The following is a 60,948-nucleotide window of genomic DNA, read 5'->3' on the forward strand; positions in this document are numbered from 1 at the left end:
AACCGGGAGATCTTGTGAGCGCGCGTGCGTCTGATGTTGCTAAAAGTAAGTTACTAATGTCGAAATTTTGGATTAATTATTGTAACTGAAAATCATATTTAGGTCAAAATTGTCAGTTGTTTGGGAACTAAATCCGCTGTAAAGAGTGATCTATTTAAGCCCACTGAAATGCTCGAGTGCAGACGATGCAGACACATCAATTTTAGGAAGAAGAAAAACAACAAAATAAATAAAAAAACAAACATTAAAATTACACAGATTAAATACAATAACTCATGCACGTTCAAATTCCCGCTGCCGTAATGTTAACAGTTTTATTAAAATGCTACCATCCATGTGATGTCTGTTTTTATATTGTTTATCAACAGTAACGTTTGGATTAACTAGACGAGTAGACAGACATGAATGTTTATTCATAACCGTACTGAAAATAAGTAAATATTATTAGCTGATGCTAACTGTCTAGCTAACAAGCTTGCTGGTGCTAAGTTGAGGTAATTTTTATAAATAATTTCCAAATATTTTTATTCAACCACCTATATATATATATATATATGGTAACTACAGTAATTATCAAGGTAAGAAGAGATGCACCCTGTTTGGCCAGGGGTGTTTTTACACCACAGACAAGGTTTGAGAAGGAAAAAATCCAGGGGCGTAGCCATCTTTTCAGAAGTGAGGGGGACAGAAATTATATATATATATATATAGGCTATATATGTAGGCTATATAACATTTCTTTAATCTATATAGCTTACCAATCAACAGTTTTTGAACAGTAATATTTTTTATGTTTTTAAAGAATTATCTTCTGCTCACCAAGCCTGCATTTATTTGATCCAAAGTACAGCAAAAAACAGTAATATTGTGAAATATTTTTATATTTAAAATAACCTTTTTCCCTATTTGAATGTATTTTAAATTGTAATTTATTCCTGTGATCAAATCTGTATTTTCAGCATCATTACTCCAGTCTTTATTGTCACATCCTTCAGAAATCATTCTAATATGCTGATTTGCTGATTATCAATATTTAAAACAAGAGTATTTTTTTTCAGTATTCTTTGATAAATATAAGGATCCAAAAATTAGCATTTATGTGAAATAAAAAGCTTTTGCAACACTGTACACTATATATCATTCAAAATCTTACAGTCAATATAATTTTTGTTTTTTGAAAAATAAATTATAGAAATGAGCACTTCTACTTAGCAAGGACTCTTTTGTGGGTTCGAGTCTCAGGCCGGCAACACCATGACTAAGGTTCTCTTGAGCAAGTCACCGAACCCCCAACTGCTCCCCAGGCGCCGCAGCATAAATGATGCCCACTGCTCCGGGTGTGGGTTCTCAGTGTGTGTGTGTGTTCACCGCTGTGTGTGTGCACTTTGGATGGGTTAAATACAGAGCACGAATTCTGAGTATGGGTCACCATACTTGGCTGTATGTCACGTCACTTCACTTTAAATTGATCAAAAGTGATGATAAAGACATAATTTTCTATTTCAGATTATTCCAGATTTCTATTTCAAAATAAATGCTGTTCTTCTGAACTTTCTATTCATCAAAGAAACCTTTTTTATTATTTCTGAAGGATTGTCTGACTGGAGTATTGATGCTTAAAATTCAGCTTTGAAATTTCAACAAATTACATTTTGAAATATATCCAGATAAAAAACAGTTAATATAAATAGGTTAGTAAAAATATTTCACAATTTTTCTGTTTTGCTGTACTTTGGATCAAATAAATGCAGACTTGGTGAACAGAAGAGACTTCTTTAAAAAATATTAACAAGCTTACTGTTCAAAAACTGTTGACTGGTAGTGGATACAAAAGGCAACTTAAATTTTTCTCAAATTTCTAACTTTTAATTGGCTTAAAAAATCTATAACTGCTGGACAATAACAAATAATAATGATTTGTTTATATACTACAAAATGTTTTTGTCAATTAGCACTGCATTGTTCATACTTTATTTATCACCTGCTGAAGATGACTTGAAAAACCATATATTGTTGCAATCGTATGTTTAAATGTCTTCGTGTTTCCAAAAGTTTCTGGCCTTTTTTTTCTGTGTAAAAACTGCTTTCATACAGCGATAGCTGGACGCTTTTGCCCATATTAGGAATTTCCTGATATGACTTTCTGCACGAGAAAATATGAAAATATAATTACATTTTCCTTTAAAATGTTCTTCCTAACTTCAGGCCTTATTATCATGTCATATATAGTCCTAACTGTGATGTTCTGTAAAACAACAAACTTTAAAATACTTTGTTCTTACTGGTGAAAATCAGATGGTCATCTCGGTTTTCTCTCAGGTACATCACAGTGTAAGCTTCACAGTGAACATCACTCTCATCAGCGTAGTCCATATCAACTACAAAAATATATCTTGACTCCATATAGTGGTTATTTTGGAAAAAATCCCAGGTATTTTGAGCAGTAGGATTATTAAAAATATGTGCGAATATTAAATTTAAGTAGCTTATATATTTACATTTACATTTAATCATTTAGCAGACGCTTTTATCCAAAGCGACTTACAAATGAGAACAATAGAAGCATTCAGGTCAACAAGAGAACAACAACAGTATACAAGTGCCATAACAAGTCTCAGTTAGTCTAGTATAGAACGCATAGGTAGGTTTTTTTTTTTAATTAAAAGACAAGAAAAGGAAAAGTGCTAGTGTTAGTTGGTTAAGTGCAGGCAAAAAAGATGAGTCTTTAGCTGTTTCTTGAAAATGAGTAAAGACTCAGCTGTACGAATTGAGATTGGGAGGTCATTCCACCAGCTGGGGACAGTCCAGGAAAAGGTCCTTGAGAGTGATTTTGAACTTCTTTGGGATGGTACCACAAGGCGTCGATCACTTGCAGAGCGCAAACTTCTGGAGGGCACATAAGATTTAACCAATGAGTTTAGGTAAGTTGGTGCCGTGCCAGTGGTCGTCTTGTAGGCTAGCATCAGTACCTTGAATTTGATGCGAGCAGCTACTGGTAGCCAGTGTAACCTGATGAGGAGCGGAGTAACGTGAGCTTTTTTTGGCTCATTGAAGACAACCCTCGCTGCTGCATTCTGGATCAAATGCAGAGGCTTGACAGTACATGCAGGAAGGCCCGCCAGGAGAGCATTACAATAGTCCAGTCTGGAGAGAACAAGAGCTTGGACAAGAAGTTGGGTTGCTTGCTCTGACAGGAACGGTCTAATCTTCCTAATGTTGTATAAGGCAAACCTGCAGGACCGGGTAGTTGTAGCAATGTGGTCTGTGAAGCTTAACTGATGATCCATCACAACTCCTAGGTTTCTAGCTGTCCTCGAAGGAGTAATGGTTGATGAGCCCAGCTGTATAGAGAAGTTGTGATGAAGCAATGGGTCACCAGGAGTTCTGTCTTCGTAAGGTTAAGCTGAAGGTGATGGTCAATCATCCAGCTAGAGATGTCACTTAGACAGGCTGAAATGCGAGCAGCTACCGTCGGGTCATCTGGTTGGAATGAGAGGTAGAGTTGGGTGTCATCAGCGTAGCAGTGATAAGAAAAGCCATGCTTCTGAATGACAGATCCTAATGATGTCATGTAGATTGAGAAGAGAAGTGGTCCAAGTACTGAGCCTTGAGGAACCCCAGTAGCAAGGTGGTGTGACTTTGAAACATCACCCCTCCAAGACACACTGAAGGATCTGTCAGAGAGGTAGGACTTAACCCACAGGAGTGCTGTTCCAGAGATGCCCATCTTTCTGAGGGTGGACAGGAGAATCTGGTGATTAACAGTGTCAAAAGCAGCAGAAAGGTCCAGTAAGATGAGTACCGAGGATTTTGAAGCTGCTCTTGCTAGTCGCAGGGCTTCGGTAACCAAGAGCAGAGCAGTCTCAGTTGAGTGGCCACTTTTGAAGCCAGATTGGTTGCTGTCCAGGAGGTTGTTCTGTACAAGGAACATAGAAAACTGGTTGAACACAGCTCGCTCAAGTGTCTTTGCAATGAATAGAAGAAGGGATACCGGTCTGTAGTTTTCAAGAAGCGCTGGATTTAGAGATGGTTTCTTGAGCAGTGGGCTTACCCGAGCCTGTTTGAATGCTGAGGGAAATGTTCCAGAGTGAAGAGAGGAGTTGATAACGTGAGTAAGCGAAGGTATGACTGAAAAAGAGATCGCTTGAAGGAGGTGAGTGGGGATCGGATCAAGTGGACAAGTAGTAGGATGATTGGACAGGAGAAGTTTGGAGACGTCCATCTCTGAGAGTGGGGAGAAGGAGGAGAAAGAGTGTGCATCGGTCATTGTGAAGTTGTCCTCAGTCTGCGGTGTGGAGAATTGGCCGCTGATGGATCTCGTCTTATTTGTGAAGAAAACTGCAAAGTCGTCCGCTGTAAGAGTCGATGGAGGAGGTGGTGGCGGCGGATTAAGAAGAGAAGAGAAAGTCTTGAAGAGTGTCCGAGCGTCACAACAGCTGTTAATTTTGTTGTGGTAGTAGGATGTTTTAGCCGTGAAGACATTTGCAGAGAAGGAAGAGAGGAGAGACTGATACACACTAAGGTCTGTAGAGTTTCTTGATTTCTGCCATTTCCTCTCTGCAGCCCTGAGTTTAGAGCGATGTTCACGGAGAACCTCAGACAGCCAGGGGGCAGATGGGGCAGTGCGTGCTGGTCTAGACAACAGTGGGCAAAAGTTGTCCAAGCAAGATGTTAAAGTGGAGCAAAGAGTGTCCGTAGCGCTGTTCGTGTCCAGAGCAGAGAACTGAGAGAGTGCAGGAAGCGAGGATGAAACCACAGAAGATAGGCGAGATGGAGAGAGTGAGCGAAGTTTCCGTCGAAAGGTGACCTGCGTTGGAGTGTGAGGCACTTCAGGAGTAAGTGCTAGGTTAGCAGTAATGAGGAAGTGGTCTGAGGTGTGCAGTGGAGCAACTGAAGAGTTGTCCACAGAGCAACAGCGCGTGTAGATGAGGTCCAGTTGGTTGCCTGATTTGTGAGTCGCTGTAGTAGACACTAGCTTGAGATCAAATGAGGTGAGCAGAGTTTTGAAGTCAGCAGCCTGGGGTTTATCTAGGTGGATGTTGAAGTCCCCAAGCAGTACCAGAGGAGTACCATCTTCAGGAAAGTTTGATAGCAGCACATCCAACTCCTCCAAGAAGTTTCCCAATTGACCTGGGGGACGATAAATGACCACAAACTGGATTTTAACAGGGTGGGTTACAGTAATGGCATGTGATTCAAATGAACCAGTACCTGTAGGTGATGGCTGAAGATCAAATTTCCATTCTTTTGATATAAGGAGACCTGTCCCTCCACCCCTCCCAGTGGTACGAGGAGTGTGGGAACAAGTGAAATTAGTGGAGAGGGCTGCAGGGGTGGCAGTATCTTCAGGTTTGATCCAAGTCTCTGTCAGTGCCATGAGGTTGAGACCGGAATAAGTAGCAAGAGAAGAAATGAAGTCTGCTTTGTTAACTGCAGACTGGCAGTTCCAGAGACCAACTGGAATAGAGAGCGTAGTAGTAGAGGTCAGAGGGACAGGCCGTAGGTTTGTCAGACCAAAAACTTTCCTAGCAATGACGATCACACACTAGTCTGATGAGAAAACAAGGCAAAACACTCACAAGCTGCTGTCCTTCTCTGTAGCTCGACTGTTTCTTCTGACAAGTGCTTTCTAAACAGCTAATTAAGTACTTTCACTGGCTTTGGCCACGCCTCACTATTTAGCAGATCGAAACCAGGCAGTCCCGCGATAGGCAAATGCAAAACCAAGCGCCACTTTCAGCACGTATTAACCAGGGTAAGACACACACATAATTTAAACCAAAAACTTTCTTAGCAATGACGATCACACTCTAGTCTGATGAGAAAACAAGGCAAAACACTCACAAGCTGCTGTCCTTCTCTGTAGCTCGACTGTTTCTTCTGACAAGTGCTTTCTAAACAGCTAATTAAGTACTTTCACTGGCTTTGGCCACGCCTCACTATTTAGCAGATCGAAACCAGACAGTCCCGCGATAGACAAACGCAAAACCAAGCGCCACTTTCAGCATGTATTAACCAGGGTAAGACACACACAATTTAAACCAAAAACTTTCCTAGCAATGACGATCACACACTAGTCTGATGAGAAAACAAGGCAAAACACTCACAAGCTGCTGTCCTTCTCTGTAGCTCGACTGTTTCTTCTGTAATTTTATATATTTCTTCTGAAATATATACAATTTCAGTACTTTTTTACTTAAGTACATAAAAAATCGAGTACTTTTGTACTTTCACTTGAGTAAAATTGAAAAAGGAGTACTTTTACTCTTACTGGAGTAATATTTTATTATATGTATCTGTACTTTTACTCAAGTACTTGATTTGTGTACTTCGTCCACCACTGTCTTAAACTGCCGATCTTGTTACTGTGCTAATTGATAGTGTTTTCACTATAGTTCGGATATTAATATCCAGCGCAGATTTGATGTTAAACGGCTCGTTCAGTGAATCACAGGGCGTCTCAATGACAGGACAGGATGTGATCTGCTATTATGATGAAGCTTTATTTGGTGAAGTGATACATATAAAAAACACATAAATAATGTGCACTTTGTTCCTGAGCGTAAAATATTTTGATGAGCATCTCTTTAAAACAAAAAAAAACAAAAAAAAAAAACAAGGAATTTGATGTGGCAAAGCTGCATGGTGACTGTCGGGTCTCGGGGCTAATCACCTGTCTTTTTGGTGTGGGTGTGTGTGTGTTGGGATGGTTTGACAGCTCACCACGTCTGCCTGTTTGTTTTCCCCGCCTCCCTTGTTTCCCCGTTGTTAACCTTAATTGCTCGCCACCTGTTCTCTATGTCCTTCTAATTTTTTCCCCTTTATTATTCCCTGTGTTTCTCTGTCTATTGTCAGACTGTTGTTATTCATACCAATAGCTCCGATCATCTAGCAGCTCTTTGTACTCACCTTGTCGTGTCTTGTCCTCAGGCTCCAGTGTGTTTAGTTGATTCCTCTGCCCTTGTTCTTACAAGCCTTGAGCTCCTAGTAGCTTCCAGCTGTTCATCCCTCCGGTCCGGCGGTTATACGTACTTCTGTGAAACGTGACTCATCTGCTACTCATCCTGTCACTGCGAGTGAAACGTGACTCATCTGCTACTTATCCTGTCACTGCGAGTGAAACCTGTGAAACGTGACTCATCTGCTACTCATCCTGTCACTGCGAGTGTAACCTGTGAACCGTGACTCTTCTCCTGTTTCGAATAAAGCCTTGAGTTTACCCGCATCTGAATCCAGCCTGCTTTCTCCTGACAGAACAGTCTGACCAGATTATGGATTCAGCGGGATCTGATCCGCTTCGCTCGGCTCTCGTTCAACAGGGAGTGTTGTTAGGGCAGCATGCCACCCAGCTCAACACCACCGTGCAGGATGTGGACGTTCTCAGTGCCCGAGTCTCCGAACTCCTCACACGGGTGGACGATCTTCAGCGAGAGGCAACGAGCCGGGGGCCCGTTCCTCACACCAGTATGTCACACGAGTCCGAACCCCATGCCAACAATCCGCCGGTCTACGATGGCGATCCTAACGCCTGTCAAGCGTTTCTCTCCCAATGCTCGCTGGTGTTTTCTCTGCAGCCCCGGCGTTACGCAAATGAAGAGACCAAGGTGGCTTATGTCCTTACACTCCTCTCGGGCCGTGCCCGCGAATGGGGAATCGCCGTATGGAGATCGCGGGCTCCCTGTTGTGCCACTTTCGCGGATTTCAGTCTAGAGATGGCCAAATTGTTTGATCGCTCTGCTCAGGGTGACGAGGCGGCGGCCCAGTTATCACGACTGTCTCAGGGGAGGAGCTCCGTCACTGACTATGCTATCCAGTTCCAGACTTTAGCTGCGGCATGCGGCTGGAATGAGAGCGCGCTGCGCGCTCGTTTTCTTGAGGGGTTGGATTTCGCCATTTCGGATGAACTCGCGGCCATAGAGCTCCCGCGGGAATTGGATAGGCTCATTAGTCTCGCGCTCCGCATTGAGGGTCGTCTTAGCCGGCGCCGCCAACGACGGCAAACACCCGCCCCGTGGCGCCACCTAGAGTCCTCCTCTGCCAGTTCAGCCGGCCGACAGCCCTCGGAGGAGGAGCCCATGCAGTTGGGTCGTCTACGGCTTACACCACGGCAGAAGCAGGAGCGTCTGTCGTCGGGGGCGTGTCTATACTGCGGCAAGGGAGGCCACTTCGCCCTTCAGTGTCCGTTAAAAGCCAGGGCCCACCAGTGAGGAGGAGAGTCCTGGTGGGCACGGTTCTCAGCTCAAGCTCTCCTGCAGCACGCACTCAGCTGCCGTTCCAACTCTCCTTCCAGAGTCGTTTACACACTGGTCTCGCCCTTGTGGACTCAGGGGCTGAGGGGAACTTCCTTGACGCTGCCTCTGCTCAACGTTGGAGAATCCCACTTGTTCCTTTAGTTAGTCCCGTTTCAGCATGGTCATTAGCTGGCCGTCCCCTTACCACCATCACCCACGTCACTCCTAAGATAGACCTCCATATTGCTGGCAGTCATCATGAGCGGATTGAACTGTTTATTATTGATTCCCCTAAGGCTCCTTTAATTCTGGGACACCCATGGTTGCACAAGCACAATCCCCACATTGATTGGGTTAGTAATTCTGTTTTAGCCTGGAGTCAGTCTTGTCACGTGTCATGTTTGGGTGCTGCTTTTTGTCCTGTCTCTGTGTCTTGTGTTCCTCAGGAGGATCCCTCTGACCTGACTGGTGTTCCGGCGGAGTACCATGATCTTCGGGCGGTCTTCAGTAGGGCCCGGGCCACCTCGCTACCTCCGCATCGCCCTTACGACTGTGCCATTGATCTCCTCCCGGGCTCTTCTCCGCCTAAGGGTCGTTTATATTCCCTTTCAGGTCCTGAGAGAGAGGCCATGGACAAGTACATACGTGAGTCACTTCAGGCTGGGCTCATCCGCCATTCCTCCTCTCCCGCTGGTGCAGGGTTTTTCTTTGTTCAGAAGAAGGACGGCTCCCTGCGGCCTTGTATTGATTACAGAGGTTTGAATGACATTACTATCAAGAACAGGTACCCCCTACCTTTAATGTCTTCTGCTTTTGAATTATTACAGGGAGCTCGGGTCTTCACCAAGTTAGACCTGCGCAACGCCTACCACTTGGTGCGCATTTGGGAGGGGGATGAGTGGAAGACGGCATTTAACACCCCTTCGGGACACTACGAGTACTTGGTTCTTCCGTTTGGTCTGACCAATGCTCCAGCCGTTTTCCAGGGACTCGTCAACAGCGTGTTGGGTGACATGATTAATCAATTTGTCTTTGTGTATTTGGATGATATTTTGATTTTTTCTTCTTCTCTCCAATTACACACCCAGCATGTCAGACGGGTTCTCCAGCAGTAACTAGAGAACCAGTTGTTTGTCAAGGCGGAGAAGTGCGAATTCCACGCTGAGTCTGTTACGTTCCTTGGCCATATTATTTCTACGGAGGGGATCAAGCCTGATCCCGCTAAGATTGAAGCTGTTGCCCAGTGGCCGGTCCCTGACTCCCGGAAGGCTCTGCAGCGTTTCCTGGGTTTTGCCAACTTCTACCGGCGTTACATCCGGAATTTTGGTCAGATCGCTGCACCGCTGACAGCCTTAACCTCCACTAAGGTGTCCTTCAGGTGGAACCGGGAGGCGCAGGTAGCCTTTGACATTTTAAAGTCCCGTTTTGTCTCTGCACCTGTTCTGATGGTTCCAGATCCGGAGGCCCAGTTTATTGTCGAGGTTGATGCTTCGGACGTTGGGGTTGGCGCAGTTCTATCTCAGCGTTCTCTCCATGATGGGAAGGTTCATCCTTGTGCATTCTTCTCTCATCGTCTCAGCCCTGCAGAACGTAACTATGACATCGGCAACAGAGAGCTGCTGGCGGTACGATTGGCCTTGGGTGAGTGGCGTCATTGGTTGGAGGGGTCAGCGCAGCCCTTCTTGGTCTGGACGGATCACAAGAACCTTGAATACGTCCGTTCGGCCAAGAGGCTGAGCTCGCGTCAGGCCCGCTGGGCGCTCTTCTTTGCCAGATTCAACTTCACCCTCTCGTACCGGCCGGGATCAAAGAACACCAAGCCTGATGCCCTCTCTCGCCTGTTCGGTGCTCCAGGAGGGGAGTTTGCGGCCGATGCCATCCTTCCTGAGGGGGTGGTGGTCGGGGCCCTTTCGTGGGGTATCGAGCAGCGAGTTGAGGAGGCCGGTCGAGGGGTGCAGGTGCCGGGAGAGTGTCCGGCGGGCAGGTTGCCGGTGCCGGCTGCGCTGCGCTCTGAGGTCCTTGAGTGGGGTCACTCATCCAGGTTAGTCTGCCATCCAGGTATTCGGAGAACGTTGTCTGCCATCCGACAGCGTTTTTGGTGGCCTACTATGGCCGCGGATGTTAGACAGTTTGTGTTGGCCTGCCCCACATGTGCCCAAAGTAAGCCTGTCAATCGCCCTCCTGATGGTCTACTGCATCCTCTCCCTATCCCTTCCCGTCCTTGGTCACACATTGCCCTTGATTTCGTCTCTGGGCTTCCTCCTTCGAAGGGAAACACTGTCGTTCTCACGGTGGTGGATCGCTTTTCCAAAGCGGTTCATTTTATTCCCCTGCCCAAGTTACCCTCCGCCCGGGAGACCGCCCAACTGGTGGTGGATCACGTCTTCCGTCTCCACGGGTTACCGGTGGATGTTGTTTCAGATAGGGGTCCCCAGTTCGTCTCCCGGTTCTGGAGGGAATTTTGTACACAGATTGGGGCCTCTGCTAGTCTGTCATCTGGTTTTCATCCTCAGACCAATGGGCAGTGTGAGCGGGCCAACCAGGATCTAGGAAGAATGCTCCGCTGTCTAGCATCCAACAATCCGAGTTCCTGGTGTCAGCAGCTCTCCTGGGCAGAATACGCCCATAACACCCTTCCTGCGGCCGCGTCAGGTATGTCCCCTTTTGAGTGTGCTGTTGGTTATAATCCACCTCTGTTCCCATCACAGGAACCCGACGCAGCAGTTCCATCCGCCCTGGCTTTCGTCCAGCGCTGCCGTCGCACCTGGGAGAGAGTCAGGAGGATTTTGGTCCAAACCTCTGACAGAACCAAGGCTGCAGCTGATCGTCGCCGGTCCTCTCCTCCTACCTATGTGTGTGGTCAACGGGTTTGGCTCTCTACCAAGGATCTGCCTCTCCGGGCGCCTTCTCGTAAGCTGGCACCCAGATTCATTGGGCCTTTCCGCATCACCAAGGTGGTTAGTCCGGTGGCGATCAGGCTCAAGCTCCCTCCTACTCTTGGTCGGGTTCACCCGGTGTTTCATGTTTCCAGGGTCAAGCCTGTGTTCTCTTCCCCCCTTAATCCTGCTTGCAGTCGCCCCACCCCCCCACCCCCTCGTCTTGTGGATGGATCTCCTACCTATACGGTTAAGAGATTACTCGATGAGCGGCGTCGCGGCAGGGGGTTTCAGTATCTTGTGGACTGGGAGGGGTATGGTCCAGAGGAGAGGTGTTGGGTGCCGTCCCGGGACATTCTGGACCGCTCGTTGATTGAGGACTTCCGGCGGCATCGAGGTAGGCCCCTTCCTAGAGCGCCAGGTGACGCTCCTGGGAGGGGGGGTACTGTCGGGTCTCGGGGCTAATCACCTGTCTTTTTGGTGTGGGTGTGTGTGTGTTGGGATGGTTTGACAGCTCACCACGTCTGCCTGTTTGTTTTCCCCGCCTCCCTTGTTTCCCCGTTGTTAACCTTAATTGCTCGCCACCTGTTCTCTATGTCCTTCTAATTTTTTCCCCTTTATTATTCCCTGTGTTTCTCTGTCTATTGTCAGACTGTTGTTATTCATACCAATAGCTCCGATCATCTAGCAGCTCTTTGTACTCACCTTGTCGTGTCTTGTCCTCAGGCTCCAGTGTGTTTAGTTGATTCCTCTGCCCTTGTTCTTACAAGCCTTGAGCTCCTAGTAGCTTCCAGCTGTTCATCCCTCCGGTCCGGCGGTTATACGTACTTCTGTGAAACGTGACTCATCTGCTACTCATCCTGTCACTGCGAGTGAAACGTGACTCATCTGCTACTTATCCTGTCACTGCGAGTGAAACCTGTGAAACGTGACTCATCTGCTACTCATCCTGTCACTGCGAGTGTAACCTGTGAACCGTGACTCTTCTCCTGTTTCGAATAAAGCCTTGAGTTTACCCGCATCTGAATCCAGCCTGCTTTCTCCTGACAGTGACTTCACGTCATGAAGCAAGTTTGGTTCTGGAAAGCTCTTCTTTTCCCTGTCTTTAGTTCTAGAAACCCAGATGCAAGTGAGAATCCAAATGAAGCTGTGGAAGAAGAAATGGATTGACATTTTAAAAACATCCACACATTTGAATGTCTTCATTGATTTACTCTATTGTGTGTTTTTTCCCTCTAAAGATTAAATGTGGTGAATCAAAATTAGAGTCAAACATTTTAGTCAAACATGAGATGCATATAACATCACTTAGGTCAAAGGTAATTAGGATATAATAATAACAAAATTATATAACAATACTGCTAAAAGCAGTTCAAAGTTACAAATAGCGGTCATAACCAATACTTACTACTGATTCACTTAAACTGAATCCTAATCTACATGAAAATCATATATGCAGTTGTGAAAGTATGTTTTAGAATGTCAGTTCCTGAATATTTCTAAATGTTGTCTTTGATTGCTGACTTTAGTTTGGACCACCAACATGCACAAGACAACAATTAAAAATGAAAATAAATAAGAAACAACACAGACAGCACAATAAAAGACATAACGACACAGAGATTAAATAAATACACATTGTAGTGTACATCAGTCTGGTGGATAAAGCTGTTCTTCAGTCAAATGCTGGGGTGGTAAACTGGTCCTGGAGATCCACAGACCTACAGATTTAGCTTCAACCCTGATAAAACCTCACCGGCCTGTAGCTTTTTAGTGACCATTCAGACCTTGATTAGCTTTGACCTTGATTGTTCAGATGTGTTTGATTAGTGGTCCTCAAGCTCTCATTAGTCACCTGACATTTACAGACAGGCCCAGTGCTAGACTATCTTCAATACAGATATTTATAGTTTATATGGGATGGGGGACATCACATTAAAATATTCCTTTAACCCCAGAATCCTAATTTAATCCCTAAATATAAAAGTCAATGCAATCCATGCATATTATAAATTCCTATAACCTTTACTTTTTACTTTCTTATTGAATCATGCAGACATATCAAGAGTTCAGATGCAAAAGCATCTTAATCTTTTTCTAAAATTGTAATTTTTTTCAGGCTCCTATGTTTATATTCAATTATTTTGCTTTAATGGCTAAGGACAAAATTAGTATTATGTGGGTGCATGTACAAGATGATTAAATCAGTGTTGAAACTTTCAACAAATGAACATCAGATATATTTAAAAGCGTGTTACTTGTTGCTAATAATAAAATTAATAATATTAATAAAAAAAACATTGTTTTGTGCTATAAAACATTATTTTCTGCAAAAAAGGACAATGGTTATATGTACCTGGTAATAAATTAGAGGCCATTCTAAGCTGAGAACCTGGGGGTACCGTAAATATCTGCATAACTGAATTTTGAGCATCATAATGGTAAAATGAATGATGATGAGCACTTTTCCAGGCTCCTCCAGAAGTAGGCATTTGTACATTTTGCCATCATTCCAGTTTTGGCTGTTCATACTCCACAGGACAAAATCATTATATGTTGACACATTTAAGATGTTATAGAAGACCACCAAGGTGGGCAGTCTCATCAAGTCAAGTCTGCTTTATTGTCAATTCTTCCACATGTACAGTACATACATAACGAGAATTAAAATTGCGTTACTCTCAGACCCTTGGTGCTTACAGTTAACACAGTAACAGTAGAGCCTAAAAATCTAGATCAAAATATAAAATGCAACTATACAATAAGGGCAAGTAAAAAAAATATATATAACAAAAATAAAGTTTAATAAAGCAGCGCAAGGCACATGGAAAATGTGAAGTGAACAAACAGTGCAGATAAAAAGATTTTAGTGCAAAAAAAGCGTATTCAGTGTGACAAGTGACAAAGGGCTCAAAGAACAGTTCTTTTATTTAACCTGACTGATGAGGTAGTAGAATGATGTCAGTTCTATGCTGAATGAGGTAGTGAGCAGACCAATGCTGCACAAAGTGACTGGTGCATGTTAGTGGGAGGGGGGAGTGGAAGGACGTGGAAAGGGGATGTGGGATCTGTGGGGGTGGGGGGGGGGGGTCATAGTTCTGTGGTGCCTGGGGCAGAAGAGGGCAGGGGGGCAAGTTCGGGAGCGAGTTCAGCTTCCTGACAGTCTGATGGATGAATCTATTCTTCAGTCTGCTGGTCCTGGCCTGGAGCCTCCGTACCCTTATTGCAGCAGACCGAAGAAGCTGTGTGACGGGTGAGTGGGATCACCTGCAATGCAGAGGGCTTTGTGGGTGAGACAGGTTCCATAAATGTCCTGGAGGGAGGGGAGAGAGACACCAATGATCTTCTCAGCTGCTCTCAATATGCGTTGTAGAGTCTTCCAGCAGGATGGTCAGAGGAGCTGAGTGTGCACTCTCCTGAAGTCAACAACAATCTCCTTCATCTTCTCCACGTTCAGAGAGAGATTGTTGTCACTGCACCACCCAGCCAGGCGGCTCACCTTGCTCCTGTAGTTTGACCCACCACAATCATGTCATCCGCAAACTTAATTGTAATTTTGTTTTGTTTTCTACGATTCTAAGATGTACGATTGCTTAACTTTGTATGTTAGGACCCCCTCGAAAACGTGATGTTACATCTCAAATAGTTTATCCCATTAATAAAATTTACATCAATGTTGTCACAAACCACGATGAAGGCAGAGGGTTTAGAGCAAGTGAACAGTTTATTTACAAGTGGATAAGTGACAATGATATGATGAAAATTGAAAAAGGAGTACTTTTACTCTTACTGGAGTAATATTTTATTATATGTATCTGTACTTTTACTCAAGTACTTGATTTGTGTACTTCGTCCACCACTGTCTTAAACTGCCAATCTTGTTACTGTGCTAATTGATAGTGTTTTCACTATAGTTCGGATATTAATATCCAGCGCAGATTTGATGTTAAACGGCTCGTTCAGTGAATCACAGGGCGTCTCAATGACAGGACAGGATGTGATCTGCTATTATGATGAAGCTTTATTTGGTGAAGTGATACATATAAAAAACACATAAATAATGTGCACTTTGTTCCTGAGCGTAAAATATTTTGATGAGCATCTCTTTAAAAAAAAAACAAAAAAAAAAAACAAGGAATTTGATGTGGCAAAGCTGCATGGTGACTTCACTTCATGAAGCAAGTTTGGTTCTGGAAAGCGAGAATCCAAATGAAGCTGTGGAAGAAGAAATGGATTGACATTTTAAAAACATCCACACATTTGAATGTCTTCATTGATTTACTCTATTGTGTGTTTTTTCCCTCTAAAGATTAAATGTGGTGAATCAAAATTAGAGTCAAACATTTTAGTCAAACATGAGATGCATATAACATCACTTAGGTCAAAGGTAATTAGGATAAATTAATAAATTATATAACAATACTGCTAAAAGCAGTTCAAAGTTACAAATAGCGGTCATAACCAATACTTACTACTGATTCACTTAAACTGAATCCTAATCTACATGAAAATCATATATGCAGTTGTGAAAGTATGTTTTAGAATGTCAGTTCCTGAATATTTCTAAATGTTGTCTTTGATTGCTGACTTTAGTTTGGACCACCAACATGCACAAGACAACAATTAAAAATGAAAATAAATAAGAAACAACACAGACAGCACAATAAAAGACATAACGACACAGAGATTAAATAAATACACATTGTAGTGTACATCAGTCTGGTGGATAAAGCTGTTCTTCAGTCAAATGCTGGGGTGGTAAACTGGTCCTGGAGATCCACAGACCTACAGATTTAGCTTCAACCCTGATAAAACCTACTACAATTCTAAGATGTACGATTGCTTAACTTTGTATGTTAGGACCCCCTCGAAAACGTGATGTTACATCTCAAATAGTTTATCCCATTAATAAAATTTACATCAATGTTGTCACAAACCACGATGAAGGCAGAGGGTTTAGAGCAAGTGAACAGTTTATTTACAAGTGGATAAGTGACAATGATATGATGAGGATGAAGGGAATCAATCCCAGAGCTCTGGAAGGTTAGATGGGGGGAGAAATCAACAGGGAATCATGGGTGATCTAAAGGCACAGAATTAACATGTTAGAAGTCGGTTAGAAGTGAATGTATCTTTATCCTGCTGAGTGATTGCTGAATGCAGTTGATCAGTACTCCAGCGATTGGGATCGGGCGTGATTAGGATCAGGTGAGGGTGATGATTGGGGTGGCTGTGACTGTGTGTTCCTGACAACTGTAGTAATTTATTATTAATTATATATATATATATAGATATAGATATAGATATATATATTTAAATTATTATTATAACAGGTTGCCTGCTCGTAGGAGGTCTCACAAAGCACATATCAACCATTGCTTAGTGGTGACACATATGAATTTCTGAGGTACCTAGTCTGCAGGGGTGGATATATTTCAACCTCAGAGATGGCAAGGGCTGCTTGCCAAGGGAAAGACACATGCTGCAACAGGGAATGCATGCAAGTGCTGGACACCAACAGTGTTGAAGGGAAACCAGGGTTCTGAACTGTTGAACTCACCTGAGGAAAATAGCATACATGTCCTGCCCATGGAGTGGAAAGTTGCAGCAAGCGTAATGACACTGAGCAGGACCTGTTTACTGGCCTGAAGGGGAGGACATGGGCTGTAAACGGTCATTATAAAATCTTGCAAATGTGTTAGGTGTTGCCCACCCTGCAGCTCTACAGATGTCTGTTAGCGAGGCGCCATGCACCAGAGCCCAGGAGGAAGCTGGCTAGTTGAAAGAGCCCTCACCCCTAGGGGGCATGGCAGGTCTTGAGCCTGATAAGCCAAGACAATAGCATCCACTATACAGTGGGTAACCTCTGCTTGGAGACAGCCTTTCCCTTCTGCTGGCCTCCACAAAGAGCTGGTCTGAGGTCATAAAGCACTGAGTTCTGTCTACATAAGTGTGGAGCGCAAGTACTGGACAGAGCAGCGCCAGGGCTGGGTCTACCTCCTCCAGGAGCAGCGTCTGCAAGTTCACCACCTGATCTCTAAAAGGAGTGGTGGGAACTTTGGGAACATATCCAGTGAAGTTTTCAATGATAAAATTGTTCGAAGAGAGCTCTCTGCATCGCAGATAAAACCACTGTGAGGCACCAAGAGGGAACTTGATGAGAGCGAGGCATTGAGCCTCCTGGCCCCTCTCAGGAACCTGATGACCAGAACATGCTTCCCAAGAGACCTTCAACAGGATCATGGTGAGCCGCAAAGTAGCCACACATACTGTACTTTCAGGCCCATCTCGGGACTCGGCTGTGAAGCCAGTGCTGAAGCGGTTTCATCTGAAGCAACCCGAGCAGTATGACGATGAAGAAATGGTCTGTGTCAAGGTAGAATGGAGGCATGAAAGTATGCATCCTTCAGGTCGATCACTGCAAACCAATGCATGTGACGAATGCATTTGAAAATGCATTTGGGCATTAACATCTTGAATGGAAGTCTGTGAAGAGCTCGGTTCAAAGCACGCAAGTCTAGGATAGGACATAACCAACCTGTTTTCTTGGGTAATATGAAGTAGGGGCTGTAAAAGCCGGACTTTATGTCAGGGACCAGCTCGATTGCACTCTTTGCCAACAGGGTCATGACTTCCGTGTACATGACAGGAGCACGTTGAATCGTCGACGTTGGTGACGATTTACGGCCTGCTGGAGATGGTGGTGGGCCTGGTTCCATACTCTCTCACTGTTCTGGAGGGACACTGCAAGGACTTTGATGGCTCAACGGACCAGGGGAACAGAGGAGGTTGATAGCCTAAGACACATTGGAAAGGGGTAAGGTTGGTGGATGACTGTCGGAGGGAATTTTGTGCATATTCTGCCCAGATTACGTAACGGTTCCTGGGGTTTTGATGGCAAAAGGTTCGAAGGAAGCGACTGACATCTTGAATCTTGCATTCTGTCTGTCTGCTGAGTGAGAAGAATGCCCGCCATACCCTTGAAATGAATTGGGGTCCTCGATTACACACAATGTCTTCTGGAATTCCAAAGTTCCGAAACACATGCTCGAACAAGAGCTCTGCGGTCTCAAAGGCTGTGGGTAAAGCTCGTCAAGGAATTAATTTGCAGGCTTTAGAAAATCTGTCTATGGCTACTAGGATTGGAAATGGGGAGGTCTGTGATGAAATCTATCCCGATGTGGGACCAAGGGCGATGTGGAACCGGCAAGGGGATTAATTTCCTTGTGGGTAGTTGTCGCGAGACTTTGGTCATGGCACAAAGGATGTACCTCGGATGACGGTGCATGGAAGATAAGGGTTCTACGATGGTCTTCGGATACGTACACCTTCCCAGGTGGGCATGCAGGTGGGATGGGTTGGTGTTGTGCTTGTTTCGCGGAGCATTTCATCTAGGTCCCACTGAATGGGATTAACAAATAACCTGGTGGGCAAGATGGGTTCTGGTTCCTCAGGGATTTCCTCAAGGGCGTGGAGGCGGGACACAGTATCAGCTCTGGTATTCTTGGATCCGGGACGGTAAGCTTTCTGGAAGTGGAATCGGGTAAAGAATAAGCCCCACCTGGCCTGACGAGGATTGAGTCTCTTGGCCTCTTTCCAATATTTAAGGTTTTTGTGATCAGCACGAGAAATGGTTGACTGGCCCCCTCCAACCAGTGTATCCACTCTTCAAGTGCTAGCTTTACTGCAAGGAGTTCTCTGTTGCCAATATCATAGTTTCTCTCTGCTGGAGACAATTTCTTGGAGAAATAAGCACATGGCATAGGTTTGGCTGCATTTTCAGAATATTGGGACAGGATGGCGCCGACACCAGTTGAAGTAGTGGAGCTGTTGTAAAAGTGGTCTTTAAAGCTTGGAAGGCCTGCTCAGCTTCGGGGTTCCACTGGAGGATCTTTGGTTTTCCCTTTAGAATCAAACTATATTGATGAATAAAATGGCGATAAAAGTTGGCGAAACCCAGGAACCTCTGAAGCTCCTTGATGGACTTGGGAGTTGGCCATGATGTGATTGCTTGGGTTTTCCGGTCATCCATCTTCACCCATTTGCCGTTGATGTTATATCCTAGGAATTCAATGGACGGCTGGTGAAAGACACATTTTTCTGCTTTGACAAATAAGGAAAACTCTCTGAGACATTGGAGCACTTTGGCGACATGACACTGGTAAACCTTTTCATTGGGAGAGTAATTGAGGATGTCATCTATATAAACGAGAGCAAAACGGTTCCGATACTCATGAAGAACTTCATCCATGAAGCTTTGGAAGACTGAGGTGGTGTTTACTAAACCGTACAGCATCACCAAGTATTCGTAGTGCCCAGCGGGGGTGATGAAAGCCATTTTCCACTCATCTCCTTCCCAAATTCTGACCAGGTTGTATGCGCTCCGTAAGTCTAATTTAGTGAAGATACGGGCAGCTGTTCAAGAGAGGATGGGTTTAGTGGAAGTGGGTAACTGAATTTTACCGTTATCTTATTTAGAGCGCTGTAGTCGATACATGGTCGCAACCCTCCATCTTTCTTCGGGGCGAAGAAGAAACTAGCAGCAGCTGGGGAAGTGGATGGTCGGATGTACCCTTGGTTTAAGGCTTCTTCTACGTATTCCTTCATGGCCTGTAGTTCAGGGATGGACAGGGAGTAACCTCACCCCTTTGGAATGGTCTCACCAGGGATTGCACAATCCCAAGGGCGATGTGGCGGAAGCATGGAGGCTACTAGGGGGTTGAAAACGTCTGCAAAGGAGGCATTACAAGATGGCACATTGACAGACAGGTTTTCCTTGGGACTCTCAATTGACGTGGAATTTATTGACATGGAGACAGAATGGTCATCGACAGATGGTGTGGAATGTGTACCGGAGTCAACAATTGCAGTAGCCTCAACATCGAGACCTCTAAACTTCAGATTCACACAGATGGTTAGTGGGATTGATACAGAGGGTTAAGGAAGAACCAAACTCACCACTAACCATGGAGGGTGAGATGGAAAGGTGCGTTTGAAATGTTCACCACTTCCGCAGTACAGACACAGTTTAAGCTCTAGCAGATGATTTTGTTCCTCAGGGGATAAACGTTGGGAATCTACTTGCATGTTTTCTGGCTGTGGCTCAGGAGTTTTCTCAGGTACGTTTCAGCGAGGAGTGTTATCCATAGGGTGTGCTTCCTGATAGCAGGACTGGGACCTCAGGTGAACATGGAGAGCTTGTTGCATGAATTTTTCTAACCCCAGATTGTCATCATATATGGCGAGTTGGAGTCGGAGTGAAGGGTTTAGTCCTCATCGATATACTGTTAGAAGAGCCTTTTCATTCCACCCACTTGCTGCGGCCAAAGTACGAAATTCAAGGGAATACTCTGAGATGGTCTTTTTACCTTGTCGCAGGTTTAAGAGCTGATCGCTGACCGAAGAATCCCCCACCAGATGCCCAAACACTTCAATTCAATTCAATTCAAGTTTATTTGTATAGCGCTTTTTACAATAAAAATTGTTACAAAGCAACTTTAGAGAAAATTATGTTTCTACAATATTTAGTAATAGCTTATAAGTGGTGACTGTCAGTTTGTGCACGTGTGACAGGATTTGTAGAAAAATTAATACAAGACGTAGTTTTGTAATTTAGTGGGTACAGGATCTAATAAACATGTTGTTGGTTTAGATACAGTGATAAGTTTATTTAGCTCTTACTGTCCTATATTTGTAAAGCACTGCAGTTTATGTTTGGGTGCAGATTGTAATCTACAAGATTCTGTGTAGTGTTTTTTGGTCCAAAAATTAATATCTCTGTCTTATCCGAATTTAATTGGAGAAAATTATTGGTCATCCAATCTTTTACATTTTTAACACACTCTGTTAGCTTAGATAATTTAGAGGTTACATCTGGTCTTGTTGAGATATATAGCTGAGTATCATCAGCATAACAGTGGAAGCTAATTCCGTATTTTCTAATAATATTACCAAGGGGCAACATGTATGTCGAAAATAGAAGGGGACCTAGGACGGATCCTTGTGGCACTCCATATTTTACTGATGATAAATGAGATGACTCCCCATTTAAGTAAACAAAATGGTAGCGATCGGACAGGTAGTATCTAAACCAGGGGTTTTCAAACTGTGGGTCGCGACCCACTCGTGGGTCACGGAATGGAACAAGGTGGGTCGCACAAAGTCACTTGGCTGCAGCTAATTTTGCGTTTCAATGACACACAGACACTAACACAGTTCAGTCTAGGGCTGCACGAATGTGACGAGTGGGGCGGGGCCTAGTGCCATGGGAACAGAGCTAGGCCGGTGGAGTGATTGGGAAATGAGCAACACTCACCGGTCTCAAGAACCACGGAGGAGATCGGAAAGATACAAAAGAGGAGCGATGACAGTGAAGGACGAGAGAGGACCAGGCCTGGGTTTTATTTTGTGTTTGTTTTTTATTTGTGCACGGCAGTCATCCGAGAGGGGCTGTCGCGCTGTTTTGTGTTTATTTGGTTATTAAAACTTTGTTTGATTGTCCGCCGGTTCCCACCTCTTTCCACGAAGGAGTCATCGAGGCGGTGGGCTGGAGTGAGTTCGCCCCCCCCCCCCCCCGGCAACTCACTCCAGCCCACCACATCGAGCACCCTCGGCGGCAGACTCCTTCGCCCTGCTCGATGGCACTGCGGATTCACCCCAGCGGCGAAGGATCTTCGGCAGCGCGCCCCTCCTTCCTCCCTGGCTTCGGCACCAGTGTAAAACATTAAAATCTTCACAATCACAGGAAGAAGGAGGCGGGAACTGGGAACCCACTCATCACAACGATATAGCCCACCAACATTAATAATGAACTGCAATATCCTTAGTGTGATTTTCAAATTGCAATTAAGTCCGTGTGCGTTGCGTGTTTTGAAGGTCTCAGAGCAATGTCATTAAAAGGTTCAATCGGTCTTTTTTTACCTATTTCACAATTATTTTAATCTCCAAACTGTTTTAGATAGTTCTGCTTTGCTTCTTATGCTTTTCTAAAAAAGTGTTGGATTGTGCTCCGTTCTCGCCGACACACACGGAAGGATCATGAATGCAACAAAACACAGCAGCGCAGATCACACTTCACTGGAGTGAGCCTGCTTCACGTTTTTATGGACACTACATATTTTAACGCCAGTAAACAAAAATTAAAACTTGTAAATTTGTAGTGAAATTTTCAGTTGTACTCTAAAATAAAATGGTTATTTTTCTTAAATACTTAATTTCTGTCATAAAAATTTTAAGTAAGATTAGGTTTAAAGTAATTTCACTCGTTGTTTTTTTTTTTTTTTTAATATTTTGGTGGGTCGTGAAATATATTACACTTGTCTAGGTGGGTCGTGGAATGGAAAAGTTTGGGAACCACTGATCTAAACCATCTTAGAGCCTGCCCTTGAATACCTGTATAGTTTTGTAATCGATCTATGAGTATGTCATGATCTATGGTGTCGAACGCAGCACTAAGATCAAGTAAAACTAGAAATGAGATGTAGCCTTGATCTGACGCAAGAAGCAGGTCATTTGTAATTTTAACAAGTGCAGTTTCTGTGCTATGGTGGGGCCTGAAACCTGAAACCTGAAATTCTTAATACAGATAATTTTTGTGCAGGAAGGTGCTCAATTGAGCAGACACAACTTTTTCTGAAATTTTAGACATAAATGGAAGACTTGAAATAGGCCTATAATTTGCCAGTTCACTAGGATCTAGTTTTGGTTTCTTAATAAGAGGCTTAATAACCGCCAGCTTGAATGGTTTTGGGACGTGACCTAAATATAACAATGAGTTAATAATATTGAGAAGCGGTTCTTCGGCTACAGGTAACAACTCTTTCAGTAATTTAGTGGGTACAGGATCTAATAAACATGTTGTTGGTTTAGATACAGTGATAAGTTTATTTAGCTCTTACTGTCCTATATTTGTAAAGCACTGCAGTTTATGTTTGGGTGCGATGGATGAAACTGAAGTGTTAGACGCTGTAGAATCTACATTCGCTATTGTATTTCTAATGTTATTTATTTTATCAGTGAAGAAATTCATAAAGTCCTTACTATTAGATGTTGATGGAGTATTTGAATCAAGTGGCGTCTGGTTATTTGTTAATTTAGCCACTGTGCTAAATAAAAACCTTGGATTGTTTTGGTTATTTTGTATGAGTTTGTGGATATGCTCTGCCCTAGCAGTTTCTAGAGCCTGTATATAGCTGGACATACTGTTTTTCCATGCAATTCTAAAAACTTCCAAGTTAGTTTTTCTCCATTTGCGTTCAAGAATACGAGTTACTTTCTTGAGAGAGTGAGTATTACTGTTATACCATGGCACAGTACGTTTTTCTCTAACCTTTTTCAATTTGATGGGGGCAACAGCTTCTAATGTATTAGAGAAAATAGTGCAATCTAATTCATGTGTATTTTTGGGTACAAATAGCAGTTGAGATAGATCAGGCAGGTTTTTTGCGAATCTGTCTTTGGTGACTGGAACAATAATTCTGCCCAGACGGTAACGCTGAGACATATAGTCAAGTCAAGTTAAGTCACCTTTATTTATATAGCGCTTTAAACAAAATACATTGCGTCAAAGCAACTGAACAACATTCATTAGGAAAACAGTGTGTCAATATTGCAAAATGATAGTTAAAAGCAGTTCATCATTGAATTCAGTGATGACATCTCTGTTCAGTTAAATAGTGTCTGTGCATTTATTTGCAATCAAGTCAACGATATCGCTGTAGATGAAGTGACCCCAACTAAGCAAGCCAGAGGCAACAGCGGCAAGTAACCGAAACTCCATCGGTGACAGAATGGAGAAAAAAAACTTGGGAGAAACCAGGCTCAGTTGGGGGGCCAGTTCTCCTCTGACCAGATGAAACCAGTAGTTCAATTCCAGGCTGCAGCAAAGTCAGATTGTGCAGAAGAATCATCTGTTTCCTGTGGTCTTGTCCTGGTAGTCCTCTGAGACAAGGTCTTTACAGGGGATCTGTATCTGGGGCTCTAGTTGTCCTGGTCTCCGCTGTCTTTCAGCGCTGTAGAGGTCCTTTCTAGGTGCTGATCCACCATCTGGTCTGGATACGTACTGGATCCGGGTGACTGCAGTGACCCTCTGATCTGGATACAGACTGGATCTGGTGGCTACGGTGACCTCGGAATAAGAGAGAAACAGACAAATATTAGCGTAGATGCCATTCTTCTAATGATGTAGCAAGTACATAGGGTGTTATGGGAAGGGTTTCCGGTTTCCGGTTTACCTAATTAATGCAGCCTAAAAATCCTTTAACAGATTTGGATATTAAAAGCATATTAGTTATGTGTAAGCCAGGTATTAGATATTATCAAATTGCCTGAGTTTTGAGAACGTAGCGGACATAGGTGCTAAACCATTCAGGGCTTTATAAGTAATAAGCAATATTTTAAAATCTATACGATGTTTGATAGGGAGCCAGTGCAGTGTTGACAGGACCGGGCTAATATGGTCATACTTCCTGGTTCTAGTAAGAACTTATGCTGCTGCATTTTGGACTAGCTGTAGATTGTTTACTAAGTGTGCAGAACAACCACCCAATAAAGCATTACAATAATCTAACCTTGAGGTCATAAATGCATGGATTAACATTTCTGCATTTAACATTGAGAACATAGGCCATAATTTAGATATATTTTTGAGATGGAAAAATGCAGTTTTACAAATGCTAAAAAAATATAGTCTATATCAGTGATACACAGCATGCACGATACAAGGAAATGGTTTGTAACATCATCACATTGAGGTACGATATCTATAGCAGTAAGATCGATTCCATGCGATATAATTAAATCTAATGTAAGATTAAAACGATGAGTGGGCCCGGTGACATTTTGCTTGACTCCAAAAGAGTTTATTAGGTCAGTAAAGGCAAGTCCTAATGCATCATTTGCATTATCAACGTGAATATTAAAATCTCCCATTATTAGTGCCTTATCAACTGTAACCAGAAGGTCTGAGAGGAAAGCTGCAAATTCTTTTAGGAATTCTGTATACGGCCCTGGTGGTCTATAAACAGTAGCCAGAGCAAGAGATACATTAGATTTCTTTTGCATGTTTGACCGTGTAACATTAAGCAGAAGTATTTCGAATGAGTTAAACCTGTATCCTGTTTTCTGGGTTACACTGAGAATATCACTTTATATTGTTGCAACACCTCCGCCACGACCAGTCTGACGGGGCTCATGCTTATAACAGTAGTTTGGTGGAGTCGACTCATATAGACCAAAATAATCATTTGGTTTTAGCCAGGTTTCAGTCAAGCAGAGTACATCAAAACTATTATCTGTGATCATTTCATTTACAATAACTGCTTTGGGTGTGAGTGATCTAATATTTATGAGCCCAAAGTTTAAAGATTGTTTTTGTTCATTTACTTTAAATATTTCTGGTTTAATTACGATAAGATTTTTTCTAGATCCTACATTAAATTTATATTTTCACCTCACTATTCGGGGAACAGACACAGTCTTAATAGATTTTTCTTTAAGCGGATAGAACAAAAGTCATCATAATAGTTATTTGAGAATTGTCTTACTAGTCACATGGAGCGAAGTGTCCTGGAGATGTTGTCAGAGAGCAGCTCCGCTCCGCCTCTGCTGGGGTGCAGACCATCAGCGCGAAACAGCCTAGGATGCTCCCAGAAAAGATTCCAGTTATTAACAAATACCAGTTTCTGTTCTTTACACCATGACAACAACCATTAATTTAAAGCAAAAAGTCTACTGAACCTTTCGTGTCCTCGTCGATACGTGGGCAGTGGTCCCTGACATGATGATCATCGCTGCGGGCGTCGTGCTGCGGACCGTCTCGATCAGGCTCATGAAGTCCCTCTTCAGCATCTCCGGCTGCTGCAGTGTGGTGTCGTTAACCCCGGCGTGAAGCACGACCGCTCTGGGGCTCTCGTCGGCCTTCAGGATCGTGGGTATCTGCGCAGAAACATCGAGAACACGAGCACCAGGGAAACAATGAGTGTGCACTTTACCTTCGGATGTAGCACAGACTTGTCAGACGATGGAGTCTCCGATGATCACAGCGTCATTTCCCGTCTCGAAGAGGGAAGGGGAGCGAAGCGGTTCCGGGTGGAGATCTCGAAGACAGGAGGGGGAGAAGTCGTTGCCCGGGGCCTGGCTCGCGTCCTCCGCTGTGGATGCACCCAGAGTCCGTGGTGTCCCGGCGCCAGAGAGAAGGACATCTGGGAAGATCGCGTCCTGGGTGCACCAGGCCTGTGCAGAGAAACACACGGAGTAGACGTGGTGGGACGGTTAACAGCACACTGAATACTTACCCCGGACTTGTGAGCGTCAGCCCGGAATGATTCCAGCGCGGCTCTCCGCTTTCTCAGCTGGGCTTGCCTCACCTCCAGGTCGCGAATCTGCTTCTCCATGGCCTCGAGCTCGAGCTGCACGTGTCCTCGCCTGCAATCAAAGGTAGACATTCATCCGCCATTAAAGCAAGTAACAGTGAGTACAGCAATGGTAATGTGTGTGAATAGAGTATTAGCAATGTAAGCGCAGTTAGCAGCAACCACGCTGCTGATGCTAATGGGCTTTAAGCTAATAGCGGACCCAGGAGATCAAAATAAAACTAGTGATAACGAGGCGCTCTGCTTCGTGTCTTCAAGTGCGGGCAGTATGATAAACACAGGGGACGGAATAGTAGACAGGTGAGCTTGTTTGATTCAGAAGTGTCAAAGCCACAGTCACAGATTGATCACGTATGTTCTCTTCCTTCACAGAGGCCGAAGACAATACCAGCTCGGGATATACAGTACTCAGGAGACTACAGAGACCGTCGAATCACAGGTAACAATGATCTGTGGTCCTGAGGGCAGCAGAACATGGACACAGGTTAGTGTTACACAAGGGTAAGTATGTTACGTCTGGTAGGCAGTGAAGTGTCAGGAACTCAGGAGGCAAGTGCTAAGAGACTGTTCTTGTTGGAGGCTTGACGGAGAACTGACGTTATGGTGAGTGCAGCGGTAGAAGTTTGACATGATGTTAGAGGAGATGCCAAACCTCTTCAGTCTCCGCAGGAAGTAGAGACGCTGACGGGCTGTTCTCACTATGGTCTCTGAGTGTAGGCTCCAGGAAAGATCCTCAGAGATATGAATGGAATTCACAATGAATGATGTCAAGGAACTTGTTGCTCTTCTGTCCTTTCTTCTGTTAACTTATATTTCTGCATATTCCAGCATATAAAATAAAAATATTTTTTGTAAAATCCTTCATTCGAATAGATGTAAATAAAATTGCAGAGAGGAGTAAAAATGAGTTTACCAAAACAGAAAATGCTGTTGCATGGCACATTTAGGCTGTTAGTCCAGTCTCATTTTATGGCTACCCTGACAAGGCCCAGTGTTTTTTTTTTTGTTTTCTTTCGGAGTGAAACAGTGGTTAAATCGCATCAGCAGAAGCTTCTCAAACATCCTATCACACAGTCTGTTCCTTTTCAGGGAAAGCACCAATCCACCTAAACTGAACAGCCGTTCCACTGGTGCACTGGATGGAGTTGGAGCGTTGTATTTTATGTACATATTTTTGAGGTTTGGGAACTGATTCAGAATTTCAAGCTCATACCCTGACCTTAAATATTCAGTCACTTCATTTTCTGCTGAAAAGCTTTCTGTAGGCTGGTTCTCAAAATCAGAAAAGTCAATTTCAGTTGGGCTGGTTGTCAGTTGGGACACATTTTTACGACACTCTGTTGTCAGAAGCACCTTCAAATGCTCTCTCCTACGCTCATCTTTCAGCCATCGAAGTTTGAACTTGGGACAAGTGGCCGCTGCAAGAAGTCCTTCTTGGCTATACAGTACAGCATCGAAACTAATCTTGATGGCCTGTAAAATTCAATATGATATAACAAAGCATATATTTATTTTACTATATAAATTGGCTATTTTAACTATTTTGTGGGCTGACCTAAACCATCTCATGTGCTATCAATACTGTATGACAGGGATAGGCAACTCCGGTCCTGGAGGGCCACTATCCTGCGAGTTTAGCTTCAGCCCTCATAAAAACTCACCTGCCTGTATCTATCTAGTTATCCCGAAAACACTGATTGCCTTGTTCAGGTGTGTTTAATTAGGGTTGGAGCTAAACTCTGCAGGATAGTGGCCCTCCAGTGTCACGGCAAAGAAGACTGGATGCAATAGCAAGTTAAATTCTCCTTTAATAGAGCTTAACGTAGAATAAGTCAGATGTACAATAAAGGACAAGACAATAAAGCAGCAGGAGAGATGGCAACACAGGGACCGTGATGGGCGTTGGTGTCCATGGTGAGTGAAGTCTGTGAGGTAACTGAGGCTGACGAGGTGAACGAGGAAATACGGAATAAATCCGCAGGAACAAACAGGCAACAGGAAACAGCGACGAGAAAGCCTGAGCGGGGAACAACACGAGAGACACGAACAAACACCAGGACTCCAAACAAACGATCTGACAAACATGAGACGAAAGACAAGGCTTTAATATACACTGTTAACAATTTTCTTGTATTTATACAGTACAGTACTGGCAGCACGGTGGCCAGCAAGTTACTGTATTCTGTTTTACAGTAACTGTACTGTAATTCAATTTACAGTACATACAAACATTACTGTAAACTACAAGACAATACTGTACTGTATTTTTACGGTATTTTGTAATTGTACTGCTTCTGCTGTAATTAATTATACGGTATTGTACTGTAATATTTATATTGATATATTATTGCTAAATAATATAATTTTCAATTTAATAATAATGTTAATATTACATTTATATAATATTTAGTCATTTACAGTATAGAAATCTATAGATTACAATTGTAAAATGCAACATCAGAATAAATGCAAATTAAAAGACAATCCAAACAATGTTATTGTCAAAAACATTTTTTTTTATTAATCATGGATAAATTCAAGGATTAATAAAGAACTGCAATGTAGTTCATTTAATTTGCAAATTCAGGATTCAAATTAACAGGAACATCAAAAAAAAAACAAAAAAAAATTCCAGGACTTCGAAATTACACAACCCTCAAAAGACAAGAACTGTCAAACACTGAGGGACACACAAATTTACAAGCGTGTGTGTGTATCAATATCAATGGGTAACTGTACAAAAATCTGTATGTATATGTTTGTGTTGTATATGTGTGTGTGTGTGTGTGTGTGTGCAGGGGAAGTGTGTGGATGTGAGTGTAGCTGTACAAAAATATGTGTATGTTTGACAGTGTATGATTTGTGTCAGTGAATCTGTGAGTGGGTGTATGATTGTGAATATCAATTGGTAACTGTACAAACATGTGTATGTATATGTTTGTGTCGTATGTGTATGTGTGCAGGTGAGTGGGTGTGTGTGTAGGCGAGTGTGTGGATGTGAGTGTAGCTGTAGAAAAATATGTGTATGTTTGACAGTGTACGATTTGTGTCTGTGAGTGTGTGTGTGTGTGTGTGTGTGTGTGTGTAGGCGAGTGTGTGGATGTGAGTGTAGCTGTACAAAAATATGTGTATGTTTGACAGTGTACGATTTGTGTCTGTGAGTGTGTGTGTGTGTGTGTGTGTGTGTGTAGGCGAGTGTGTGGATGTGAGTGTAGCTGTACAAAAATATGTGTATGTTTGACAGTGTACGATTTGTGTCTGTGAGTGTGTGTGTGTGTGTGTAGGCGAGTGTGTGGATGTGAGTGTAGCTGTACAAAAATATGTGTATGTTTGACAGTGTACGATTTGTGTCTGTGAGTGTGTGTGTGTGTGTGTGTGTGTGTGTAGGCGAGTGTGTGGATGTAAGTGTAGCTGTACAAAAATATGTGTATGTTTGACAGTGTACGATTTGTGTCTGTGAATGTGTGAGTGTGTGTGTGTGTGTGTGTGTGTAGGCGAGTGTGTGGATGTGAGTGTAGCTGTACAAAAATATGTGTATGTTTGACAGTGTACGATTTGTGTCTGTGAATGTGTGAGTGTGTGTGTGTGTAGGCGAGTGTGTGGATGTAAGTGTAGCTGTACAAAAATGTGTGTATGTTTGACAGTGTACGATTTGTGTCTGAATGTGTGAGCGAGTGTGTGTGTGTGTGTGTGTGTGTGTAGGATTCAAATTAACAGGAACATCAAAAAAAAAAAAAAAAAACTCCAGGACTTCGAAATTACACAACCCTCAAAAGACAAGAACTGTCAAACACTGAGGGACACACAAATTTACAAGCGTGTGTGTGTATCAATATCAATGGGTAACTGTACAAACATCTGTATGTATATGTTTGTGTTGTATATGTGTGTGTGTGTGTGTGTGTGTGTGTGTGCAGGGGAAGTGTGTGGATGTGAGTGTAGCTGTACAAAAATATGTGTATGTTTGACAGTGTATGATTTGTGTCAGTGAATGTGTTAGTGGGTGTATGATTGTGAATATCAATTGGTAACTGTACAAACATGTGTATGTATATGTTTGTGTCGTATGTGTATGTGTGCAGGTGAGTGGGTGTGTGTGTGTAGGCGAGTGTGTGGATGTGAGTGTAGCTGTAGAAAAATATGTGTATGTTTGACAGTGTACGATTTGTGTCTGTGAGTGTGTGTGTGTGTGTGTGTGTGTGTAGGCGAGTGTGTGGATGTGAGTGTAGCTGTACAAAAATATGTGTATGTTTGACAGTGTACGATTTGTGTCTGTGAGTGTGTGTGTGTGTGTGTGTGTGTGTAGGCGAGTGTGTGGATGTGAGTGTAGCTGTACAAAAATATGTGTATGTTTGACAGTGTACGATTTGTGTCTGTGAATGTGTGAGTGTGTGTGTGTGTGTGTGTGTGTGTGTGTAGGCGAGTGTGTGGATGTGAGTGTAGCTGTACAAAAATATGTGTATGTTTGACAGTGTACGATTTGTGTCTGTGAATGTGTGAGTGTGTGTGTGTGTGTGTGTGTGTGTAGGCGAGTGTGTGGATGTAAGTGTAGCTGTACAAAAATGTGTATGTTTGACAGTGTACGATTTGTGTCTGTGAATGTGTGAGTGTGTGTGTGTGTGTGTGTAGGCGAGTGTGTGGATGTGAGTGTAGCTGTAGAAAAATATGTGTATGTTTGACAGTGTACGATTTGTGTCTGAATGTGTGAGTGAGTGTGTGTGTGTGTGTGTGTGTGTGTGTGTGTGTGTGTGTAGGCGAGTGTGTGGATGTGAGTGTAGCTGTAGAAAAATATGTGTATGTTTGACAGTGTACGATTTGTGTCTGAATGTGTGTGTGTGTGTGTGTGTGTGTGTGTGTGTGTGCAGGCGAGTGTGTGAATGTGAGTGTAGCTGTACAAAAATATGTGTATGTTTGACAGTGTACGATTTGTGTCTGTGAATGTGTGAATGTGTGAGTGTGTGTGTGTGTGTGTGTGTGTAGGCGAGTGTGTGGATGTGAGTGTAGCTGTACAAAAATGTGTATGTTTGAGTGTACGATTTGTGTCTGTGAATGTGTGAGTGTGTGTGTGTGTGTGTGTGTGTGTGTGTGTGTAGGCGAGTGTGTGGATGTGAGTGTAGCTGTACAAAAATATGTGTATGTTTGACAGTGTGTGATTTGTGTCTGTTAATGTGTGAGTGTGTGTGTGTGTGTGTGTAGGCGAGTGTGTGGATGTGAGTGTAGCTGTACAAAAATGTGTATGTTTGACAGTGTACTATTTGTGTCTGTGAATGTGTGTGTGTGTGTGTGTGTGTGTGTGTGTGTGTGGGCGAGTGTGTGGATGTGAGTGTAGCTGTACAAAAATATGTGTATGTTTGACAGTGTACGATTTGTGTCTGTGAATGTGTGAGTGTGTGTGTGTGTGTGTGTAGGCGAGTGTGTGGATGTGAGTGTAGCTGTACAAAAATGTGTATGTTTGACAGTGTATGATTTAACTACAAATGTACAAATACTGTATGACAGGGATAGGCAACTCCGGTCCTGGAGGGCCACTATCCTGCGAGTTTAGCTTCAGCCCTCATAAAAACTCACCTGCCTGTATCTATCTAGTTATCCCGAAAACACTGATTGCCTTGTTCAGGTGTGTTTAATTAGGGTTGGAGCTAAACTCTGCAGGATAGTGGCCCTCCAGTGTCACGGCAAAGAGGACTGGATGCAATAGCAAGTTAAATTCTCCTTTAATAGAGCTTAACGTAGAATAAGTCAGATGTACAATAAAGGACAAGACAATAAAGCAGCAGGAGAGATGGCAACACAGGGACCGTGATGGGCGTTGGTGTCCGTGGTGAGTGAAGTCTGTGAGGTAACTGAGGCTGACGAGGTGAACGAGGAAATACGGAATAAATCCGCAGGAACAAACAGGCAACAGGAAACAGCGACGAGAAAGCCTGAGCGGGGAACAACACGAGAGACACGAACAAACACCAGGACTCCAAACAAACGATCTGACAAACATGAGACGAAAGACAAGGCTTTAGGCAAGATGTAATAAGCCGCAGCTGCCGCTGATCAGTAATCAACGGCAACGCCCACACAGAACAATCAGGTGATACACCCCGCAACCTACACACAGACAACAAGATGACACCATATATCTGAGAACCGTGACATCCAGGACCAGAGTTGTCTATCCCTGCTGTTTGAGATCCATAAAACTTTTGTTATTCACCGTCCAGATTTTAGAAGTGGTTGAAACAAAAGGTGCGTTCCATTCGACCGTAAGTGTACTGCGAAGTAGACTTCACAGGGTATTCCGCCATCTTAAGTGAGATTCCATTCCGAAGGGAGTGAACATGTTCAGTTCGAAGGGCACTGCGCATGGCACAGGGAATAAGGGAAAATTGATACATCACTTCACAGGAAGTGGACAGCAATTATCCCCTAACTGTCATTGCGCGCAGCACGCTACTGTCCATGGCAGCACGTCATCACCAGTCTGAACGGCCAACTAACCATGTAAAAGCGACTAGAATCAGATGAGGCTCTGCCATTTTTCTTTATTTTACTTTATTTACCTCAGTGTTTACTATACGGCTGTGTGCAGGAAGAAGGCGCACGAGACTGCAATGCAATTATATGACCATTTATTAAAAACACATATACACACAGTTAACCAGACTAAAAGTTCATTTGCATGACAGTTACAGCAGGGCTTCAATTCTGGTAATAGTCAAGTAACAGAAGCAATAGTCAATTAAACTGTATAATAAACATACGTTTTTCATTATATAGTACTCAACGTTTTTTTTTATTGTGTAGTGTACAAATTTTAAATGTGATTGTTAATAAAAATTTAAATATGAATGTAGTCCTATATATTTATGTTATATCATAATCTGCGCGACCCCATCGTTGACTTTCTTTGATGACGTTTGCAGGGCGTTCCAAATGAGCAGTTATTGTCAGTGAAGTCCATATCAACTGATATACCGTGCTCAGGGAGTAGGGAGCAGTGAACACTGCATAGGTGTGTTTGGTCGGTATTTTTTCTACGATGTGTCGGAACGATTCAGAGTCAACAGTGGAAATTGGCAGCATGTCCTCAACAATATAGCCAGCGACAAGCTTATTCAGTTCAGCGGCACTAAGTGCTGTCGCACTAGCTTTTAAGTCTATTTTCACCTGTTTAGGAGGAGAGGGGCCCACAGAGGTTCGCCCGGTGTTGTGTAATATTCGGTTGGCGTGAAAAACTTTTCCCGTGCGTGGAGTTTACATGAATATTCATTAGTTCCCTTATTGTGTTTGTGTCCTTGAAACAACGTGCAAATGAACAGAACTGAAAATATCAGTCAAAGTCAAAGTCAAAGTCACCTTTATTTATATAGCACTTTAAACAAAATACATTGCGTCAAAGCAACTGAACAACATTCATTAGGAAAACAGTGTCTATAATGAAAAAATGATAGTTAAAGGCAGTTCATCATTGAATTCAGTTATGTCATCTCTGTTCAATTAAATAGTGTCTGTGCATTTATTTGCAATCAAGTCAACGATATCGCTGTAGATGAAGTGTCCCCAACTAAGCAAGCCAGAGGCGACAGCGGCAAGGAACCGAAACTCCATGGGTGACAGAATGGAGAAAAAAACCTTGGGAGAAACCAGGCTCAGTTGGGGGGCCAGTTCTCCTCTGACCAGACGAAACCAGTAGTTCAATTCCAGGCTGCAGCAAAGTCAGATTGTGCAGAAGAATCATCTGTTACCTGTGGTCTTGTCCTGGTGCTCCTTTGAGACAAGGTCTTTACAGGGGATCTGTATCTGGGGCTCTAGTTGTCCTGGTCTCCGCTGTCTTTAAGGGATGTAGAGGTCCTTTCTAGGTGCTGATCCAGCATCTGGTCTGGATACGTACTGGATCCGGGTGACTGCAGTGACCCTCTGATCTGGACAGAGACTGGATCTGGTGGCCACGGTGACCTCGGAACAAGAGAGAAACAGACAAATATTAGCGTAGATGCCATTCTTCTAATGATGTAGCAAGTACATAGGGTGTTATGGGAAGTGTTTCCGGTTCCGGTTTACCTAATTAATACAGCCTATAAATCCTTTAACGGATTTGGATAATAAAAGCATATTAGTATGTTATGTGTATGCCAGGTTAAAGAGATGGGTCTTTAATCTAGATTTAAACTGCAAGAGTGTGTCTGCCTCCCGAACAATGTTAGGTAGGTTATTCCAGAGTTTAGGCGCCAAATAGGAAAAAGATCTGCCGCCCGCAGTTGATTTTGATATTCTAGGTATTATCAAATTGCCTGAGTTTTGAGAACGTAGCGGACGTAGAGGATTATAATGTAAAAGGAGCTCATTCAAATACTGAGGTGCTAAACCATTCAGTGCTTTATAGGTAATAAGCAATATTTTAAAATCTATACGATGCTTGATAGGGAGCCAGTGCAGTGTTGACAGGACTGGGCTAATATGGTCATACTTCCTGGTTCTAGTAAGAACTCTTGCTGCTGCATTTTGGACTAGCTGTAGTTTGTTTACTAAGCGTGCAGAACAACCACCCAATAAAGCATTACAATAATCTAACCTTGAGGTCATAAAAGCATGGATCAACATTTCTGCATTTGACATTGAGAGCATAGGCCGTAATTTAGATATATTTTTGAGATGGAAAAATGCAGTTTTACAAATACTAGAAACGTGGCTTTCTAAGGAAAGATTGTGATCAAATAGCACACCTAGGTTCCTAACTGATGACGAAGAATTGACAGAGCAACCATCAAGTCTTAGACAGTGTTCTAGGTTATTACAAGCGGAGTTTTTAGGTCCTATAATTAACACCTCTGTTTTTTCAGAATTTAGCAGTAAGAAATTACTCGTCATCCAGTTTTTTATATCGACTATGCAATCCATTAGTTTTTCAAATTGGTGTGTTTCACCGGGCTGCGAAGAAATATAGAGTTGAGTATCATCAGCATAACAGTGAAAGCTAACACCATGTTTCCTGATGATATCTCCCAAGGGTAACATATAAAGCGTGAAGAGTAGCGGCCCTAGTACTGAGCCTTGAGGTACTCCATACTGCACTTGTGATCGATAGGATACATCTTCATTCACTGCTACGAACTGATGGCGGTCATATAAGTACGATTTAAACCATGCTAATGCACTTCCATTAATGCCAACAAAGTGTTCAAGTTTATGCAAAAGAATGTTGTGGTCAATTGTGTCAAACGCAGCACTAAGATCCAATAAAACTAATAGAGAGATACACCCACGATCAGATGATAAGAGCAGATCATTTGTAACTCTAAGGAGAGCAGTCTCAGAACTATGATACGGTCTAAATCCTGACTGGAAATCCTCACATATACCATTTTTCTCTAAGAAGGAATATAATTGTGAGGATACCACCTTTTCTAGTATCTTGGACAGAAAAGGGAGATTCGAGATTGGTCTATAATTAACTAGTTCTTTGGGGTCAAGCTGTGGTTTTTTGATGAGAGGCTTAATAATCAGTGCACGCTCTTCAAATCGCTACTTGGATTATTTTGAACATGTAACGAAGTGTCAATGTTAAGCATTGAAGCATTGTAGCAGTGTCAAAACAATGCAGTTTGTGTAATATAAATCGTCTGTAAGCTGATTTTGTCATGGTTCGTAGGTTTGCTTGCTCATTTTGTGTGTACTGCACTGATATGATTGCCTATCAGCGCCAGCTGCGCTGATGAGCAATCAGATCGGTCGCAGGTGTGTCTTGTTTATTAGCCCTATATGTAGGGCTGTGTTAGTCATGTTCAATGTCAGATCGTTTGGTTTGCTGTCTCTGTTCTGATCTCTGTTCTGTGCAGTTTTGGTCCCATCTTGGTTTGCACGGAGATCCAGCTTATATGTCTGCTTGAACTGTGGTCTGCCTATGTTTGAGGATCATTGCGGCACATCACATTTCTCATCTACCCTGCTTGGAGTCTAAAGTCGTGGCCAAAAGTTTTGAGAATTACATAAATATTAGTTTTCAAAAAGTTGCTGCTAAACTGCTTTTAGATCTTTGTTTCAGTTGTTTCTGTGATGTACTGAAATATAATTACAAGCACTTCATACGTTTCAAAGGCTTTTATCGACAATTACATCACATTTATGCAAAGAGTCAGTATTTGCAGTGTTGGCCCTTCTTTTTCAGGACCTCTGCAATTCGACTGGTTATGCTGTCAATCAACTTCTGGGCCAAATCCTGACTGATAGCAACCCATTCTTTCATAATCACTTCTTGGAGTTTGTCAGAATTAGTGGGCTTATGTTTGTCCACCCGCCTCTTGAGTATTGGCCACAAGTTCTCAATGGGATTAAGATCTGGGGAGTTTCCAGGCCATGGACCCAAAATTTCAACATTTTGGTCCCCGAGCCACTTAGTTATCACTTTTGCCTTACGGCACTGTGCTCCATCGTGCTGGAAAAAGCATTGTTCTTCACCAAACTGTTGTTGGAAGAAGTTGCTGTTGGAGGGTGTTTTGGTACCATTCTTTATTCATGGCTGTGTTTTTGGGCAGAATTGTGAGTGAGCCCACTCCCTTGGATGAGAAGCAACCCCACACATGGATGGTGTCAGAATGCTTTACTGTTGGCATGACACAGGACTGATGGTAGCGCTCACCTTTTCTTCTCCAGGCAAGCCTTTTTCCAGATGCCCCAAACAATCGGAAAGGGGCTTCATCGGAGAATATGACTTTGCCCCAGTCCTCAGCAGTCCATTCACTATACTTTCTGCAGAAGATCAATCTGTCCCTGATGTTTTTTTTTTTGAGAGAAGTGGCTTCTTTGCTGCCCTTCTTGACACCAGGCCATCTTCCAAAAGTCTTCGCCTCACTGTGCGTGCAGATGCGCTCACACCTGCCTGCTGCCATTCCTGAGCAAGCTCTGCACTGGTGGCACTCCGATCCCGCAGCTGAATCCTCTTTAGGAGACGATCCTGGCTCTTGCTGGACTTTCTTGGACGCCCTGAAGCCTTCTTTACAAGAATTGAACCTCTTTCCTTGAAGTTCTTGATGATCCTATAAATTGTTGATTTAGGTGCAATCTTAGTAGCCACAATATCCTTGCCTGTGAAGCCATTTTTATGCAATGCAATGATGGCTGCACGCGTTTCTTTGCAGGTCACCATGGTTAACAATGGAAGAACAATGATTTCAAGCATCACCCTCCTTTTAACATGTTAAGTCTGTCATTCTAACCCAATCATTCTGACATAATGATCTCCAGCCTTGTGCTCATCAACATTCTCACCTGAGTTAACAAAACGATTACTGAAATGATCTCAGCAGGTCCTTTAATGACAGCAATGAAATGCAGTGGAAAGTTTTTTTTGGGATTAAGTTAATTTTCGCGGCAAAGAAGGACTATGCAATTCATCTGATCACATTTCATAACATTCTGGATTATATGCAAATTGCTATTATAAAAACTTAAGCAGAAACTTTTCCAATTTCCAATATTTATGTAATTCTCAAAACTTTTGGCCACGACTGTACCCTGCAGTTGTCGTGTTTCCTAGGACCTGCTTGGTGCCCGTTGTCTGCCAGCAATTCTGTTTGGTCTACTGATTGTTTTCATTAAACCTTATTACTACTCGCTACTGGATTCTGTCGTATGATTCCTGACATAACGATCTGACCACGTTATGGTTCCAGCGAGTGTAAACGAACTGAGAGAAGCCCTTTACAATAATGATGCACGATTTGCAACATCTTAGAGCCCACGTGCCCACTGCGCCTAATCCACCATCTGCTGTTTCCCCCACGGATCGTCCCACCTACAATCCGGAGCCCCGTCTGCCTCCTCCTGCTGCCTATGCTGGTGAGCCACATCTATGTCGATCATTTTTGACATAATGCTCTTAGTTTTTTTTTTCTCTACAGCACTCATCATTTCCCACTGAGGAATCTCAAGTGGCTTTTGTCATTACCCTACTATCTGGAAGAGCGGCGCTGTGGGGAACCACTGTTTGGGAGCAGGGAAATGACTGTTTAGAGTCTTTCCAGACTTTCAGCACTGAGCTCAAGAAAGTTTTTGATCAGGCAGTTGCAGGCAAGGAAGCAGCCCGAGTGTTGGCAGATTTACTTCAGGACCACAGATCAGTTACTGACTATTCCATTGAATTCTTTACACTAGGTGCAGAGTTTAAGTGGAACAGCGAGGCGCAGTGTGACATGTTTTTGCATGGGTTGGTCGACCGCATCCAAAATGAGATATGCACCCTGGAATTACCTGCAACTTTGGATGGGTAGATTGATCTAGCTATCAGAGTAGACACAAGGTTACAACATCAAAATCTTCTGGTGCAGCAAGGTTGAGTTCCAGACATGGAGGTCCATCCGGTCTTTCCTTCAGGTGATGCGGAGCCGGGGTCACTTTGCGTCCAAGTGCCGGGTAAAAGCCAACACCCATCAGTAGAATGGAGGTTACTGTACTATACTGGGATGAATCCTCTCGTGAAGCGATGCTCCTTCCAGTAAGACTGCAGTGGGCCTACTTTTATCATCGATGCGAGGCTCTGGTGGACTCTGGTTAGGACACCCCGGCTCACACTGGACAACCCTCACATAAACTGGCATCAGAACTCTGTCATGTCTTGGAGTGAGAACTGTCATGCATCTTGTTTGGTGTCTGCGTGTTCTTCTGTGTCTTGTTCTGTGTTGCAGGATGAGCAGGCGGATCTGTCTAACGTACCCGGAAAGTACCTCGACCTGAAGGAAGTGTTCAGTAAGTCCTGAGCTGCTGCTCTTCCTCCGCACCATCCGTATGACTGTGCTATAGACTTATTGCCAGGTACATCTCTGCCTAAGGGCAGATTATACTCTCTTTCCACTCCGGAGAGTGAAGCCATAGAGAAATATATTTCTGATTCTCTGGCAGCCAAACTCATCCGTCCTTCCTCTTCTCCTGCAGGGGCGGGATTTTTTTGTGCGCTCATTGTTCTCATCGTTTGTCTTCCGCTGAACGTAATTACTAAAAATTATTAAAAACATTGGTAATAGAGAGTTGTCGGCAGTCAAGTTAGCCTTGGAGGAGTGGCGTCATTGGTTGGAGGGTTTGGGGGTACCTTTCATGGTTTGAAATGACCACAAGAACCTTGAATACATCAGATCCGCCAAACGACTTAACTCTAGGCAGGCTCGGTGGGCACTTTTTTTCAGTCGGTTTCGATTTTTCCATTTCCTATCGCCCAGGATCCAAGAACATCAAATGATGCATTGTCCTGCATTTTTGACCAATCTGAATGCCCGGTTTCTCCCGAGTCCATCATTCCACATAATTGTGTGATTTCAATGTTGACCTGGGAGATCGAGTCGAAGGTCCGTTTGGCCTTAGATTAGTACCTCCGCCCGGATGTCCACCGGGTCGTTTATTTGTGCCAGAGAAATTGAGGTCAAACTTCATCTGGTGGGGTCATTGTTCCAAGGTGGCGTGTCATCCAGGAGTCAATCGTACCATTTTTCTCATTAAGCAATGGTTCTGGTGGCAAACTATGGCTCGTGACACTCGTCGTTTTGTATTGGCCTGCTCGGTCTGTGCCAGTTGTAAGTCTTCCACTAGCCTTCCTGCTGGGCTCCTTCAACCGTTGTCAGTTCCTTCGGAGACGGAGCGGGCCAACAAAGATTTGGAACAAGGGTTGCGATGTTTAGCGTCACAGAATCCGTCCTCTTGGAGTCAGCATATCTCATGGGTTGAGTATGCGCATAACTCATTACCAGTGTCGTCCATGGGCTTTTCGGCATTTGAGTGTAGTTTAGGGTACCAGCCACCAATTTTTCCTAGTCTGGCATCTGAAGTCGCGGTCCCCTCTGCTCATGAATTCGTCCAGGGGTGCAGAGACATCTGGAGAATGGCCAGGGAGACCCTTCTACAGGTGGGTTTGCGCACTAAGGTCCAGGGCGATCGCCACCGGTCGAAACATCCCGTCTACGTCGCTGGTCAAAAAGTGTGGCTTTCATCTGCTGATATTCCTCTCTACTCATTTGTAGAAAATTAGCTCCTAAATTCATCAGTCCTGGTCACGCTCTTCGTTTACATGGAGATCCAGCTTATATGTCTGCTTGAACTGTTGTCTGCCTATGTTTGAGGATCATCGCGGCACATCACATTTCTCGTCTGCCCTGATTGGAGTCTACACTGCAGTTGTCGTTCAGACACACTCTCTCTGTTTAAATCTAGATTAAAAATGCATCTCTTTCGCCAAGCATTCAAATAATGTATCTTTTACATTGTGAGTGTAGTTGCATCTGATCAAATGCGCATTCTTATTCTTTAGTTTGGGTTAAACTAATTAATTTTACTTTGTTGGATCAGCAGCTATGGTAATGAGGTCTCTATTTGTTTCTATGTTTTGCCATGGGATTTACATAACTAGGATTTACACAAGCTCTAGTCTGGATCCAGAACACCTCAGAAGAGATGATGCTGACCCTCAGAGGACCTCAGATGATGCTAACCCTGAATCAACAAACAGAACTAACAAAAATTGCTACAAGTGTGACTGCATCATATAATAATTATTAATAATATTAATAATGTTCATCGTCTGGCTGACTACGTCTTGTATTAATTTTTCTAAAAAGCCTGTCATACGTGCACAAACTGACAGTCACCACTTATAGGCTACTACTAAATATTGTAGAAACATAATTTTCTGTAAAGTTGCTTTGTAACGATTTGTATTGTAAAAAGCACTAGACAAATAAACTTGAATTGAATTGAATTGTCGTGTTTCCTAGGACCTGCTTGGTGCCCGTTGTTTGCCAGCAATTCTGTTTGGTCTACTGACTGTTTTCATTAAAACTTATTACTACTCGCTACTGGATTCTGTCGTATGATTCCTGACAGATTTGCTTGATTGATTGCAGGCACACAGAAAAACAATAAACGAATAACCTATGCTAACCTTGGGATATATAGTTTCTTAATCATATTTTTTTATGTGTTTAACTTTTTATACATTTCATTTGTGGGGCATTAATTGCTGTTTGAATAGTATGATGAAAAGTTTAGTTTGTATGTAGCCAGTGTTTCTGTTACCTAAATAAGTCACATACATAGGCTACTGAAAACAATTTTCTTGCAGTGAAAATGTTAATATTGTAAACAACCTAATTTGTAATTGGTTATATAAAACGGTGCATAAACCTTAATGTATTGTTCTGATACAGTCTTCTTGGACATAGGTCAGCAGCTACTCCAAGAATATTATTTTAACATTTGGATAAGAAATCATATGTCTCATCATCACCAATGTTATAATATGGCTTTGATTTGCTTTTGTGATGTTTCCACACACTGTTAAAACTGTTACTTAGATCTAACTCAATATAATTAAGACAACATTTTCCAACTACTTTTTGCAAGTTTAGTGAACTAACTGATATTTTGAGTAAGGACAACTTAATAATATGCATTTCAATGTATGCAAAAATATTAAGTAGCATTTTCAGAAAAAGCCAATAAATTGAGTACAATCAATGTAAAAAATATCAGCATATTACACACATTAGACTTAATTAAAATAGGTAACACTTAAATGAAAAAATACTAGTTAATGTCTTCTGATTTATTAATTTTAACCAATTTGCCCTTTCTTGTTTTGGAAGTGTAAACGGCTTCAAATAATTAATTGCTTAGCTACTGTGTCAATTTCCAACATTTATTAATTGCCATATACAAACAGCAGCAATGAGCTGTACAGTGTAAACAACCAATAACATATGTATCAGCTTATAAAGTGCAGGTTAGTAGAACACCTTCACAGTATAGTTTTTTACTTTGTACATACATAATATTAAAACATTTTAATATCAAGTTAACAGGGACTTTTGTCAAAAGCCATATACAAACAGTAGCAATGAGCTGGACAGTATAAACCATCAAGAACATCTGTGTTCTTGCATTAAAAGAAAGCATGACCTTGGCTTATAAACTGCTGGTTAGTAAAACACCTTAACAGTACAGTGTGTACATAACATGAAACATTTAACACTAACATTACAGGTCACAAGCATGAGCATCTGACCTCAACTTAAAAAGTGCAGCTTAGCATAATACCTTCACAGCGTGTGTGAATATTTTGAAACCTCTTTAGTTAAACATCTCACTGATCCCACTAACTGACCAGTTTTTAAAGTGCAGCTTCACAGCAGGGCTATTTTGTGTGTATAAAATATAAACTTTTTCACACCAGAAAGTATGACCTGCAGCATAGTATAACACATGACAAGAACAAACCATTAGAACATCCTGAAAAATGCAACATTATGTCCAGTGTATAATGATGTTGAACAGACAAAGAAAACAGCTGTTCACAAGTGCAGAGTGACAGTCATGTCTGAGTGCCTAGGCAAGGAGCTTGTTTTTCAGAGTCATGAACTTGGGGCTTGGTTTTGGGCGCAGTGTGTCAAGTCCCACGAAAAGTCTTTGAAACACCTCAAATGTTTTGGAAACCTTGGATGGATACTCAAGATTAAGTGCATATGTCAACCCAAGCAGCAAGCAGCATGCTTTGGCCAGATTTCCAAGATTGGTAAGGACTGGTATTCCCTCAATGATGATTCCTACTGCATCTGGCTCACGGCAGACATAGATGCTCATATTCTTCATTTTCAGGTCCTCATGAACAGTGGTCTCTGCAGCCCCCTTTGAGATAAAAAAAAAAAAAAGTATTTAAGACAAACAATCTCATTTCTTGATGAAAAACAAATACTCCACCACTACCTGCCAAATGCTGGTTCAGTCAGTTCACATTAACAGTCAGCACAATTTAAACCTGTTCACCAGACTGACCCAAACCTGCTTTGAAACAATACTTACAAAGTAATCAGAGATGAGCTCTTGTCCACTCTCTCCCATATACTCAAAGAGGCATCTCAGAGTGACATCTCTCTGCTTCACTGCAGTGGCACTTGGGTCCTAGTTAATAGAACAATAATGAATAAATTATTTTTTGTTGGTAAATTCACTCCAACCATGTAATGCCATCATTACCCTAGGTCTGTAATAGTTTTTTATTTTTTATTTATTATAATAGATTAATCGTAATTAGGGCTGGGCGATATACAAAAAAAAAAAGATCTCGATATTGTCACATTTTTTTACGATATTCGATATATATCTCGATATGTTTGGATTTGCATTTAAATAATAAAAAATAAAACATGATTTTCTTTTGCCCATTAAAAAAACAAACAAAAAAAAACTATTTAGATTAAACAGCTAATTTAAGCAGTTAAAAAATCTAGACCAAGAGATCACTTACTGCTTTTTATTAAATGAATACATGTAGGCCTATATGTAACTGAAGCAGTGCAAATTAAGTAACAGTTACAGAAAGTGCATTCTGTCAACTTTTTAGTGCATGCAATTCACAATTTAAACTATGCAACTGGGATAAGTATTTTATTTTATTTTTTTAACAAGTTTTTAAGCTAAGAACACAAGTCTGTCAACTGTCTGTGGTTTTAAGAGAAGCTCTGTGGCATGAAACTATGTTCCTACTGACACTAAAAACCTCTTAGAAAAAACTCTTAGATGGGGAGCTAGTTGCTGAAGCACATAGCTATTTCTTATATATAAATATATATAAATGAATACCAAAGACTTTTGCATTTTCTCTGTCTATATTATGGAAACTGGTAAACATATCAGTGAAATTCCCCAATAGTAATTCCAAATGGCCATAGCCTATGTTTCTCTATTCAAACATCAGCGGTCGAGTAAGTGCATTTATTTTGTGATCACAAATGCAAACAATACAGTTGAGATCTCACAACAGAACACAGACCGGCTGAACGACGCTTTCATTAGATCGCTCAATACCAGCTTGTTAGTGTTTTCAGATGATCGTCGGCGACTCTTCCGCAATGAGGAGTGAGCACGTGCGCTCACTAAAATAAGCAAACACCGGGCAGAAAATGTATCCTTGTAACAGTGGAGCTCTGATTGGGAGATTTAAACTCTTGTTATCTGGCAACCGCTATCATTACAGCTCTCGTAGTAGAGGGGCGTAGAGCAGTCAGCAGTTACAGGTTCCTTTTTTAGTCATTCGGCGCGTTCTTTTGGGAAAGTATGCTTGAATTTGAAATATTCGATATTCCCGATATATTCAAATTGTACATCGTCGTCAAAATTATTCCGATATTATCGCTAATATTCGATATATCACCCAGCCCTAATCGTAATAACACTTGAGACAGTTTTTCTTCTAATTAGTCTAATTAACAAAAAAAACAAAACACCAAGATAAGCAAGATAACTGAAAAACAAACTACTGAATTGATTAATATTGTATCTTTTAACTTAGTAACTACTTTTGACCCACCTGTATCAGTTCCATCATTAAGTTTTTGATGCGTTGACCAGTTGCTCCTCCCTTGGCACTAAAGAGCTCTAGGAGCTTTGGGGTGTGCTTATCCAGCTGTGACCTAAACGTTGCTTCCAGGGGAACTGCAGTACATCTTCGGAACTCCTCGTCTACCTGTAGGACAGCAAATGTTTGACTTTAAAGATAAGCAACATCTGAACTTTATGCAAAGCAAAAAAGTGAGTACTATCTCACGTCAAAGTCACAATTTCCAAAAGAAGTGAGTAGTGTCAGGAAAAACCGAATGCTAAGTCACTTACCTGGAATGGTTCAAAGAGGGCAGGCCATCTTTCCTTAAATTCTGCCACATCAGGAGACTGGGCAACCACTTCCTGTCTTCTCCAGCTGTATGTTCTGGCCATCATATCATTTGTGCTTCTGACAGAGTCCTTTGTCTGACGGGCAGCAATTAAGTCATATCTCAGATTCTCAAGGGTGTCATCCGTTTCACCATGTGGGTGTGAGGGCAAGTAATTCACCTCTGCCCTCTTTGGTTTCTTGACATTTTTAGCAGCTTTTCGCTCATCATTTGACTCGTTTCTCAGTGAGTTTATCAGGAGTTCAGTGCTTCCAAGTAATTTCCGTTTTGTCCGGTAGTTTCCACACTTGTACTTTAGGCTTTGCTGCCACCCATAAATCCCATTAAAAGACCTGGGCTCCTTGCAGTCTATAATGCTTTAAAATGTCACTCTTTCCTGGAACCACGGTGCTGCACAATTTACAGGGCCATCCCATCTGTCAATGGGGAGAGAGAAAAAATTAAGTTAGTTAGCCTTTTGAATACAAGTGTGATGAAAGCCCTTTAAAAAAATACACTTAAAATACAAGTGATGATTACCCTGCTGAACAAAACAAGAATGATTAACATTAGTTCATCGCAGAACTTATTTTAGAAAATAATCAGAAACCTCGTGTAAAAACCCCACTGAATTTTTGTAATATCATCATCACACAGCACCTATAAGCAGTTAGCCAATTACAATATTGGGAGGAGGGATGTTAATACAAATAAATTAGTCAAAAAATCTTCTCACTTAAACAAATGGTTTTAAAATGCATCAACAAAATTCATATAAATATATCAAGAGACAGGGGTTAGACATCTGCACGCAATAACTACAGAGCAATACAAATATGAAATTTAGGTTACGAGTTAACGTTAGGCCTATGCATAGAGTAACATATTACATTGTTAACATACATGTTACATACAACATTGTTACATTGTGAGCGTACACTTTTGTGAAAGATGAACTATGCCAGATATTTGCCTTAAGTATGCTTTACCATAATTAAACAGCATTGGACTAATTGATAATCACTCAGCTAAATTAGCTGTGGCTTCGTGTGTAGTGCGTCAGCGTCCACTACCAAACTAATGTTATGTCGAACTTTAAATTAAACTTATACAACGCACACACGTAGATTTATACAGTATGTGGCTCAAGTTAAGAGCTGTTTGAGATAGAGCACATTCGAATTTGGCGGTCGCAGATGTTTGTAGGAAACAGAGCGGTGCTTTTTGCAGATTGCACAACACAAACACGTTAATTAGAGTAAAATCAAACTTTTAAAAATACAAAGAATTACTTACATGGGGTACGTGAAGTATAAATGATCCGGCTCCGTGGAAAACCTTGTTCAATTAAACTCATGGAACAGACGAGCGTGAAGCACTTGCCCGGGCTTGTTCTTCCGTTGCTGCAGGTGGGCGGGTCGTGTCTTTTTACGTCTGGTATAAACTTTTAAAATGAGTTTTGTAAAATCAATTTATGTTGTAGTCCAATGAAATTAATTGTATTATAGAAAATATTAAGTTACGAAAATATTCACACTTTTTACTTATTGATAACTCAAAAAAAAAAAAAACCAAAGAAAGAAAAATAAATTAATTTATTGGAATAAATATAGTTTTTAAAATGAAGTCATATGGACAATAGCACTGAACGACTTTTTACAGTGCATATATTGATCATCATGTAAAGTCCCTGTCTGTTTCAGACTGGATGAGAGAGCTGATGTCACTGGTACAGTAGCTGATCATTTTATGAACTGGACATGGAGGCTGTTCTCATCGAGAGACAATAAATATCTCAGACACTCACCTAATTTTGCTTTGCTTCATTCCATGCATACTTTAACACAACTTTCCTTGTCTTTTCAATTTGAGTTATATTCATAAAGCAATTACTTCTGTACTTGTCATAGTAACATTTAATGAATATAATATTTATGTGATCTACAATATCATTTTTGAGTATAATTTTAAACAGTAAACATACTTAAAGATAACATGTTATTTGTTAACCTACATGCCATGTTACTATTAATACACATCAGAGAACCGTCAACATTTAAAGAGTGTTGTTAAATGATTGAAATATTAACTTTAATTAATCTCAGAGGATATTAATTTCGGTTAGCGACAGGAGAACAGTGTTTGGCTGACAAAGAAACATTTGGGTTTCATTGTATGTAATAGTTGTAAAATGTGAAAAACAATTTTGAATAAGATGCACAAATGTTAAACATTATTTACTCAATGGATCACTATTCACTATTCTTAAAGCGTCAGTTCACCCAAAAATACATTTTGATCTAAAAATAGAAAAAACTACAGATAATGACCGAGTCATTATCTGGCTCGGCTGGGTGTTCATCTTCAGTTCTCTCTTCACAGCAGTTCAGTCAGTGTACTGTTTGAGTAAATGAATTACTCCGGGATATTGGTTTGTTTGAACTCAGAGGGAGTGTCAGCCACATTAAAAAAGTTAACAGCTTAAGTCATTTGTGGATTAATGTGTATTAGAGACGTGAACCGTTTAAAACGATTCAGTTGATTTGGTGAACTGGTTCAAAAAGATCCGTTTACATCGAATGATTCGTTCGCAAACCGGATATCACAAACTGCTTTGTTCTGAACTCTCTCACAACAGACCCGGAAGAGAAGACAATGCTGAATAAAGTCGTAGTTTTTGCTATTTTTGGACCAAAATGTATTTTCGAACTGACCCTCTGATGCCACATGGACTACTTTGATTATGTTTTTCTTACCTTTCTGGACATGGACAGTATACCGTACACATAGCTTCAATGAAGGGACTGAGAGCTCTCGGACTAAATCTAAAATATCTTAAACTGTGTTCAGAAGATAAATGGAGGTCTTACGGGTTTGGGATGACATGAGGGTGAGTTATTAATGACATAATTTTAATTTTTGGGTGAACCAACCCTTTAAATATGACATGATGAGGTTGTTTTGTTGTGCCTATGGTCAAAGAACAGACACAATGTATGCATAGACATACAGATACAATGTATGCTTATGATATTCATTATTATTATATTTATTATTAGTAGCTCTTTCTCAAATTGTCTAAAACGTTAAGCTCTGTATTTGACTGTTAACTCAATGCAATAAAGAAAAATGTGTCCATTTTAAAAAGACTGTTCATTTAAATATGAAAATTAATTCACATGTTGTTTCAATGTTGCATGACTCACTCTGTAGAAGATACTTTAAAATCTCTAGTAATAGGATAAAATATGTGACAGAAGTAAATGTGCATTTATAATAATAAATACACTGGTGGGGTGTGAAGGCTGGTAAAAGCTGGTTATATATATATATATAAAAAAAGATTAAAGAAAGCATGACACAGGATGCTCACACCAATTTTATTAAGACACAGATACATTTGTAGAGGTTTGTTTCAGGCTTTGTATATAAATTGTCTCTCTCCAATGACAAACTAATAAAAATAAAGCCCCACAAATGAAATATATAAAAATCGAAATACACCAAACAGTAAAAACTATATTAGGTAAGATAGGTTAAATTATACGGTGGCTGAGAGAGCTCAACGCGCTGCAATTTAAGAAAACACATGCAAATTGAAAAAACACCAGCAAATAAAAAAAACATCATCAGTTTGACAACACAAGTGCTACAAATCCTTGGTGGTGAATGAATGATCAATTATTTAGGCAATATTTTGTATTAATGCATTGAAGTCCACAAAATTATTAGTCATAAGGCACTGTAGAACGAATTCTTTACAGTCTTAAAAAAAAAAAAAAAGAATAAAAAAAATATCTCCGTTTTTTATGGTTTTAAAAGCAAATGAAATAAAGTGCACACAATTATTACTGAAGAACAAACAAAGAACAAATATACCTGTGCAATTACATTCCCTGAGCCCCTTCTCAATGTGCTATCAGCTTCGCTCACTCTGTTCGCTGCTCCTCGGCGCGTTGTGACGACGTGACGATACAACAACGAATCACAGCAGAGCAGCAGGATGGGGAGGAGTAGCAAAGTGGGCCAGGATGTGAAAGCAGCGTAGGAAGAAGACACGAGCAAAGTATAATGAACGTAGATGAGAGATATTTAAATTAAAATATCGATTCAATTACAATTGTATCGATCCGATACCAATACCAGTGTTGGCATTGATACTATCGATATTTAGATCGATCCGCCCACCCCTAGGGTGCGGCGCTCATACATCATTGTTACTCATGACTCATGTCACGACACAAGACAGTCTCACGAAACAAAATCAAGGTTAAATAACTCAGTGACGCAGCCTGCTTACGGGGAAGTAACAGTAATCTAATTACTTCTAACGCGTTACTGCCCATCAGAGGATAAGAGGCAATTAAGGAAGAAGAAAAACAAATCTTGATTGGTGTGTTAAGATTAATAAAGAAAGACATTCTATGACATCACTGAGAGGTCCTTTATTAAAATTACTGAACAAACTTTATTTTCATTTTGTTTTAACATCTATTCTTTTAATGCAAATCACGTCACAGATGCTAGACATCATATAAGAAAAAAAATGAATTTAATTCTTCCATTTGCTTTGTTGTATGAACTGAGATTTAAAGTTTTAATTGTTCAGTTAAATGTATTTATCCAAGCTCTCTAAAGCATCCTGCTTAGAGTAGTTTTTCCATTCATCTGGGATCTTACCCTGTCCCTCAAATGTTTTACTATATTTTTTTTCCAGATCTTTCTGGAATCTGCACACAAACCACTTCCAGTAGGGCAGTTCAGAGAGATCAGGAGTGATGCTCCATTTCGCATACTCTTCTCCTGCTGTTCTGTATTCTCTCCAGAGGACTTTTTGTGATTCATTGGGGCAAAAACAGAGAGTACTGCTTGCTACTGCTGATGTGCAGATATGGGTAGACAGGTTTTCTGTTTTAAAGAAATATATTCCATTTAGTCCAATAGCACGATGAAAGGAAACACTGTGATCTCCATCATGGTTTTCTATGGTGTTGGTGCATATGGCAGCACAGAATGGACACTGAACCCAACAGCACTGACAGAAGTGATCAATCAGAAGCTCCTCTGGTCTGAACCTATGGTCCAGCTTTATTGGAAAGGTATTTGTGTTGAATCTACAGCTGATGCCAGACATTATAGCAGGAAGTTCTTGTCTAATCACATCTTCTAGAAGGTTGAAATTATCAACATCATCATGTTTGACTCCACTGAGGTATTTTTCAGAGAAGATCAGCTCACCTGAGAGCTGTTGTGTGAAACTCTTCAACCACAAATCAGCATCTCCACTCTTCACTTGAACTTGTTCAGTAGATTGATGAGCTGCTTTTATTATCTTCTGCCGCAGGAGTTTAATGCTCTCCTTCATCTTGGGTAAAACACTGACACTGAACTTCTGAGTGATGTACCGACTGACTTCATCTCTGATGAAACTCTTGAAGTGATCTCTGGGATTATGAATGTATTTCATATATTTGTCGAAATCCTCCTCCTCTGCCAGTCTCTTCAGGATGTGTTTCTCCAGATTTGATCTGTTTCCATTCAATGATTCACAGTTTGATCTCATTTCATCTGCTAAATCTCTGGCAGTCTTCTTGTAGACACTCTGCTCAATGGGCTCTTTCAGTTTCTGACAGATGATCTCTCCAAAAATGGCAGCTGAAGCAGCTCCTTGACAGTATTTCTGGAAAATACTGTAGTACTCTTCTCTCTTTCTCTCCAAATAGAGAACAGGATCATTGGCTTCTCTGAACAGTCTGTGTTGGTCAGTGATAATCTTGTTTGCTTTGTTACAGATTGAAAAAATCAAATCCACGAAGAATTCATTCTTAAACACATATTTCACTGATCCTCCCTTATGTTCTTTTACTCTCTTATTGATGTAATCTATAAGTTGTTGAATGCAGCTGATGTTGTAGCCCATCTTTGAAATGTTAAATGACTGAATCATTCTGTCTGTTTGCTGAACAATGTGAGCAACTAATGATCTTAATTTGTCTTCATCCTCTGGAGACAAAGTCTGAGCATGTCCAAATGATGCATTTGCTGTTTGGCTAGCATTCATTACAGCATCTCTAGTGACCTGTAGACTTGTAGACCTTTTTATAATAACATATTCAGAAAACCTCAACACACTGAAAACACTGTCTTCAGTGCCTTCTTTTCTGTGGTCTAGAGGGAGATATCCCTGATGTATGTCACTGAGAAGCCTTTTTACATCCATCAATATGTCAATGTGTTTAATTTGAGGAGTGTTTGTGATTATCTTCTTTACACACTGTTCCCAGTACAAATCAAACTCATTCTTTAGAGTTCCTTTATCATTTACTTTGTCTTTTAATTTTAAGGCAAGTTCTTTGCTCTTTTCATAGAGAGTGTTTTCATGATGTGTCCTCTGAGCATCAATCATTTTCTTTAAGTCACGCTGTTGAATAATCTCATTTAATTTTCTCTTTGTTTCTCTTACAATATTATCCTGAACATCTTTGATTTTGATTTCAAATGATGATTTCCAGTTAATCAATATATCTTTGTCTTTGTCTTTGTCAAAGAACGCTGACATTGATTTTTCCACTTTTTCACTTGTTTCCTTTAGTTCTCTTTGAAGATCAGTTTCCTCAATCTCATTAATTGCTTGATTTTCTATTTTGTTGTGTAGTTTGTTCTCAGTTTCCATCATGGCACTGCGAAGACTCCAGGTCCACTTGCTGTATTCGGTCTCCAGTTTCCTGTAGGCTGAAATCTCCAGAGAATTTCTGAAGCTGAAGACAAATCGTTCATTCAGTAAAGCCTCCCAGAGATCTTTAATACATTTTTTTAAGTGTGTCAGCATCATTTTATCAAATTTTCTTGCGTGAGACATGATAGTTTTCTTTAGTTCTTGAATATTCTCACAGTAGTTTGGGTTTGGTGGTGCCATTGGTAAGTTTCCCTCCCAGAGATGAGCAAAATACTTTACATCACTCTGTGCATCAAATGCAATGACATCACTGAAAAATTCTGCATCATACACTTCCTCTTCAGCAGCAAGTTTTGTCATCTCATCCAGTTTCTCCTGGAGTTGTCTCCTTCCCTCCTTAGTTTTTTCTTCAGCTGTGATATCTGAAACGTTCTGATGCACAAACACACAGCTGGGATTCAGTCTGACCTTCTTCATCCTCATGATGGCTTGAACAATAATCTGAAGAATGTCCTGCATTTCAGCAGGATTTTCTCCAAAAATGTTGATTAAGGTCAGATTTGCAAGACCTACAACAAATGTGGCCAATTCATTATCATGATGTCTTGTTGATCTTCCAGACAGTTCTAGAGCGCAAAGACCCTCAGTATCAACAACCAGAATGTAGTCAAAGTTCTTCTGTGCTTTCATCTCGTCTGAGACTCTGACCAGCTGCATGAAAGCTCCTCTGGTGCACCTGCCTGCACTGACGGCAAACTCAAGTCCAAACATGGCATTCAGCATGGTGGATTTCCCAGAGCTCTGAATCCCTAAAACTGACAGCACAAAGACTCGCTGGTCTCCCAGTTTCTGGACGAGTTGATCTAGAACAGCAGAGATCCAGATCACAGGAACATGAGCAGCATCTCCATCCATCAGCTCCAGAGGAAATCCAGAGATCATCATCTGTGCTGCGAGACTCGGGAGAGAAGAGAAGTGAACCTGCAGGTCTTTCTTGTTCTTCTTCACAGATGAACATGATTCATAGATCTGACCGATCTCCCTCATGATGTGCTCCAAACCAAAGGTTGCAGCTTGAAGCTCCTCAGATATTCTCTCAAGTGCAGTTTGTTCAGTTGTCAATTGCTCAGATTTATCATAATTCTCTTTCAGTCTTACAACTGTTGACCACTTTTCATCATATTTGTTATGTATAGCAGAAAGGTCAGCAGAGATATATTCTTCCAGGAGGATTTCAAACCATTTCAGAAAATATAATTTTTTATTCGCAGTATCTGATTGAATTTCATTAATAAATAATTTCATGAACTTGCTGATGTCAGATTCATGCTGCTGTTGGTGGATTTTATTAATTTCGGAGTGTGTTTTGCTTATTTCCATTTCAGTCTCATTTCCACGAAGTCGATGTAGTTCCTTGATCTTCTGACTCCACTGATGCCACAGTTTCCCCTGATGAGGCAGAAATGATTCTTTGATTTCTCTCAGACTTTTCTTTCCCAGTAAACTCATCATCTGCTGTGCTGCTGCTCTTCCTCTTCTACAGTCATCATCATCTTCCTCATCTACTCTGATGTCTGAATGTTTGGACACATCTTCAAGTCTGAAAGTGGAAGATGATTGTGAAAGACAATCTTTTATAGCTCTTCTGAGTTCTTCAGATACTTCTTCCTGATTTCTGTTTTTCAAACCGATTTTAAATTTCCCTTCTCTGATTTCATTTATTTCAGATTCATCTTCTGTAAAAAGGAAAATTAGTGGCTTTCTGTTACTGTACCAGTTTTGGATATTTGCTGCACATCTGTCATTCCTGTCCAGTCGTGGTAGAAGAACAACATTGACTGAGGCCATTTCAGTGAGGATCTGCAGCTGTTTCTCATGGTCTCCTGCATCACCGTGTAGATTACAGAATGCAACACAGTCACTGAATTTATCATCATTTGTTCCAGAGGGGCAGAACCAGGCGATCTCCACCACTCCATCCATCAGGACTCTGGTTCTGCTGCTGCCTGGACAGTTCCTGTGGAAGAACGTGTTGTGTTTCTCATTGATCAAACTGTTCATCAGCTGAGACTTGGATGAAGACACAGAGCCAAACCTGAAGAAAAACACCATTGGAGTTTGTGCCTTGTAGACTGGCTGGGTTTGACTGATGGTCTCATTGTTGGTGTTTCTCATCTTCCAGCTCTTGTTGATTTGTCTGAATGTCCAGAGAGGAAACTCAATCTGTTTTGTGACTGGATCAGGAACAAGCAGAAGCAGAGCGTATTGACACTGGGACAGTTTAGTCACCATCAGCTGCTTCAGGAAACCATCAGCACAATGAAACACCGCCATCTGAACATCCATTGGGTGAATTCGTTCAGACTGACATGTTCCTTTGTTTGATGAAGATTTTTCTTTAAAAAAATGATCATTTATAATATCCTCATCTTCAGTGTTATCGTTTCTTTGTTGTACTTGAACCTGTTCTTTGGCCTTATTAATATTAATGTATCTTGCTCTGTAGTTCATCATCAGTAGTTTTTGTATAAAAGTCTGGATCAGCTCTTCTTCAGGACAAGACTCATGAGACTGTAATGAATGTTCAGTTATCTGAAGAACATCAGCAGGTCTCAGTTTATGATGGTGTCTGTATTCAAGATGAAGTCTGTGAAATAGAGAATAAATGGTTTTATTCTCTTCTTGTAGCCATTGATCTGGTCTGACTCTGGTTCCAAAGTCCTTGTCTTTTTTTACCTGTTAGATAAATAAACACATTTTAACTGATTAGAATTTTTTAAAAGAACTGAATAATACAATTAATCTAGACTAACCATTCTTACAAAAAATCAATGTCAGTTTATTTATTTTGTACTCTCATAGTTTTCCTCAATTACTTGCATGGTAGAATCTGTTCTTTTAACCAAACAACGAATACCATAATGCTGTTAACTATACGCTGAACACTTCCTAACACTTCCTAACAACATTTGAATACTTCCGAACAAGGTCGCAACACTTCCTAACAAAGTCAGAACGAAAGTCCGAACACATCCTAAATTAATCCGAACAGGTCCTAACGCAAATCCGAAACTTTCGAACAGATGGGGCAAAGGAGCCAATCAATTCCTACCGAGAGGAAAGAGCCAATCAGCAAGTTGACATGCCAATCTCGCCGCTGATTGGCTGAATGAGTTTCGTGATATTCCAGCTGTTTGTAACTCACTGGACATCTGCTATGCGGAGATTCAAGGTAAGCGTTATCACAATACAAATCCGTGACATCAGTGTTAACCTATTTGTTCAAACATTAATTCATGATTTGGAATAAAGATTATTCTGATTGTTCTACGCTTGCGTAGCAAGGCAAGCTAACTTAACGTGTCGCTAACTGATGCTTGTTGAGCCTTCGATTCATAACAAGTTTTTATTTTCTATATCTTTGCAAGAATTTCATTTCATCATTCAGTATTCCAAGTATCCATTCCCTATGTTATTTCAGTCATGACTGAGTGATTCTTTACTGAATGTATTTAAATCTTTTACTATTCCAGGTATTCATTAAATATCTAGTTTTTTCCCCCTTTCTTACTTTATATACAAACACAGTTTTTATAATTATACATCAAAAGCTATTTGCAATTTTTTGCAAGTAGGAACATATTTACTGCAGAAAACTATTAACCTGCCACATATTTCACCACTCAACATGTCTGCTTTTATATACTTGATGTGAGTCTTTATATATATATATATATATATATATATATATATATATATATATATATATATATATATATATATATATATATATATACTGTATATGTGTGTGTGTGTGTGTATATATAAATATAAAACTCCAATAAACTCCTTTCTACTGTTGCTATATTAACACATATTTAACCACATTGATTTGTTCCCCATTATTGTTCAGATATGACCAAAACAGGCAAATCCTCTGCTTATTGGAACGACATCTGCCACAGGTATGCCCAGGGCACCTTCCAGTTCAGTACAGGAAAAAGGCCTGGAAGCAGAAAATGGAAGGAGGTCCTGGAGCGGATTGATGCCTGTCCCATGCAAAGGGGGAATAAGGTGGACCTGTTTGGCAGGCACATAGTGTGCACTTGTGGGTTCCATAAGGTAGGTATATGATATAATATATCAAAGGCATGATAAGTCCCTGTATCATGTAATACACTATTTTATGCACCAACCCCTGATATATTCTCAGAATATATTCTCAGTACAGTTCTGCAGAGTAATTGGTGTAATTATTTAACATGAATAGTAAGACCTTCTTTTGTTCCTAATATTAATTTTCTCCCAGTCAACAGATAAGGTCTTGATTGAGTCAGGGCCTAAGGTAAAGGCAGGCGGCAGCTCAGAGGAGACTGGGACATCACAGGAAGTACATGGGGTGAAATGTTCTCTGTGTAGTGTGGTTGTGGAGGCAGAGAAGTTCTCCGAGCACCTCTCTGACCACCACGTTGAAGAGAGGTGTGACAGCTGTGGGGTCAGGGTCCAGGGTGCCGTCGGACTCCTCCAACACATTGAGTCGAGCCATTATGGGGCTCTATTGGCTCCACGTGTCAGCCCTTCAAAAAATCCCACACCATCTCCTTGCCCCTCACCATCTCCATGGCTGCCTCCACCTCCACAGCACTTGCCGTCTCAAATGCCAGTACCAGTGTCTCCATCCCCAGGGCCCACTCCATTCCCACACCACTCTCCAGCTCCAAAGCCCTCACCACCACCTCCATGGTGCACTCCATCTCCACAGCCCACTCCATCCTCACATCCAGTACCCTCACTGCAGCCTACACCATCTCTGCCTCAGGCTATTACTGACTGGGAGAGCTTTCTTCCCAGTCAGTTCAAGAGAGTCCTCCAGCCAGCAGATTGGGTGTGGATTGCCAAGTGCCTCTATGAGCCCACAGGGCAGCTGAGGCAGAAGATCCAGGTGAACTGGTTTTATCCATCGATGCAGCCCAAGCCATGTCCTCCTGAGCCCGGGTGGTACTTCCGACAGAGGATGTTCTTGTGGGCACCAATGAGGATGTGGGGCATTCCTCTTAAATGCCCACAGTGTGGCCGGAAGATGCACCATTCAGGAATTTACCCGAAGGTCAGGGAGGTGATTGACATGGATAGCCGCTATTACCTTGTGGGTGGGGACTATCCACGCTGCAGTGCATGCAAGTTGCCAGTATGCCCATGGAGCCAGGACATCCTTTCACAACTGGATGTGGCACACAGGACCATGTTTCCAGCGGTGCTGACCACTCAGCTAGCCCTGGACAGGAAATGTGTGACTTTCCTCAGGCCAAGGACCAGTGGTAACAGTTCCTCCTACTTCCAGTCAGCAGTAGAGGAAGCCCACAGTGAGGAGTGGGCACGACGCACCATCCAGTACCTCTCTGATTGTGAGCATCATTTGAGAAAGGTTACCCTGGTCCAATCTGCAACGGCACCTGCCTTTTCTGCACCCGCACCCTTCAGGCCACTTCCACTCGCCCAGTGGTTTGAGACTGTCCACTCCAACGATATCCTCAGCCATTTGGACGAGATGAAGGGGGTGATTACCTCCACCTATGGCCGAATCCTGAAGATGGATTCTACAAAGAAGGTACAATACATGACGGTTTCAGCATGAGGTTTATTTTCAGCCAGAAAGAATTTCAACATGATGAAAAATGTTGTGTTATATACATTTGTGTTATATATATATTATAATGTACCATAACAAATCAAAGAAAATGTATAATTAAGCTTGTCAGAATGTCTTTATTTTTCCTTCTTTTTGTTTTTCAGATCACCAAAAAGCTGGCTGGTGGCATTGGGGACACGGCTGCATGGATGACCAACATTGGCAATGAGCTCGGCCAGGTTCTGAACAGTGTTCTGACAACAGCTGAAGGCACAGGACTGGAGGAGCTGTGCCAGGGCGTCGTCAAACGCTACCAGAATGCTGGCGAGCCAGAGCCTGAGGTCATCTATGTTGACCGGGATTGCTGCAGTCAGTCAGGTGAGATTTTCAAATTACTACTTTATCAAATGTGCACTGCAATATATTTTATAAAAGTTAATAGTGGTGTAAAAAAGTTCCCCTTTCCCTATTGGTGATGGTAATTAATTAGTATTATTTTTACAGCCAGTGTATTAAAAATTGTAATAAATTATATTGACTGAAAAGTATGTTTGAAATTAAATCAAATGCATGTTTTTTATTTTTTCTCCTCCACAGGTGCATCTTCAGTGTTAAAACTTTTTCGGCCATGGAAGTCTATTGTAAGGCTAGATATCTTCCATTTTATGAGAAGATTCAACTGTGGCCTTACTACAGAACACCACCCTCTCTATGGTACCTTTTGTTCAAAACTTTCCTCCTGTATCTTTGAGTGGGATCAGGAGGATGTGAAAGAACTTAAGGCTGCCAAGAGAGGGGAGTGGAAGTGCAGCCATGGTGGAAAGGCTCCCACTGAGGCTCAGCTCATGGCCAGCATCAGCCCAGGTGAACTCGCGAAGCACTGTAGGCGGCGGACACGCAGGGCTGAGGAGATCCGGGCCATGATTTCAGGGCTGCTGGAATCAGTGTGGGAGCTAACTGACACTATAGGGTTTCGCCTGGTTAACCCTGACAGCATGCACCATGTCTGGGAGATGCAACAAAAACACCTCGAGTGCATCCAGGACCCTCCACATGTAGAGTTGTACACAAAGACGGGGACACTCCAGAAGGGTGTCAAAGTCCTAAACGTGCTTAGGTGCGGCAGGGGGTCATCCTCGCTGGAGAGTTTTCACCGCCACCAGTGTGCCTTCTTTCCTGGTAAATTCTGAATATTAAATTGCAGTATGTTTTGTAGATTTTTACGTTGAAAAGATCGCTATTGTGTCAACAACAGAACCCTGGGTGCTACCTGGATTTGGCTTGTTTTTATGGAATTTACTATCAGTCTCATTATTATGTGTTACTGTTCTATAACTGTGTCATTAAATTTGTATGTCCTCAGTTTAAAATAATTGCTGACTGAATCTGTGCATTTTCATTCTTAGGATGGAGATGCAATGCCATGCACACACAAATGTACATGTTAGAGGGGGCCTCGAGGTGGAACATGAGCCGGGCAAAAGAAGCTGTATCTGTGGTGGGGGCCTCCACCCTAAGGACATTTGATGTCTGCACAATGTCTCATTTAAACAGCATGAGCCAACGGGTCCTTGGTCGGGCTTTGATGCCAGAATTTACCCCTCCAGGAAAACCCACTGGTAAGATATCTCACAGGAAAATGCTGAGCATTGGAGTATTTCTCTCTCTCCTGTGTTTGTTTGTTTGTGTGTGTGTGAGTGTGTGTGTCCTCTCCCCATTAACAATGTGGTACAAATTATTGCAGGGGAGCGCATTGCAGTGGAGTACTTGTTGGCCCAGTCCAATAGAGGCGACCAGTTGATTGCACACCACAATGACATGGCTGAAGTCCCCCCAGAGGAGCCCGAAGAGGATAGTGAAATTGACACGACTGTGTGCCATGCAGCTGACCTTAGGGCTGATGACTCTCCAGTAGCTGTCGTGCAGGTCCAGGTGACAAGTCAGGTGGGTGACACTGAACCCAAATCCCCAGATGAGGAGGTCACTGAGGAAGAGGAGGATGACACTGCAAGTCCTAGCACATCAAGCCAGGTAATATTGCTATCCTGTACTATTTTTTACTTTTAAAAAAATTTATCTGGTACAGTGCAAAACGCCTATTGTCACCAATGTGTAAAGTTAAAATATATGCATGTACAATGCAAAATAATTATTACAACACCGTATATGTTTATTGGACTGTGTTTGGCATTTTTCTCAATTTCCAGAGTACACAGTGTGATTCCAGAGGTGTCTTGGGCTGGGAGGCAGTTGATGCCCTGGCAGCCTACTTGGTTGGCCTAAACCGAACGATCACTGCCTTGTCATCACAAGAGGAGGCCAACATAGTCCAGCTGTACATGGCTCTGCATGCCATGGACAAGGTACCATCAAAATATAGCCAGAGGGTTAAGAAGAAGGCTTTGACAGGACCTTGGAGAGCATCCAGGAAGCAGAGTGGCTCTGCTCCAGGACAGTAGGCAGCAGAGAGGTAATTTGACTATTTGGATCGTCACTAGTTTATAACCCAGTATACAGTTCAGATTATATCATCTTTCTTTTCCATAGATTGTTCATGACTCATGGGCAGGCAGCTCAGGACCCTGAAGTCCACAGGGTCTGTGAATGTGTTTGCCTAAGGCTTTTGAAAGAGTTTCAGCAAGCACGGAACAGGCCCAGGGACACACAAGGAAAAACTCTGCCAATTCCACAATCTATTGTGGTGGTATACAGCCACTTAAAACAGCTGATGGAGGACAGCAGAGAGGTTCTAGGACAGACTAACCTAGTTCTGGTCCCGATAAACACCACTACTGTCTCCTCGTGGTGAGTCTTGTTTTATGCGATACTTTTGCACAATCACAGTAGTATATCAAGATTGTACTTATAAAACCTTCTTGTACATGCTTTTAAAAATGATGCTACAGGAAGTAAAGACAATGGGCTTTTATTCACTTAAATTGCTAATTTAAGATGAAGAATGTTTCTCTTGCAGGCTACTAAAAAGACAGAAACGTGTAGACAGAGACATGCTTCTGCAGGGTACTGCACTGCCCAAACAAGTATATTTGGCAAAGGAGGCTCTTCCTGAAGTGCGCGAACTTCCAGCTGTTCCTGCACAGCATGGGCATGAGGCCATGGTATTTCAGGATTCAGCAAATCAGGAGGGAGAGGCCTTCATTCGTAAGCGTATCTCCAACAGGTGCCCAATGCCCACCCCTCCTCCTGGATCTTACTCTGCATTTCCCATATACCCACCAGCACCACACTTTGCATTCCCCCCTGGGTCCTACCCACCCTTTCCCAGCTACCAACCAGGTCTACCACTGCCTCATTCTACCCAATTCCATCCCCCTCCCCAATTCCATCCCCCTCCCCAATTCCAGCCCCCTCTCCAATTCCAGCCACCTTCCCAATTCCAGCCCCCTCCCCAATTCCAGCCACCTTCCCAATTCCAGCCACCTCCCCAATTCCAGCCGCCTCCCCAATTCCAGCCCCCTCCCCAATTCCAG

The 60,948-nt window shown here is 42.0% G+C and overlaps 1 protein-coding gene across 1 annotated transcript; it reads right to left on the reverse strand.

The window, feature by feature from the left end:
• Window positions 1-49,761: 49,761 nt before the first annotated feature.
• On the reverse strand, window positions 49,762-54,688 carry LOC132142613 (interferon-induced very large GTPase 1-like). Its single transcript, XM_059552647.1, has 2 exons — window positions 54,683-54,688; window positions 49,762-54,564 (listed from the first exon to the last, which is right to left on the reverse strand). Exons 1-2 carry the CDS (start codon window positions 54,686-54,688, stop codon window positions 49,762-49,764), a joined length of 4,809 nt encoding a protein of 1,602 aa, XP_059408630.1.
• Window positions 54,689-60,948: the final 6,260 nt, after the last annotated feature.

The sequence above is a fragment of the Carassius carassius genome, chromosome 1 (assembly GCF_963082965.1).
Source record: "Carassius carassius chromosome 1, fCarCar2.1, whole genome shotgun sequence".
In the NCBI taxonomy this organism is placed as follows: Eukaryota; Metazoa; Chordata; class Actinopteri; order Cypriniformes; family Cyprinidae; genus Carassius; species Carassius carassius.